Source organism: Lepus europaeus, chromosome 2, assembly GCF_033115175.1.
Source record: "Lepus europaeus isolate LE1 chromosome 2, mLepTim1.pri, whole genome shotgun sequence".
NCBI classification, from domain to species: domain Eukaryota; kingdom Metazoa; phylum Chordata; class Mammalia; order Lagomorpha; family Leporidae; genus Lepus; species Lepus europaeus.
In genome coordinates this window covers 144113503-144185414 of record NC_084828.1, presented here as the reverse complement: position 1 = coordinate 144185414, position 71912 = coordinate 144113503, and the positions used below count along the sequence as shown (strand labels likewise).

At 47.2% G+C, this 71912-nt stretch overlaps 1 non-coding gene across 1 annotated transcript; it reads left to right on the top strand.

The window, feature by feature from the left end:
* Positions 1-51479: 51479 nt before the first annotated feature.
* LOC133752646 (U6 spliceosomal RNA) lies at positions 51480-51586 on the top strand. The gene has a single exon (XR_009864960.1). It is a non-coding gene; the product is annotated as a U6 spliceosomal RNA (small nuclear RNA).
* The last annotated feature ends 20326 nt before the right edge of the window (positions 51587-71912 follow it).

The following is a 71912-nucleotide window of genomic DNA, read 5'->3' as shown; positions in this document are numbered from 1 at the left end:
GGGCTCAAATGTTTATATGGTCTACTAAAAGCCTAGTAACTGCCATTTGTTCCTCAAATTCAGAGTTGCTCATATTTTGCATGCATCATTCCTGACTTGTAAGGCACCCCTGCCGTGTTATCTTCACTCCCCAGGGAGGAGACAGTTTCAGGGATGCTACGTGACCATGGTAGGGGCATACAGCTGATACACACATAGGAAGGACTCAAAGCCTTAAGGATACCCTTGCTGGGTTTTAATGGAAGAATCATGTAGATATTCAATGGGAAAGTCTATTTTCTCTCATTAGCTCAGTGGTAAACAGTAGGACTGGTGGACTGATCTGTGTCACACACTAATGGAACCCACATTTGCTATCTGTTTCTCCATCATTTCAATTTTTTTCTTCTGTTCTGGATTCTTCTTTTCCCCTCCAAATAGATAAAGCTGATCCCTCTATTAAAACAACAAACACCATTTCCTCCTATCAATCTTGGTCTTTTTTTTAGATTTATTTATTTATTTGAAAGGCAGAGTTACACAGAGAAAGAAAGAGAAGCAGAGAGAGAGAGAGGTCTTCCATCTTCTGGTTCACTCTCCAAATGGCTACAATGACTGGGAGTGGGCAGGACCAAAGCCAGGAGCCAGTACCTTCTTCCTTGTCTCCCACATGGTTGCAGGGGACAAGAGTTTGGGCAGTTGCCACTGTTTTTTCAGGTGCATAAGCAGGCAGCTGGATCAGAAGTGGAGCAACTGGGACAGCACCCATATGGGATGCCTGCATCACAGGCAGTGCCTTTACCTGCTACACCACAATGCAATGCCAACCCCAGCATTATGTCATTTAATTCTCACAACACCCTCTGGGGTTGGTACCTTCTGGTTGTTGGTCCTCATATTATATCCAAGGAAACTGGATCAAAGGGAGGTAAAGTAATTTGTCCAAAATGGCACAGCGAGTTCATACAGAGACAAATGCTGATCAAAGACACCAGCTATCTTTAACACTCACCCGCTCCTTACGACTTGCTAGACACAAAGCTAATGTTTAGAGGACAATCTATTATTCTCTGTTATGTTTTATCCTCTCATACCTAACCCTGGGCCTACTGCACCATCAAGTCTGCAGTCTTCTACAAAAAAAAAAAAAAAAAAAAGCTATTGGGCATTGCCTAAAATAGTCCCTAACAACATGGCGCCTGGCGGATGTTCGGGGGGTGAGTCTGTGGCCGCTGCGGTTAAACCACACGAGATCGTACCACCTGCAGGGATGGGTCCTATTTAGTTCCAGACATGTGGACAGTGAATGATCCTATACCTCGCTTAAGATGCTCCTGTGTGTGGTCCACCCACGCCTGCATGAGCTTTTCGCTGATTGGCTCCCCTACTGCGCATGTCTTTCATAAGCTTTATAAGCCCATACCTTCCTCAATATAGTTCCTGCTTCAACAGAACTCACGGGTGCTTGCTGTAGTGTGCTTGACCCGTCGACCTTACCTCTCCCGTTCGCCTTGTGGGGGAGTGCTTGTACTGCCCCCTGCTGGTCAGGGGCCAGTCTCAGGCTTAAGACCCCAACAATAGGCTGTTTCTCCCACTGACTACTTGAAGAGTAGTCAGTTTAAATTTATTCTCACCTACCTGAAAGGCAGAGTGTATGTGTGTGTGTGGGAGAGAGAGAGAGAGAGAGAGAGAGAGATCGATCTTCCATATGTTGGTTCACTCCCCAAATACCCAATGCCCACAATAGCCAGGATCCCAGAACTCCTCCTGGGTCCTCCACAGAAGCCATCATCTGCTAGCTCCTGGAATGTATTAGCAGAAAGTTGGGTCAGGAGTGGAATAAGTGGGCCTCCTGTATGGGATGGAGATGTCACAACAGCTGCTTTACCTGGCTGCACCACGACACTTGCTCCCCCTGGGCAAGTGTCCCAATCTTTATTTGAACCAATCGGCAGCCCACTGAAAACTCTCCCTCTGCCAGGCTGTGAGATTTCACCCCCACCCCCACCCCCACCCAGAACCTCCTTCCTTGAAACCCCTGCTATCTCCAAACTCAAGCTTCAAAGAAACCCCAGAACCTGCCAGGAGCACCATGTCAGTGGCAGGGTTGGAAGGGAGTCCCCTAGGAATCAAGTGAACCCCGGACGTCAGGCAGGCTTTCTCTGAGGAGGAGACATCCCTCCCTGGCCTGAGCTGGGCCCCAAGGCCTGTGGCTGCTGTCCCTCCACCCTCCTAATGAGGCCTCTGTCCTTGACCGACGGTGGACCAGGATCAAATGCTCCTCTCTGCCTTCCCCTAACTGTACTTTATGCCAGTCACCGCTGCAGCAAGAACAGGAGCTCCTCTCCAGCTCACAATAGAACATATTTCTTTGGGCTCCTTCACAGCACCCAGCTTTGGGCTGTGTGTGTAATGATGTGCATCAGAGACACAGGTGTGAGTATGTTTTTCCTCTTAATACCTGGAGACAGAGCATGAATGGGGTTTACTTTCCTAAAATCTAAATCAAGAGACAGAATGTTGGGGCAGCTTAAGCATAAGATAAACAACAACTGTAGACTGAATATGCAAAAAGCCATGAGTCTATAATAACACCCAACAAAAAGCAAGGCAGGGGCCAGCATTGTGATGCAGCAAGTTAAGCAGCATCCCGTATGGGCGCTGGTTCGTGTCCCGGTTGCTCCACTTCCAATCCAGCCCCTGGATAATGGCCTGAGAAAAGCAGTGGAGGAGAGCCCAAATACTTGGGCCGCTGCCACCCATGTGTGAGACCGGGAAGAAGCTCCTGGTTCCTGGCTTTGGCCCAACCCAGACCCAGCCTTTGTGGCCATCTGGAGAGTGAACCAGTGGATGGAGGATCTCTCCCCCAACCCCTGTAACTCTGACTTAAAAAGAAAGGAAGAGGCTGTTACATAATTTCCTTACTTTTTAAACTTGTTATGAATAGGAAAGAATCAGGCATTATCCTGCCTTTCCAACCCAGCCCAGATAATGAGAGAATGCTCTGCCCCTCATTCAAGACCAAATTAACAATATACAGACTTACAGAATAGAAAATCACTGATTTGCAACCACTAATAGGATAAGCGATTCAGGATAATAGGCAGATGGCGAACACTGACAGATGGTAAAACCCTAAGTAACCCCCTATGTTACTTCCCCGCTGCAGGGGCACAGGGTAACTTTACAAAGAGATCTGGCTGGTGCCAGCGTTGTGGTGCGGCAGGTTAAGCCAGCACCATGTTCCATATAGGCACCTGTTTGTGTCCTGGCTGTTCCACTTCCAATCCAGCTCTCTGCTAATGTGCCTGGGAAAACAGTGGGAGATGGTCCAAGTGCGTGGATCCCTGCAGCCACGTGGAAGACCTGGAAGACCTTTCTGGCACCTGGTTTCGGATCGACTCAGCTCCAGCCATTGCAGCTATTTGGGGAGTGAACCAGCAGATGGAAGATCTTTCTCCCTCTCTTTCTGTAACTCTGTCTTTCAAATAAAGAAAATAAATCTGAGAGAGAGAGAGAGAGAGTGAGATCTGGCTGCAGCCACCTAAGTCAGGGCTACCTCTGCATCACGACCACCGGGACAGCCAGGCAGCAGGACAGCAGGACTGCGACCTCGACTATAGCAGATTCCTCAGATTCCTACCTGAACAGTTCGGATCAGATGCAGTCAAGCCCTTAGTTTTCACTTTCAATTTATAAGAACACAGGGATTATCGCAAACAACCCAAGTCCGTATGTGGCACACTGAAAAAGACTGGTGGCCTCTTTCTTCCATGAATTATTGTTAAGGAAAACAAAAGGGAAGGGGGTTTATTCTGCATTAAATGAACCATCCACTCTGCAGACGTAACAATAAAACACACACGTGGTCCTTGACTGCGTCTCAGATTGAATAACTTCTGGAGGACAGTCGGGGAACTTGGCACCTGCACTGGGTGCTTCTCCACATTCATGTGCTTTTGTTTATTTTGTTGCAGTGATCATGGAATTGTGGTTACGTTAGAAAATGTCGCCAAACTTCACCACCCTAAAACAATCATTGTTCATACACATAAACTTCACTTCACGCATTTCTTTATGAGTGAAAGTGATAGAAAAAAAGAGCGTTTTTTAAGAGTTTATTTATTTGAAAGGCAGAGTTATAGAGAGTCATAGGCAGAGAGAGAGAGAGAGAGAGAGAGAAGTCTTCTATCCACTGGTTCATTCCCCAGATGGCCACAACAGCCAGAGCCACACCAATCCAAAGCCAGGAGCTTCCTCTGGGTCTCCCATGTGGGTGCAGGCACCCAAGGGCTTGGGCCATCTTCCACTGCTTTCCCAGGCCATAGCAGAGAGCTGGATCAGAACTGGAGCAGCCAAGACTCGAACTGGCATTCATATGGTGTGCCTGTACTGCAGGCAGTAGCTTTACCCACTATGCCATAGCGCTGGCCCTGAGGAACATTTTTATAGAAATAAAATGCTAATCAGAAAAACATTACTCTGAAATTTGACTGAAGTAAGCAAAAGATAAATCAAAATGAATTGAAGAAATACTTGAACTTTAAATAATGACCACTTCACTGAAAGAGAGTCTCTAAATAAAATTCAGTGTTAAAATTTAAAACAAAAAAGCACTTTTAGAAACTGAGGTCATCACCTTATTTTTAAAATAATAATTATTATTGGAAAGACAGAATGAGAGGCAGAGAGACAGAGAGAGAGAGAGAGAGAAAGGGAAATAAAGGGTGTCAGAGGGAAAGAGTTTTTCCATCTGCTGGTTCATTTCCCCAAGTAGCCACAAAACCAGGAGCCTAGAACTTCATCCAGATCTCCCAAAAGGCTGACAGGGGCCCAAGAATTTGGGTCATCTTCTGCTGCCTTCCCAGGTGCATTAGCAGGGAGCTGGATCAGAAGAGGAGCAACCAGTCCTCAAACAGGCATATAGGATACTGGAGCTTCAAAGGCAGCAGCTTAACCTGTTGCGCCACCACACCAGCTTTGATTGCTACCTTTGAAATAAGCCAGATGCTTTAATTTTAGGCAGCGTTGATTTAAAAATTGAGCAAATGTGGTCTTCTCCTCATCTCCTCCAACTTTGAAGTCTGCACTTTCTTGTTACTGGTCAAACGTATAACCATAGCTCCCACAGTTGCTGAGTCTTCATTGATATTTAATAGATTCAGTTTCCAACACCAGTTTGTTCATCAAGACTTCTCTATTTTTTAGTTCTTTATTTTTATTCGTGATTGGCTGGGTTTTTATCAAGCTATTTTTTACAAGGCTCATGAATGCCTCAAAACACCTCTAGCTCAAGCAAAAGAGAATGAGAAACTCCATCACTCCAACCAGAAGAAAACCCAGGGGACTGCGTGCCACCAATCCTGCAGACAACCTGATGCGAACTTCCTTTCAGCTTCTACTATGAAGTCTGAAGGAACTCAGATTAATGGTTAAGAGCAGGAACCTCAGAGTAAGGGTGTAGAAACTGACTCTTGGTTTGAGTAGGTGCTAATGATGAGGTGTGGGGGCAAGTGATCGTTATAGGATCCTAAGTTTCAATTTCCCCATCTGGAAAAGAAAAGGCAATGGCAAGAAATAAAAGGGGAAAATCTGTGTAAATCCTCGAATTTGACCATCTGACAGATGGTTCACAGGACAAGGATGCATGGTAAGTGCTCCATAAATACTGTCACTAATAGTTGAGTTTCCTAGGAAGGAAACTTTTTTTTTTTTTTTTTTGACAGGCAGAATGGGCAGTGAGAGAGAGACAGAGAGAAAGGTCTACCTTTACTGTTGGTTCACCCTCCAATGGCCGCTGCGGCTGGCGCACCGCGCTGATCCGAAGCCAGGAGCCAGGTGCTTCTCCTGGTCTCCCATGCGAGTGCAGGGCCCAAGAACCTGGGCCATCCTCCACTGCCTTCCCGGGCCACAGCAGAGAGCTGGACAGGAAGAAAGCAGCCGGGACAGAATCTGGCGCCCCGACCAGGACTAGAACCTGGCATGCCAGCGCCATAGGTGGAGGATTAGCCTAGTGAGCCATGGTGCCGGCAGGAAGGAAACTTTGACCTCTTCTGATCACATTGGGATCAGAAGTAGGGCCTGGTGACTGTTGTGAGCCCTCCAAGATCTCTGGTGCAGGATTGACCACAGTTCTGTACTTCTCACTGCACCGTGGGCAAGCAGCACCATGAACTTGAGGCATTTAGGGAATTCACTTGAATGGTCCTGTTGGAACCTTAAAAAGAAATAAATTAAGACAAACTGTGATTGATATCCAGTAGTCAAGGATGAGTAAAAACGGCACCTGCTCGTAACTCAATATTTCTGTTTCTCCGAATCTTGCTCTAATTGAATGCTAATTTAAATTTAAGTGATTAAAATTGTGTTTTATGTTCCAATAAGATAAACCCAAGGAAAGTGATTAAGCATCTAAGTAACATATATATCTTGTCAATATAATCTGTCATTGAGGGAGTAAGTGACCAAGTATTGTCCTTTTGTGGCTTTGGGGGCTGGCTGTGGGATTAGCAAGATGAACATCACTCAGAATCACCTCCCAGGTCAAAGTCATTGTCTTGTGACGTTCATTGAACCACCTGACTTCCTCCAAAGCCTTTGAGAAACTGCATTAAGGGTAAAGTACAGTGATGTGAGCCTGGATCTGATTCTTACCGTAGTCAGCCTGAATCTCAGGGAAACTCTTGCTTCACCCTTTCCTCCCACGAGTGTTTACGGAGCCCCTGCCATGTGTGAGGCCCTGGTGAATATGATGTTGAACAAAAGAGTGGTCTCCTAACTGATATACAGTTACACTTCATTATTCAAAGTAAAATTACAATGTCTATGAAGAAGACGCAGCTGGGCTTTATGAGCGAATACGCTCACCACTCCAGTGCTTCACTCTGACACCAGGTGTGGGGTTTTTTTTTCCCCCAACACCAATCAATTCTCTGATACCAGCTGAGTGTCCTTTACTTTCAACTGTGACACAACCTCCCGTTCAGGGGCTCAGTCCCAGAGGACTCCTCGGCTCTGCAGATGCTAGTCACAAGTCCCTAGTTACGACCTGTGCTTCAGACCAAGGATCCCACCACCCTTTCCTCGGATTTGACCACGGGACAGAATGGCTCACAGACCTCGGGGAGCCATTATTCAGGTCTGGGGATTTATTATAAAGATATTACAAAGCGTACAGGTGAACTGCCAGACAAAGAGGTTCATGGACATGGTTTGGAAGGGTTCTGAGTGCAGGAGCTTCTGCCCATGGAGAGTGGGGGTGCACCACTCTCCTGGCACATGGCTTGTTCTTGTACACTCACCCGGAAGTTCTCAAAACCATGCTTCCAGGATTTGTTCAGCAGCTTCACCACAAAGGCACGGTCAATTATTCACTCCTTCTCCAGCCCCTCTCCCCTTGGCCAGAGGGTGTAGTGGGGTGGGGCTGAAGGACCCAGGCAACCAACTGTTGGTCTTTGTAGCAACCAGCCCCTACCAGAGAGGCCGCCAAGCATCACCTCATTAGAACAAAAGACGCTCCTGGCATCCAGAAAGTGCAAAGGAATTGGGAGCTTAATTCCATGTACTAGATATTCCTATCACTCATGAAATTACAAAATCTTAGGAACTCTGCATCAGGAGCTGGGGACCAACATTAGAATAAAAGATTCTCTTAGAATATCCCTAGCTACAAAGATTTTCTGAGCTCTACAGAAAGAATGAAGGTAGACATACACATACACACACACACACAGTGGTATTCCTAGAGAATTGATTCCAGGACCCCCACTGATCCCAAACTCTGTGGCAGGTGCCACATCCTGCCATATACTTCAAATCAGCTCTGGATTACTTATGATACTTGATACAGTATAATAGTTGTTAAACTGTATTCAAAGAACAGTGACCGTGTGAAAATTCTGTACCTGATCAGAACACATGCAGTTGTTTCCTATCACTTTCTTTTTTTTTTTTTTTTTGACAGGCAGAGTGGACAGTGAGAGAGAGATAGAGAGAAAGGTCTTCCTTTTCCGTTGGTTCACCCCCCACAATGGCCGCTGTGGCGGTGCGCTGCAACCAGTGCACCATGCCGATCCGAAGCCAGGAGCCAGGTGCTTCTCCCAGTCTCCCATGCAGGTGCAGGGCCCAAGCACTTGGGCCATCTTCTACCGCACTCCTGGGCCATAGCAGAGAGCTGGACTGGAAGAGGAGCAACCGGGACAGAATCCGGCGCTCCAACCGGGACTAGAACCCCAGGTGCCAGCACCACAGGCGGCGGATTAGCCTATTGAGCCACGGCGCTGGCCTTTTCCTATCATTTTCAATCCGCAGTTAGTGGAGTCCATGGATGTGGCACCCACCCATTGATATGGCAAGCCAAGTGCATGAATTACCTCACAGCCCACAACAGGGTGAGGTGGTTTTGAAAGAGGCCCAGGGAAGGCGCCTTTGAGGAAGTGACATTTTAGCTGTGGACTTTTAAAAGACAAGAGCTTGCTGTTGAGTGAAGTGGGGTGCGGGGAGAGCATTCTAATCAAGGGGAGTAGCAAGGGTCACAGAGCCGCAGGGGGAAACGTGGGTTCCAGGAAGTGAGGGGAGACAGGAGGGGCTAGAGAGGGTTGGAAAAGGGCAGGGGGTGGGATGCAGACAGCTTTGGCTAGAAGCAAGCAGAGGACTTGGGAGATGTTAAGCTGGGGCTGGATGGAGCACCATCAGAGTTGCACCCCGACAAGTTCACACTTTACTGGAGGAGGGAACAAGAAAAGAGACTGCTGATGTCAGTGCAGCACAGCCTGGGCTATGGTAGTGGTGACAGAGATGGAAAAAAGGATGTTCAAAGTCAAGAGATATTTAGGGGGGGTGGACTTTGGTGCAGCCGTCAAGATAATGGCTCAAGCATCTGTGCTGTCCACATGGGAAACCCAGACTGAATTCCTGGCTCCTGGCTTCAGCCTGGCCCAGTCCTGGCTGTTGCAGACATTTGGAGAATGAACCAGTAGATGGAAGATCTCTCTCTCTCTCTCTTTCTCCCCACCTTTTTTGCCTTTCACATAAATAAACAAATATTGAAACATTTAGGAGGTAATTTGTTCAATGAGTTAGCTATGGAGGGGAAAAAAGCCCTCCAAGATGTCTCCTGGGGGTCTGGCATTGTGGCACAGCTTGTTAAGCTTCTGCCTGCTGTGTTGGCATCCCATATTGGAGCACTGATTCAAGTCCTGGCTGCTCTGCTTCCAACCCAGCTCCCTCTAGTGCTCCTACAAAAGCAGTAGAAGACAACCCAAGTGTTTAGACCCTTTCTACCTACATAGGAGACCTGGGGGAGTTCCAGGCCCAGACCTGGCCATTGCAGCCATCTGGGGTGTGAACCAGCAGGTGGAAAATCTGCCATGTTGCCATGTTCCCTGCACTGCCACCCCGCTCTGCACTTCATGTCTCCTCCCTCATACCCTGGGGGGCTTTCCCTCACCCCAGCCAGCCCAGTTAGACAGGAATCACACCCCGAGATGCGACAATGGGTGACCTGGAGCCAGAGACACAATGGCAGCAAATTATGGCTGTGAAGTTCAAAAACCCTGTCTGGTGTAAGGTAGAAAAACTCCGGCCCTACTTGTAGAACCAGTTTCTCCTACCACTAGAGCCCAGATGAAAGGCCTCCGGGCTGCTTTTCCCACACTCAACCCTCACACCGTGGTCTGAGTCTGACAGCCCCTGTTTTAGACTGGAGAGAGAAGAGCTTGGAGAGAACTCAGGTGGGACTGGGACCCAGGAAGGGGCAGGCCTCTTAGAATAGTTGCCCATGGCGTCCCAGGCTCAGTGGGGGATTCCAAGCACCCTGGCAGCCACAGAGCATCAAAGGTGCTTCCCAACATTGAAGATACTGAGCTCACAGGGCCTCTGCTGAGTGAACCTTGGAAGCATTGAGAGCCCTCGGTTCTCAACACAGACCTCAGGACCAGATGTAGAAACAGGGTCTCTGGTAGCCCCGCTCTCTGCTCCTGGATTGACACTCCGCCCCCTCCATGCCGCCATGCGTGAAGAACCCTGGTCATGACCGAAGCTTGGGGGTTCAGAAGAGAACATGGGAAAGCTGACAGCACAGTAATATGCACAGTATATGGTACGGGTCAGAACTTCAGGGGTCGCTGTGTCAGAGACACAAACTTGTCACCTGGAGCAAGGACAGGCACACATGCTACTGGGGTGGCAGGGTGGGTTGTACCAGACACCTTCCATCACTCTTCCACACATGGCTCCCACCCTCCTCCACCCTGCGGCAGCCTGAAGAATGGCTCCTCGACATATCACAGGTCTCCCTGGAGCCTGCAAACATCACCTCCTATGGTAACAGGAACTCTGAACACGGGAAGGGGAGAATGATGTGAGACGGAACCCCAGTAGCACTTAATGCAGTCACGGTGTCCTTGCGAGCCTCAGAAAGGAAGCAGAGTCAGAGGGAAGATGTCCAGTGTTGACCTTGAGCTTACAGGAGGGGCCTGAGCCAAGGAAATGTGAGGAAAGCAGTAGCAGACTGGGAAAGACAAGGACACACAGTTGTCCCCTCGAACCCTGGAGGGAGCGCCGGCACCCTGACTTCAGCAACCTAAGAATCGTTGCAGACTTTTGACCTCTAGGACTGCAAGGGACTACATTTCTGTTGTTTCGATCACGAAGTCTCTGTAATTTGTTATCGCGGACATAGGAAAAGCTAATACAACCCTATTTCTGCCCTGAAGGTGCTGACCTGAGTTCACAAAGGTTCTCCCGCCCTCCTGCTTCCGATTTAACTTGGCCAGCTAGTTACTCTGATGGTACAGGGCATGGGGAGAAAATGCTTAGTTGCCTTAGCTGGGGATTGTACCAGGAGAGTAGCTTCAGGGTTTTTGGAGGGCGGCTTGTAGCAGCTGGCAAGAGGCAGCAATGTGCATCTCTTCCAAAGCCATGTTCAGTGGCATCCTGGCAATAGTTCACAAGCAGCCGGAGAAGGAAGTGCACACCAAGGAAATCAGCAGCTGCTCCGAAGCAGGCCCCCTCCCTGCGCCATGCTGTTGGTTGAATGCCTTTACCTGCATCCTGCTGCACAGGTTCTGTGAAAAGACAAAGAGGTGACAGAGATTGTGACACTGGGAAGAGAATTATCTTTTTAAAAAATATTTATTTATTTATTTATTTGAAAGAGTTACACAGAGAGAGGAGGAGAGGCCGAGACAGAGAGAAAGAGAGGTCTTCCATCCACTGGTTCACTCCCCAATTGGCTGCAACGGCCAGAGCTGCGCCAATCCGAAGCCAGGAGACAGGAGCTTCTTCCAGATTTCCCAAGCAGGTGCAGGGCCCAAAGACTTGGGCTATCTTATACTGCTTTCCCAGGCCATAGCAGAGAGCTGGATTAGAAGTGGAGCAGCTGGGACTTGAACTGGCATCCATATGGGATGCTGACACTGCAGGCGGTGGCTTTACCAGCTATGCCACAGCACCGGCCCTCCAATTTTTTTTTAAGATTTGCTTATTTGAAAGACAGAGCAACAGGGAAGGGAAGAGAAGAGAGGAGAGGAGAGGAGAGGAGAGGAGAGGAGAGGAGAGGAGAGGAGAGAAGAGAAGAGAAGAGAAGAGAAGAGAAGAGAAGAGAAGAGAAGAGAAGAGAAGAGAAGAGAAGAGAAGAGAAGAGAAGAGAAGAGAGGAGGAGATCTTCTATCTGCTGTTTCATCCCTAAATGACCCCAAAAACACAGGCTGGCCCAGGATGAAACCAGGAGGCACAAGGAGAGACAGGGCTCCTGGGAGACTAACAAGGTTGTCTTTCTTAATTGTGGTAGGCACATGAGCACTCTTTTTAGTGTCATCTCTTAATCAGGTATGTACACCTCTTTTGCAGATATGATAAACCTCAATCTCATATTCCTGACTTCTCTGACAATGGTTTTAGGCTACTAAGCAGACTCTGCTGTTTTATTTGAGAAGAAATATCAGGGAATGGTTAAGAAATTGGAATTCAGAGCCAGGTTCAAAGTCCAGATAATATGCTTTGTCTCTGCCACTGGACAAAGTGCTTTTTGTTTCACAGATATTTGTCTGTACCTAAGGAATTCCAGACACCAGTCTGCACACTGGGGATACAATGATTCAGAAGACAGGCTGCCGTCACAGATACGTTCCTGGTGGAGATGGAGCTTTTGCTTTAGTCTCTCTGAATCTCAGTTCATTCTGTTTAAGATTTATTAATTTACTTATTTATGTGTCTATTTATTTATCTGAATGGCAGAGCAACAGAGAGAGCGAGAGAGAGGCCCAAGCAGAGAGCCACATGCAGGGGCTTACCCCACTGCCCCATGCTGGCCTTTGAACCTCAATTTTTATTGAGGATATGAAATTTTTGAATGTTAAATTAGTTGATTATTCCATGATTAACATAAGATACGGTACTTGGTAGATGCTCTGTCGCTGGTAGCTAGTTTCATAATTAATATGTAAAAGAAATAAGGTGATCCTCTGGCTGAAGAGCCCATGCGAGCATTTTAGGCATGGAAAGCCAAGACACCCTGGCAAAAAAAAAAAAAAAAAAGGACTTAAATGAAAGATCTCCATGAGTGAGATCCCAATAGAAAGAATGGGCCATCAAAGAAGGAGGTACCTTTCTCTGAAGAGAGGAGAGAACTTCCACTTTGACTATGACCTTGTCTAAGTAAGATCGAAGTCAGCAAACTCAAAAGGCTTCCATAGCCTTGGCAACTCATGACAAGAGCCTAGGGTGATTACTGATGCCATAAACAAGAGTGTCAATTTGTTAAGTCAACAACAGGAGTCACTGTGCACTTACTCCTCATGTAGGATCTCTGTCCTTAATGTGTTGTTCAATGTGAATTAATGCTATGACTAGTACTCAAACAGTATTTTACACTTTATGTTCTGTGTGGGTGCAAACTGTTGAAATCTTTACTTAATATATACTAAATTGATCTTGTTTATGTAAAGAGAATTGAAAATGAATCTTGATGTGAATGGAATGGAAGAGGGAGCAGGAGATGGGAGGGTTGCAGGTGTGAGGGAAGTTGTGGGGGAAAAAAGCCACTGTAATCCATAAACTGTACTTTGGAAATTTATATTTACTAAATAAAAGTTTAAAAAAAAAGAAATAAGGTGATCCTTCTTTTTACGGCAACTCTGGGAAATAAGATAATTCATGTGAATGAATTTTTCCAGAATTTAATTCTTCATTGTCTAGGATTCTTTTAATTGACATAAATTGAGTGTCCAAAAATTAATTAGTGGTTTAATAATTTTTACCTAAGTATACACTCAGGTAACCATCTTCTAGATCAAGATTTAGAACATTCCAGAACCCCATAGAAATGCCTATCCTCTGGTCTGCTTTAACAAAAACCAGGAGGAAAAGAAAGCTAGGCATCAGAAGCAATGGGTGGCAGGCCTACTAATGGCTGTTCTGTATAGTGATCTGCCCTCAAGGAGACCCAACAGGCCAGTCCACTGCAGTGGCTTTCAATGTGGTAAGCCTGGGCTTCAGCAGAAGTCAGCTTGTGAAGAGCCCTGGCAGCTCTGCCAAGAGTTGGATCACTGGAAATGGACCTGCCCTGGAGTCGAAGGATGCCCAGGTCAGAGCCACAGATCTTATTGGCTCTAAGCTGAAAAGCCCTTCACTCAGCCCAACTTCCAAAGTGACCACCGCAGCTGAGCGGACAGCCAAGTAGGGTCAGCAACATTGCAGGCAGAACTATGAATTTCCTGTTAGAGATGCCACCTACCTTTACCTGGCTAGCTCTCTTCCCAGGCCAGCTAGGTAATGGAAGTCAACAGAGTGCCTTCCCCTAGGAGGTTCACACCTCCCTTAGGATGTACCCCATGTGAAGAGATAGATAGGTCTGGGCCTCTTAACTTACAAGGCCTAAAGCCCACCAGATTATTATCAAGCCCCTTCTATCAGGTTCTATTTGCCTCTCAATCAGAAAACTTAATTGTAGCTTAGACAGCACCTTTCTTAGCTCCTCTAATAATGACTCTGTCCTTTGTTCTAGACTCTGTCTAGCACACTTGGGCCTCATTCCTTTGTAATCATAACCTCTACTCTACCTCCAATGTCTCTACTCCCAACCTGTGTGTACTGATGGTCCTCTCCCCCACTAAATGTTGTATGATTGTTCAGAATTTCTTTACAGACAAACCCCACTACCTGCAAAAGTTAAGTGGCTTTTCTCCCAGTCTTGGCTGGAATCAGCTTTAAACCACATCCATCAAACTGTCTCCATAAGGGTCCAGAGGACCCCCCGCCCCATTTCCTCTCCTCTATAAAATCCTCTCATTACTTGGTTAATGCTACTCTTAGGATCATTGGTTACTATTCTCACCCTGTCTTTTATACTACAGTGTCTAAGTGTTTACAGCAGGTTATAATGGAACGAACAAAGGCCTTCAACAACCAGGCAGTCCACCAAATGCTGCTACAAGGATTTACTTGGCTCCCCACCCAGGAGACAGCGACTTGAGACATCACCCCATGCCAGCGAAGAGTACCTCGTCGCCCTGTGTCAACAGGAAGTAGCTCTAAAGATAGATCATCATCCCTCTACCCCTCCTGGACTTTTGGGACTAATGTAACCCCATACAAACCCTGATTTATAAAAAACAAAAGGGGGGAATGTTAGGAAACTGGTGCAGTTTTAGCCGGTGGCTGCATTGCCCAGCTACCTGAGCCAGGCTCCACCCCCATCCCAATGGGGCTCGCTGCTCCTGCTTCCCTGCCCGCCCTCAGGCGAAGTTTTAAAAGGGCCTGTTCCTGAACACGTGCTCTCTTGGTTCTTCTCTCTTAGCTCTCCTCTCCAGCTCTCTGCTCCCCTCTCTCCTCTTCTCTCTCTTCACTCCTTGCTAGCTCCTCTCCTCTCTATTTCTCTCTTATACTCTTTCTCTCTCTTTTTCCTTCGCTGCCCCTTCACTCCAGTCTTTAGGGTGTTCCCCCAATAAACCCTTTCCCTTAAAAAAAAAAAAAGAAATGCTTAGGAAGTTTTGACTTTAGACATTTACAGTTAAATTTCTGAAAAGTGTGATATGCTTTCTTGTCTTAGGGAAGGGAACACAAAAAAAATATAAGTTAATCATGTCTTTGATAACTCTTGCCAAGGAGTGATCCAAGTGTAATTTGCTATCTTTTCCTTTTCTTCTTCTTCTTCTTTTTTTTTAAAGATTTATTTTATTTATCTGAAAGGCAGAGTTACAGAGAGAGGTAGAGACTAAGAAAGAGAGAGAGGCTTTTTTTTTTTTTTTTGGTTTTGTTTTGTTTTGTTTTGTTTTTTACAGGCAGAGTGGACAATGAGAGAGAGAGAGAGAGAGAGACAGAGACAGAGAGAAAGGTCTTCCTTTTCCGTTGGTTCACCCTCCAATGGCCACCGCGGCCGCCGTGCTGCGGCCGGCGCACCGTGCCGATCTGAAGCCAGGAGCCAGGTGCTTCTCCTGGTCTCCCATGGGGTGCAGGGCCCAAGCACTTGGGCCATCCTCCACTGCCTTCCCGGGCCATAGCAGAGAGCTGGCCTGGAAGAGGGGCAACCGGGACAGAATCCGGCGCCCCTACTGGGACTAGAACCCGGTGTGCTGGCGCCGCAGGCGGAGGATTAGCCTATTGAGCCGTGGCACCGGCCTTCTTCTTCTTTTTTAAAGATTTATTTATTTGAAAGACAGTTAGAAAGAGAGAGAGAGAGAGAGAGAGAGAGAGAGAGAGAGAATCTTCCATCCACTGGTTCACTCCCCAAATGGCTGCAATGGCAGGTGGCAGGGCTGGGCCAGGCTGACACCAGGAGCCTGGAACTTCATCTGGGTCTCCCATGTGTGTGGCAGTGCCCAGGCACTTGGGCCATCCTCTGTTGCCTTCGCAGGAACTTTCGCAGGGGGATGGATCTGAGACAGAGCAGCCTGGACTTGAACTGGAGCTCTGATAAAGGATGCTGCATCACAGGCAGCAGTTTAACTCACAGCACCACGACACCAACCTCTCTTTCCTCTTGGTGTCTTCCACATCTTTTTCAGATACACAAACTCGCTGTAAGAGGTTGCATCCATTTGTGTCTGATTTTCGGCTGAGCTTACCATCTCTTTTCCAGCTGAGCTCAGGCCTGTTTCTTTAAGCTCCAAGCTTCCTAAACGTATGTTGCTTTTAGTTTGTTGTACAGCTATACATAAATTCCTAATCACCACGTGTGAAACAAGAACCAGCACAGCTCTAAAGGCCAGTCAAGCTGTCCCGGGACAGCTGACCCTAGCAAAGCTGTTTCAGGACTTGCAAGGGACTTGTTTGCTTGGTTTTGTTTGTTTGTTTGTTTGTTTTTAAGGGAAAGGGTTTATTGGGGGAAACCCAGCAGACCAGAGGGAAGGAGCGAAGAAGGAAAAAGAGAAAGAAGGAGAGTGTAACAGAGAGAAGGAGAGAGAGAGGAGAGAAGCTAGCAAGGAGAGAAGAGAGAGACGAGAGAAGAGAGCGAGCAGGAGAGAGTTTGCTTTCTTTACTTTTTTCCTCTTTCATGAGAAGTTTTGGATACTTGGACCTGAAGTAAAATGTTCTTACCTACTGATTTATTAATCCTTGTAGCATCCTTGCAAACCTGGGGTTAACCTGATTCCTGCTTACAGAAGAGAAGTGAGACAAAGGCTGTGGTCTTACCCAAGACCTTCCTTCCTCCAGCTGGGCCCTTGGGGTTTCAGAAATATCTCTTCCCACTTCTTTAAGAAGCAGTCCATTTGCGGGTTGACCATGATCAGAGCAGCTGGCTAATCCCAGCAATTATTCCCTTGGTTGGGGAGCGGGGAATATCTCCAGTGGAGATATTCCAGATGACTACCCAGTCTTAACTCACTTCCTTCTGTTCAGTCATGGACAGTTCCAGACTTCAGATTGCAGTGGGGACTGAATTCCAGGGTGCCACAGAGGCACTGTGTGGGCAGCACAGGTGCATGGGTAGGGGCCAAACTGCCCATATGAAACCCCAACGAATTTACTTGTTTTCTAAACAGAAATTAAATGAATAAAGGATCGTTGAGACTAGACCTTTGCGAATATATGGGTTTCTCATTCATTCATTCATGGCTTGCTTTGTCCTGGGCCCTGTGCCTGGAGCTGCATGTAACTCCCCAGAACACCTGGCCTGTCCCCTCCTGCTACTTTCGGATGGATATACTTTCTTGGCTTGGTTTCATTTCTCTTCTCTCAGTGTCCCATCATCTCCATGCAGTGTGGACCCAGTTTAATCTTGGCTTGGAAATAAGCTCATTTTTCTCCCTGTTTATGGAGGGGACTCTCCAGGAGAGAGGCGGCGTTGCTCGGTTGGCCGTGGGGGAAGAGATCATCCTCCTGCCTGACATGGCTTTTCTCCCCTCTGCAGACTCTGAGAGCCCCACTTGGACTCCAGAGTCCCATTGAAAGCATGGCAGCAATGTTTATGTGCAATTCTAATGCTGGTTTTAGCAGCATAAGTGCTTTTTAATGCATAGCATTATAGCAAGTGGGCCCTATTCTCTCAGCCTCTGAATAGCTGTCTAGAGGGGCGTAATTCCCAGCTCTGCCTCCAAGCACGGTTATTTACAAGTTCAGATACACGTTCATGTCAAGCGTGGTGAAAGCCAGGATGGAGATGGGCTGAGTTTAAAGCAATTTGGCAAGTCTTTATTCCCTGCATAATCACTCAAGTCCCTCGGCTTCCCCTGACCAGGGCTTCTGCTCACATCTGTCAAAGGGAGCCCGGGAATTTGGAGCGAGCAGCCGTGGAGGAATCCCTCCCTTCTGCTCCAGTCCCTCTGAGAGCTCCCACTGGCCTCTGAGTTGCCCTTTCAAGCTCCGCTTAAATTAAGATTCCCAGCCAAGAACTGGGCTGTATCTCCACAGCCTCTACCCTACCCCAAATTCTGCAGGGGGTCTCTGAGCTAAACTTCCTCTCCAGCTCCTGCCTCCCCTTTCTGTTCCCTGTCCCAACCAGCCTTCACCCAGCAACTGGACTCATTTTTTTTTTTAAAGCCTAAATCAGCTCCTGAAACTGATCTGCCAAAAATCCTCCAATGACTTCTTATCACATTCAGAATAAAATCTAACTCCTTACAGGCACCTGCAAGGCCTGGCAGCACTTGAGTTCTGCCTCACATACCTATTGCATGCTTCCTGCCCTCAGTTGCTATAATCCAGGCCTCCAAGCATACCAAGTTTCAACATTCTGTTACTTCTGCCTTTCCCACGGCTGCCTCTTCATTGCCCGGTCTGAGCTCAAACCTTATTCCTCCTCCCACCCCCCTTTTTTATGATTTATTTATTTATTCAAAAGGACAAGTTACAGTGATAGAAGGGACGATAGAGAGAAAGAGAAACAGAGAGATCTTCCTTCTGCTGGTTCACTCCCCAGATGATCATAGTGGCCAGGGCAGGGCCAGGTGAAACCAGGAGCCAGGGACTTCATCTGCTTCTCCCACACAGAGCCCAAGCACTAGCCCAAGCAGAAGCCATCCTCTGCTGCTTTCCCAGTTGCACTAGCAGGGAGCCAGACCAGAAGTGCAACGGCCAGGACTCGAACCCGCACTCTTACGGGATGCTATGTCACAGGCAGTGGCTTTACCCGCTATGCCACAACACTGGCCCCTCAAACCTTACTACTTTAAAGAGACATTCCCTGACCCCTCAGGCTAAATAATCATTCTTTCCCCTCAATATTCTCTAGACAACTAACCTTTATATTTCCTCGAAGCATGTAATATTATCGAAAAAGTTTTTATTTATTTTATTTTTATGTGTTTTTCTGTCGACCCCATGACAATAGAAAACCTCTGGGGATAGGAGCCTTGACTGCCATGATTACCATGGCCTGGCACACAGCAGATGCTCAATAAAAGCTTATCAAATGAAGGAACCTCTCAGCCGAGTATGAGCTGAGAGGTGTCGTCTTCTTGCTGTGGTTATTATCACTGCTGTGTCTGGGGCTGCCTTTCCCTTATAGCAGTTTTAGGACAAGTGTAATTGGGTCAGTGTGACTTTTTGTTCCTTTTTCCTTTGACAATTTTATTTATTTAAAAATTATAAAATTTATCATATATTTTTATTTTATTGGACAGGGAGTTGCGAGGGAGAAGGAGAGAGAGATCGCTTCTCCTCTGGTTCACTATCCAAATGCCCATAACAGCCAAGGCTGGGCCAGGCTGAATCCAGGAACCAGAAACTCAATCTGGGTCTCCCCAGAGACACAAGGACTTGAGCCATCACCACTGCCTCCCAGGGTGTGCATTAGCAGGAAGCTGGAGGCAGAGGCAGAGCTGGGACTGAAGCCCAGACACTCCAATGTGGGATGCAGGTGTCCCAAAAGGCATCTTAGCTGCTGTGTCAAATTCCTGCCCCTATATATTTATTTTTAGTCAAAGTTATCATACCCAAAATTTAAAGTGCCAGCTATTCTGTAAGGTATGTTGTTTAAGAAAAGAAACAGGCAGGGCAGGCACTGTGGTGCAGTGGGTTAAAGCCCCAGGCTGCAGCGCAGACATCCCATAGGGGCGCTCGTTCATATTCCGGCTGTTCCTCTTCTGATCCAGCTCTCTGCTATGGCCTGGGAAAACAGTGGAAGATGGCCAAAGTGCTTGGGCCTCTGCATCCACATGGGAGACCCAAAAGAAGCTCCTGGCTCCAGATCAGCGCAGCTCCAGCAGTTGTGACCATCTGGGGAGTGAACCAGCGGATGGAAAACCTCTCTCTCTGTCTCTACCTCTCTCTGTAACTCTTTGAATAAATAAAAATAAATATTTTAAAAAATAAAAAATGCCCACTTCATTCCAACACATCACATTTTAGGTGCCTCTACTATTTACCTCGGATCAGGGAAAACATATGGTATCTGTCTGTTGGGGACTGACTTATTTCACTAAATATAATGGTTCCCAGCTGCAACCATTTTGTTGCAAAAGACAGGATTTCATCTTTTTAGCAGCTGAGTAGCACTCCATAGTGTATAAATACCATATTTTCTTTATCCAGTCAACAGCTGATGGACATTTGAGTTGGTTCCATATCTTAGCTACTGTGAATTTTGCTGCAATGAACATGGGGGTACGGACAACTCTTTCCTCTGCTGACTTCTTTTGGTTTGGGCCAACACTAGCTGGCAGGAGCTGTAGCTTCCAGTGCACAGCTTCGTGTGTGGTTCCAGGTTTGCAGAATGTGTGTTCTTCAGTAGGAAGCTCTGGAAAAGGATCACCGGGCCATTGGATCCCCACCAGAGCTCAACAGAACTTGCTGTGGAACAGCTCTCTGTCCCTCCCTTGTGTCATGGCCTGAATTGGGTCTTCCCAAGACTCCTCTATTGAAACCCTAACCACCTGACTGTGTTTGGAGGTAAGAACTTTTAAAGAGGAGATTAAGGGTAACCGAGGTCACAGGGTGTGGCCTTATAAGACCAGGGTCCCTACATTAATGGCCGGCGCCGTGGCTCAACAGGCTAATCCTCCGCCTAGCGGCGCCGGCACACCAGGTTCTAGTCCCGGTCGGGGCGCCGGATTCTGTCCCGGTTGCCCCTCTTCCAGGCCAGCTCTCTGCTATGGCCTGGGAGTGCAGTGGAGGATGGCCCAAGTCCTTGGGCCCTGCACCCCATGGGAGGCCAGGAGAAACACCTGGCTCCTGGCTTTGGATCAGCACGGTGCGCTGGCCATTGGAGGGTGAACCAACGGCAAAGGAAGACCTTTCTCTCTCTCTCTCACTGTCCACTCTGCCTGTCCAAAAAAAAAAAAAAAAGACCAGGGTCCCAATACCAAGAGAAAGTGCACTCTGGGAGTCTCAACACCGAGAAAAGGCCGTGTCCAGAACAGCTGTCTGTAAGGCAAGGAGCCCAGCCTCCCATTCCACCCTCCAGAACCGTGAGAAATACATTTTGGTTGTCTTCAAGCCACCTGCTCTGTGGCATTTTGTTGCGGCAGCCCTAGTGAACTGATGCACCTGGGAAAGTCCATAGCACTCTAGAGCCAAGAGGGACCCATCCTGGCCGAGCGGAACTTCCATGCCTTCCTGACCTGCTCAGCTCCTACGCCTTCCGGGTCATCGCAGCCCTCTGCGGGCCGTGCCTGGTACATGCACGGGCTGAGTGGAAGTCAGAATCCCTCTCCTGCGGACCGGTGTGCTGCGCCACTGCTCTTTCTAAAAGGTGAAAGTATTTCACTTTTAGGATTCATCTGGATTCCTAAGGATTTACATGCCGAGCTACTCCAAGCTGAAGGAAACCAGAATTTGTATGGACTTCATGCCTCCTCCCAGGTTGGAATTTACAGCGTTATAAAGGCTTTTCATGGGCTTTGTAAAGTTTTAAAACTGTTAAATTTTAAGTTTAACAACTCAGGTTGTAGTTTGATAGAGACACCCTGTATGTAATCTCATAATGAGCAGTGAATTTTCTTCTGGAAACGGGAAGCAGCTCACTTCTGCTGGGTGCAGGTTCATCTTCTTTTCTAAGGAAGCCATTTTTCATTTGTCATTGGATTTGAATTTTTAAGAAATTGTCTCCGGTCGTATAGCATAGTTATCTTAATCACAGATAGTTGGCTCCTACATGTCATTTACATATTGTTTTTCTCGTACCTCCACGTCAGTTGATTCTTATTATTTGCTTTATTTTTATCAATGTACTACACACACTTATCTTCAAAAATTGAATTTTATCAAAAAAGGGAAACATGGTCCTTTATCCTAGCCCTCCCCTCCCCCACTCCTATTCCTCTGATGCCAGCATTTTTAACTTCTTTAAGGTGTCTCTTCTACTGGTTACTTTACATTTTCAGATAATATGCTCCTGCTGTTATTTCCTGATTTATCCACTGCCAACATTACCTATCGATTATGGCGTTTAGATGAATGGGTATTTAACTCTCTTAGACTGTCCCCTTCTCACCTGTCCACATCCCCCTAATGTAATTATTTTGCCATTTTTGTCAAATCGATAATCAGTAGTGCACATCATTATGACACAGGAGCCGTGTCCGTGGCAGTTCCCCTCTGGTGTGGTGGTCTGTTCTGTCTGGTGCCTCTTCCTGCCATCCTCACTTCCTGCTGTCTCCTGTCACCCGCATACCCATAGCACGTCCTTAGGTCATCCTGTCAGGTGCTGTACTGAGCCCCCTCACCCTGAAGACTCCCTCCCAGCCCTTCTGTCTAGTCTGCACCAGGTGCTGCGTGGCCCTGTGGCACAGGGGCCTCCTGGGATGTTGCACTGCTCTGTGGAGGGCAACCAGTTCTGTCCCTGGTCTCGTTTCACACCCAGTTTTACACAAGCGCATCTGACATGAGACGCTCCCTGCATCCCGGCGCAGCAGTGCCGTCATTTTGTCCTGGTGTTGACTGGCCGTCAACTGAAGGTGCAAATCCAGGCTGTGCGACATTTTCCTTCCCGGCCATGAAGACGGCACCACGCTCTACGCTTGAGAAGTTCAATGCCACTCGGGGTCTCATTCCTTTGTTAATGTTCTTTTTCTTCTAGCGCTGGGAGCTTTTAGGGTTGTCTTTTATCCCTGGGTTTCTGAAATATCGTGATAAAAGTCCCCAGTATGAGCCCTTGTAAAATTCATGATTGTAGGTACGTGGTGGATTTCTAATGGAAGTCTCCACAGTTCTCCTTCAGCTCTGGGACATTTCCTAATATTTTAAAAATAAGTTTCTCCCCTCTTTCCTCTCAGGGTTCCCTTTCAGAACAACTACTGAGCAGATGTTGAGCACGTGTCCTGGATTTTCTGAGTTTCCTCTTCTATTTTTTTTTTCTTAAATTATTTATTTATTTGAAAGAGTTACAGAGAGGCAGAGGCAACCAGACAGAGAGACAGAGAGAGACAGAGAGAGAGGTCTTCCATCTGCTGGTTCACTACCCAAATGACCACAACAGCCAGAGCTACGCCAATCCAAAGCCAGGAGCCAGAGCTTCTTCCAGGTCTCCTACATGGGTGCAGGGGCCCAGGGACTTGGGCCATCTTCTACTGCTTTCTTAGGCCACAGCAGAGAGCTGGATCTGAAGTGGAGCAGCTGGGACTTGAACCATTGCCCATATGGGATGCCAACACTGCAGGTGGCAGCTTTACCTACTACGCCACAGTGCTGACCCCATAAATTTTCTATTTTCAATCTTACCACCTTTGTCCTTTCCTGCCCAGGAAATTTTCTCCACTTTATCATCTAACATCTATTGAATTTTTTATTTTGGCAAAATGTTTTCAATTTCTAAGAGCTCATTTTTTTAAAAAAAATATTTGTTTGTTTTATTTGAAAGAATTACAGAGAGAGAGAGAGAGAGGAAGGGAGGAAGAGAGAGGGAGAAAGAGAGAGAGAGAGAGAGAGAGAGAGAGAGAGAGAGAGAATCTTCAATCCTCACTTCTTAAATGGTTGCAACAGCTGGAGCTATGCCATATGGAAGCCAAGAGCCAGGAGCTTCTTCTAAGTCTCCCATGCTGGTGCAGGGGCCCAAGTACTTGGGCCATCTTCCACTGCTTTCTCAGGCCATAGCAGAGAGCTGGATTGGAAGTGGAGTAGCCAGGACTTGAACCGGCATCCATATGGGATCCCGGCATCACAGGCAGTGACTTTATCCACTACGCCACAACACCAGCCCCAAAGTGCTCATTCTTCTTCTCTTTGAGTTCGTTTTACTAGTGGTTATCTTCTCTTAATTTATTATTATTATTTTAATTGTATAGTGTGATAATTCAATCCACACATTCAACGTGTGATGATCAAAGCAGGCTACTTAGCTTTTCCGTCTCCTTAAACATTTAAAAACATTTGTTTTGGTTAGCACTTAATCACTGTGTATATTTGTGGGGTACAAAGTGATGTTTCAATAACTGTGTACAGGGTGCACTGATCAAGTCAGGATAATTAACATTGCCCTCTCCTTGTCATTCCCTTAATTTTTTGAGGATAATCAATTAAACACTAACTTGGAGATTAATTTTGAGGTTTTTTAAAATTTGTTTTTTTTTTCAGCTCTCTGAATTATGTTGTTTGGATTTTGTCTTCCTTTTTGTGTACATTGGTTCATCTTCTTCTTGCTAGAAGTTGTCTTCAAAAGCCAGTGTTGTGGTATAGTTGGTAAAGGTGGAGCCTGTGATGCTGGCATCCCATATGGGCACTGGTTCAAGTCTGGGCTGCTCCAATTCCAATCCAGCTCCCTGATAATGTACCTAGGAAAGCAGCAAAGGATGGCCCAAGTTCTCGGGCCCCTGCACGCACATGGGAGACCTGCAAGAAGCTCCTGATTCCTGGCTTCAGCCTGGCCCAGCCCCAGCCGTTGTGGCCATCTGGGGGAGTGAACCAGCAGATGCAAGATTCTCTCTCTCTCTCTCTCTCTCTCTCTCTCTCTCTCTCTGCAACTCTGACTTTCAAATCAATAAATACATCTTTTTTCCTTTTTTTAAAGCCCAGTAAGTCTTCCTGGTCTATGCACACTTCTGTGGCAATGGAAGATGATTGGCAGTGAGGACCTGTAGGGCAGGGCTTGCTGGTTGGAGGGCCCTGCTTTCGGCTGAGGATACAGGGTTGCTGGACACCCATAAGCCATCTAGAGAGGCCTCTGGTCCGTATGTGGGGTAGACCCGGGATCACTGGCATTCTACAAGTGCCGTGGCAGGTGATGGATAGCTGAGATTGACTGGAATATGGGCTCACCTTTTGGGTTAATTCCCTGTCTCCGGCCCCATGCCTTACCCCTTAAGAGGCACCTCCAGGCATCCAGGATTTTAATAACAAATTGGCTGTTCAATGCACACTTCAGGCCATAGTTTCTCTTTCTGCCTCCCTGTTTACCTTCCAGCATCCAAATAGGAGTTGAAGTTTCTCAGCACTGACATCTTTTCTCAATCTCTTTGTCCTCGTGGGTTTGTATTCCTTAGTGGGGTCTTCAGAGGGAGAGCACATATTTCTTTACCTTTAATCAAAAGACAGCTTCCAGGGGGCCTGTATTGTGGCTTAGTGGGTCAAGCAGCCACCTGTGTTACTGGCATCCCATAAAGGTTCAAGTCCTAGCCGCTCCACTTCTGATCCAGCTTCCTGCTAATGTGCCTGGGAAAGCAGCGGAGGCTGGCCCAAGTGCTTGGATCTCTGCATCCATGTGGAAGACCTGGATGGAGTTCCAGGCTCCTGCCTTCGGCCTGGCCCATCCATCTGGGGAGTGGACTGGCAAATGGAAGATCCCTCTCTCTCTGTCTCGCCTCCTCCGATCTGTAACTCTGCCTTTCAAATAAATAAATTTTTATTTAGAAAAAAACAACTTGTATTATTCATATTTTAAAAATATATGGTAAGTATGCAATTTCCCTTATATGAAATATCCAGAATAGATAAGTCCAGGGAGACTTAAAGCAGAGTAGAAATTGGCAGGGACTCAGGGGGCAGAGGAGTGGGACTGACTGCTCAGTGGGCACAGGGCAGCCTTTTAGAGTGATGGAAACATGTGTGATCCTAGTAGTGCTGATGGTTGTACAACATTGCATTGTACTTAATGCCATCAAATTATACATTTTAATTTTTTTCATTTTCATTTTCATTTGAAGGGCAGAGAGAGAGAGAGAGCTGGTTCACTCCCCAAATTCTCACAAAGGCAGGGGCTGGGCCAGGCAATACCAGGAGCCATGCACTCAACCTAGGTTTCCCACATGCGTGGCAGGGACCCAACCACTTGATTTACTGCTTGCTGCCTCCCAGGGTGTGCATCAGCAGGAAGCTGGATCAGAAGCGGAGCTGAGATTCAAACCAGGCACACCTAATATGCAGTGCGAGCGTTCCAAGAAGCATCTCAACCTGGGCACCAAACACTCACCTTGGTTTTAATATTATTTAAATGGAGGGGCCAGCACTGTGGCATAGTAGGCTAAACCTCTGCCTGCAGTGCTGGCACCCCATATGGGCACCAGTTTGTGTCCTGACTGCTCCTCTTCTGATCCAACTCCCTGCTAATGGCCTGGAAAAGCAGTGGAAGATGGCCCAAGGAGACCTGGAAGAAGCTCCTGGCTCCTGGCTTTGGATTGGCCCAGCAATGGCCATTGCAGCCATTTGGGGAGTGAACCAGTACATGGAAGATTTGTCTCTCTGTCTGTCCCTCTCTGTGTGTAACTCTGCCTTTCAAATAAATAAGTAAAATCTTAAAAAATAAAAAATATAAAATTATTTAAATGGAAGTTTTATGTCCTGTGTGTTTTATAGCAACACAAATGCATAGCTTAGATATGCAGTGATCATGAATAACTTGCAAAATATTTTCACAAACGATGTATTCAGACCATGCTGCCTGGAATCCTAGTGTTCAGTGATCGGTGATAACATGATCTACAGTGGAAATTGAACATGACAGCCTTCTCTATTCATATTTTTTAAAAAATCAACTTAAAGTAGAAAAGTCTGCACTTTGAGTTTTCCTCCTACTCATTCTTTTTTTTTAAATATTTATTTATTTATTTAAGAAACAGAGTTAGAGAGAGAGAGAAAGAGAGAAGTCTTCCATCCACTGGTTCACTCTCCAGATGGCTGCAACAGCCAAAGCTGTGCCTATCCAAAGCCAGGAGCCAGGAGCTTCTTCCAGGTCTCCCACATGGGTGCAGAGGCCCAAGGACTTGAGCCATCCTCCACTGCTTTCCCAGGCCATAACAGAGAGCTGGATGGGAAGTAGAGCAGCCGAGACTTGAACCAGTGCCCATATGGGATGCTGGTGCTACAGGCGAGGGCTTATCCTACAGCACCATAGCGCCAGCCCCCCTCCTACTCATTCTTCAGTTTCTGACACCTGATTCCTCAAATCTATCCTGAAGCCCAATAAAAGATGTTCTCTTACTTACTGCAAAAACAGATACAATTATTTCAAGTTGAAAATATCAATATCTCTTCTTGTTCCACAAACAGCCCAGGCCATCCCTACATTTCCCGTCTTTAGTTTTCTTGGAAAGTCTACTACTCGTGTGTTCATGAACAAATACAAGCGCAGCTCTGTGTGAAGGTAAAGCTATGGCCTACTTCATTAGCTGGGTCAAAAAATGCAAATAGCATCTGACTACTGAGCAGCCTCAGTGTTCAGAAGAAACAGGCCCACGGAACTGGGCAGCAATACTTCCCTGAACAAAGGCCAGATTTCTCTGACCTCATCGCTCCAGGCATCCTAGGATGAGGACACTGTGGGATTGACCAGTGACCAGTTCCCTTCCTGATGCCCCCCTCAGACCACTCCGCCCAGTGCTGTCTCTAGATCACCTGCACACTGGCTTTCAACCAGTTGACATTGGCTGAGCAATTAGTCTATTAAGAGCTTTATAGCCAGCGCTGCAGCTCAACAGGCTAATCCTCCACCTAGCGGCGCTGGCACACCGGGTTCTAGTCTCGGTCGGGGCGCCAGATTCTGTCCTGGTTGCCCCTCTTCCAGGCCAGCTCTCTGCTGTAGCTCGGGAGTGCAGTGGAGGATGGCCCAAGTGCTTGGGCCCTGCACCCCATGGGAGACCAGGAGAAGCACCTGGCTCCTGCCTTCGGATCAGTGCGGTGCGCTGGCCGCAGCGCACTGGCCGCGGCGGCCATTGGAGGGTGAACCAATGGCAAAGGAAGACCTTTCTCTCTGTCTCTCTCTCTCACCGTCCACTCTGCCTGTCAAAAAAAAAAGCTTTACATGGGCCGGCGCCGCAGCTCAACAGGCTAATCCTCTGCCTGCAGCACCGGCAGACCGGGTTCTAGTCCCGGTCGGGGCACCGGATTCTGTCCTGGTTGCCCCTCTTCCAGGCCAGCTCTCTGCTATGGCCCGGGAGTGCAGTGGAGGATGGCCCAAATGCTTGGGCCCTGCACCCCATGGGAGACCAGGAGAAGCACCTGGCTCCTGACTTCGGATCAGCGCGATGCGCTGGCTGCAGCATCTGGGGTGAACCAACGGCAAAAGGAAGACCTTTCTCTCTGTCTCTCTCTCTCACCGTCCACTCTGCCTGTCAAAATAAATAAATAAATAAAAAAGAAAAAGAAAACAAGCCTTAATTAAAAAAAAATTAAAAGAGCTTTACATGGACTGTCTTTTTGAAACCTCATTACAACGTTATTGCTTCCATTTTACAGTTGAGAACACTGAGGCTTAGCGAGGCTAAATGACTTTCCCAAAATTTTATAGGTGGTAAATGGCAGAGCCTGAAGGCAAACCCAGGCAGCCTGTCTCTAAAGCCTAGCCCTGTGGCTAATAGGTGATGTCTCTTTCTTTCGCAAATTAGAATTCTACCACGTAGGGCCCTGTGGCTAACCAATGTTAAAATGAAATAAAATCACCAAACACAGAACCTCTGAAGAATCAGTTGTCATGAGAACCCAGGTTTCCTTGTGATGTCACATGCACGTGTGGCATCAACAAAGAATGAGTAGGCAAGGGGAAGACGGAGCCAGCGTGCTCTGTTCTACTCAGCAGGTGGCAGGACCTCCCTGGGACAGTGGTCTGGGGATCTTCATGGACAGTCTGCCCTGGCCTGAAGAGCAGGGAGCTTCTGCAGGTTGAGGCCCTCTGCCCAGGGCTGCAGGGGCTACCTGGCTAGGTCAGTGGCCCTCAGACTCCTGCTGCCAGCAAGCGGCTCACCAGTTCACGGACTGGGTCAGAGGGATGGGCCGGCCAAGGCGCCCGGACTTTTCACAAAATCTGGAGTGAAGGCCAGACACTCCTCAGCCCTCGTCACACCTGCCTTCCCCTCCGCCCTTCGCTGGACTTGTCCCCAGGTGCTGAGTGCACTTCCTTTCTCACTGCAAACTTCCCTGGTGGTCTCATCCACCCCCAGGGATTCAACGGCCACCTGTGTGCAGAGGACCCAGATGTCCCTGTCCAGCCCAGACAGCTCTCTTGAGCTCTCCCTGGATTTACAGAGCCCCGTGTCACCTGCCTGAGGGACACAGCAACCTAGACCTATGGCAGCCCCACACAAGTCTTCATCTGGGACAGCGCTTGGCAGAGCAGTTCTGACGGCAGCCCATACCACAGTGCATGGGTTCAAGTCCTGGATCTGCTCGCTGTTCCAGCTTCCCATGCACACTGGAGGCGGCAGGTGACAGTTCCAGTTACTGGGTTCCGGCCACCCACATGGACACTTGGATCGGTTCCTGGACCCCAGCTTCAGCCTGACCCATCCCAGGCGCTTGGGGAGTGTGCCAATGGGTGCGATATCTCTCTCTCTCTCTCTCTCTCTCTCTCTGTATCTCAAAAATAATTAATAAATTATTATTTTTAAAGTCATAATTTGCTTCACAAACTGCCCTTATTGTGTCTGTAAATTTAGGGACAGGCATCCTCTCCCGCATCCCGCTCAGATCTGGTGATAAACTTAGGCTCAACAAAACCCACCCACTGCCCGCAGACTTTCCCATACGACCCAGCCCCTCCTCCACACAGCCCCTTCTGCTTCCGCTCCTGTGCCCAGGCATGCCCGCTGCCTGTCTACCTGTTTGCTGGCTGCTCAGAGGTCTCCTGCCTGTCTCACTGGGTCTCCTGAGCTTTACGTAAATGGAAAGGCAGAATAACGCTGGGAGCGTGCACCCTATGGGCTGTGAAAGGCCCAGGAAATCAACTGGTTTGGCCCTGCCAAGGCAGCCGCAGGTGGGACGTGCAATTGAACATCTCTGTAGCAGGCCAATTTTTAACTTGATAATTTTGTGTGGCCCACGGATTATGCTACAAATATCCAGATGGTCCTTGGCAGAAAAAAAGGTTCCCCAGCCCTGAAAAGAATGGAATGTTTATGTAGGTTATCGCCAAAGACAAACTCAGAATAAATTACTGATGTCTAAACTGGAATCTGAAAATATAAGAAAGAAAGGCGCCTTTCCATGGGCTGACACCGGCACCCTGAGTCCGCTGGCGAGATCAGCTGTCAATCAGGGATTTCAGGGCTCCCTGGGGACTGACGTTTAGCCAGACAGCTTCCTGTTCACGAACACCCTGGGAGGAGTGGGTGGGGAGAGAACCAGCAGACAGGAGCGCTCTCTCTCTCTCTCTCCCAACCTTTCTCTCTGTCTCTTCCTGTCTCTCTGCCTTCTAAAAAAATTTTTAAAGCATTTTCCTGTGTGCAAATAATAACCAGTTAGAAAATGTATCAAAATGAAAATATTCCATTTAAGATCATCCTTCCACCCCCATCCCTTCAAAAATAAATGTGGAGACCAAGATGAAGAAAGATTTATGCTTAGTTCTGACGAAAAACAACGAAGAATATTGATTACATAGCAAGGAATGCCTTCCTGAGGAATGGTAAGGTAAATAAACAACGTGAAGTTTTTCTAAGTAGAGCTCTGTATTCAGTGATCAATCAATATATCCGCAGTGTTTCTTAGTCAACAAAATCATATTTAAGTTTAATAAGTGCGGGGCCACCACTGTGGTCCAGAGGCTTAAGCTGCTGATCGCGACAGCAGCACACCATATGGGAGCGCCGGTTTGAGTCTCAGAGGCTCTGCTCCCAATCCAGCTCCCCGCCAGTGCACTGGAAAAGCACCAGGTGATGGCTCCAGGACTTTGACCTCTGCCACCCACATGGGAGACCCAGATGGAGGTCCTGGCTCCTGGCCTTGGCCTGGCCTGACCCAGCCACAGCCTTTATGGCTACTTGGGGAGTCTCCTGCCTGCTCCCATCACGCTGCCTTTTAAATAAATTAGTCAATTAATCATTTTCTAATTAATAAGTACAAAAAGCTAGAAAACCTCTGAAAAGGAAGAGTAGTGAGAACTAATCCAACCACAGATTAAAATATATAATCAAACTACAGTCACTGAAATTTGCATAGGAGTAGGCAAAGGAAGTAATGGAACAGATTAGAAAATTGGAAGAAGAAAAACAGGCCCAATATCTGTGGGAGTTTTGTGCATGACAGAGTAGCATTTCAAATCAGAAAGAAAAAGGATGGATTTTTCAATAAACTGTGTTGGGACAACTGGTTAGCTATTTGGGGAAAAATAAAATCCAATCCCTATTTCATTCCTTATACTAGCTTGAATTCCAGATGGAGCAAAGATTTAAACATTAAAAAGGTAAAACCATAAAAGCACTAGAATGAAGTTTTTTTTGGTAGAGGGGAGGGCTTTTGAAACTTGCCACAAACCATATAAACCATAATGAAAAAAAGACTAATAAAGTTGACAATGAACATCTTAAAGGCTCTAAATTTAGCAAGAATTATTTAAATTTAAAAATCCTACTTTGACCCTTGCAATGCATGTCTAGGGATTTTACAGTTTAGCTACACCCATGTATGTGTACACACACAGCACAAAAAAAGGGGGGTGGGGAGAAAGAAAGAGAATCACATATAAGATGTTCAAGATTATTTAGGATAGGATAGCTCTCCCTTTTCAGCACAGAATGTACTTCAGGGCCATATCCCCAGCCTTTGGTGATGGCACAGCACGGAGTAAGATGAGAGTGATGCTAGCATGTGCGTGGTACCCTGAGGGATTTAGATGAGGAGTGACCTGGGGAAGAGAGGGATGTAGGGGCAGTGGTCAGCATCTGTGTATACCTACGGCCCACCCATTCTTATGTGCTGAGGAGGCTGGAGGAACCTTCTCTTGGGAATCCTTGGACCATGGAGGCAGGGACTTCTCTGGGAGGAAGGAGCCAGGGGCATCTTGTCCTGGTGCATTCTGGGCCGGGAGGAAGACAGGGCAGCTGTCAAAGGGGGAGAGTGAACACTGAGGACTTACGCTCAGGCTCAGCGGGTCGCTGGCTTCAGGCAGAGATGCCTGCTGGGAACCCTTCCGGGATATATGCATGTGAGCTTTAGGTTCTGTCTGAAGCTGAGCAGCCTCTCCCAGCGTGGGACGCTGGGCAAGTAGTGCACGTGGAGGTGGACAGACCCAGAAGGAACCCCTGCTTCTACCAAGCTTATTGACCTCTCCAGGCAAAATGACCTCCTCTCTAAATGCAGTCAGTAGCCAGCTCACCGGCCTGGGCAGAAGGAAACAAGTACACATTACTTTGGCTTTGAATATGGTGTCGCCTTTTATCTTTGTCACAACCTGCCAAGAAGTTAACCTTCCAAGAAGCAGTTCTAACTAGGTAGAGCAGGTTCCTCCCTGCCTCCAAATCTCTCTGAACAGGTTCACATAGTCACTGAATCCAAAACATTCTTTAATTTACAAAAATCTCTCTACCTCTTTTAAAAAATTATATATTTATATAATTAAAAATTATAAAATTATAATAAAATTATATATTTATATATTTATTTGAAAGTCAGAGTTACACAGAGCGAGAAAGGAGGGACAGAGAGAGAGAGAGAGAGAGAGAGAGGTCTTCCATCCGCTGGTTCACTTCCCAGTTGGCCACAACAGCCAAAGCTGAGCTGATCCGAAGCCAGGAGCCAGGAGCTTCCTCCAAGTCTCCCACGAGGGTGCAGGGGGGCCCAAGGACTTGGGCCATCTTCTATTGCTTTCCCAGGCCATAGCAGAGAGCTGGATTGGAAGTGAAGCAACTGGGACTCGAACTGGCGCCGATCTGGGATACAGGCACCGGCACTGCAGGAGGCGGCTTTACCCGCTATGCCACAGTGCCAGCCCCTCTACCTCTTTCTTTGTGTCTCTCTTCCTCTCTCCTTTCCCCTCTTCCTTCTCCCTCTCACTCCCACTCCCTCTACTTCCTAAGGATAGAGTTTAACATGCAGGTGTCCAAGAGAGAAGCAACACGTTGAGCTTCACCTGCCTGCAAATACAAGCAGCTCTTGCACAGCAAAGGTAAATGACGACTTTGTATCTTTTGCTTGTTTTGCATGGAGCAGGCAAGGTGTCCGTGACTGGCCCTCAGGGAGAATCTATGACACAGAGGGCCAGGCCCTGGAGTGACGAATCTCAAGTACAACAGCAAAACTAAATCCCAGTATCATGAATACAGAGAATTCTGCTCTCATTCACCCGAGGCCAAGCTGCTGTCCTACGTGTAATGGCCCAGCAACCCAGGCTGCTTCTACCCTGAGCCTCAGCATGCTCAAGGCAAAGCCTCCGAGACACTCCCAGGGTGTGAGGAAAGAGCCCAGATAAACGCCCAGGGCTCCTCTGGGCTCCTCACTGCCACAGCCTGCATGACCCCTGTCGCTCCTCTGACACGCGTTGGCCAAAGCAAGACATGTGGTTTTGTGCAATCATGCAGAAACGCCTGGAGTGCCTGAAAGGGGAGGAGAACCCTGCTGATGGCACAGATGAAGGACTCAGCCACTTTCCCGTTCCCACGGGGTCCGGCCAGCTCTGTTTAGAGCCCAGGAGTGTGGGCGGGGCTGGGCTTTGGCCTGAGGGGCGCGCATGTGGGCAAGCACCTCCCACAGGCTTGCTTCCAGGGCTGGCCAAGAACGCAGCTCTGCCTTTAGGAAGCACATACATGAGAAGCAAGGTTGAGTCCAAGCAGAAGGTCTTGGTTTATCATTTCGGTAGCGAAGCGTGTTTCCCATCAGCTACCCCGATCCTTCAGGTGTTGTTTTCTAGTGGGATCTGACAGGTGGTTGACACTGGGCCATGTCTGCCATGGAGGGTGCTGATGCCAACTGACAGGCTCTGCAGCTTGAGCCCAGTCCCTGGCTGAGCCCCATGGTTGTTGCCCTAAGCTTTGTCAGCAGCCAGGTGAGAACACACTCTTAACAACTGGAAGAGCCGCTTATGGGAGAGGCCACTGAGTGTCACCCAGATCTGGCACCTGGACGGACTGGGACTTTTGTCTGTGTACTCCAGGGATTCTGAGAACAGCAGCAGCAGGCTCACCTGGGGCTAATCAGAAATGCAGGTTCTCAGGCTGCACCGCAGACCCACTGAGTGTCGAGCCATGGGATGCGTGTTTGCACAAGCCCTCCAGGTGACTCTGAGGCACAGTCCGGTCTGAAGGGCCAGCGGCCAACGAAGCAGAAAAGCCATCCAGAGTCGGCTGGAAGCCTGCTCTCATTGCCTGCTCTGAAGACTTGGGAGGGTCGGGAGAGGGTATTGGATATTTTGCATCATCAAAGAGGTTTCTCACACAGCAGATCCTGGTGGTTTGCGATCCTAAATGCAGATTAGAATCGGGTGGGGAGTGTTTGAACACACCTGTGTACAGGCCCAACCGCAGAGATTCGGATTCAATAAACCTAGGCTGAGGTCTAGGAGTGCACAAGCTTTGGAGAGCTTCCGGGTGATTCTAACGTGCAGCCAGGCTGAAGACCACTGAGCTGAAGGTTGGGAAGTGGGCGTGTCTCTCCTGGGTGTTGACCCCTATGCTTTTGAGTAGGTAAACGTACTTGGGAGCTGTATGGGCAGGAATGCAAAGCCTATGTAATTCCCATTAAAGGCCCGTGTATGCCTTCCCAAACATCCATGGAAGGCCCTCACACTAAAGATTCTGGACAATCCCTATCCTCCAGCTCCTTGCCCCCCATCTCCCCCACCCCCACCATAAAATCCAACATATATTGCTGCTTTACATGGGGCTACCTTTCCGGCATTTTCCTATCTGGGTAGGACAAATTCCTTGAATATGGGAAGAAACATCAAATTAATATTAATGTCAAATCAAGCCCCCTCAATAAGAATCACTCTGCTGTGACAGGTTCCATCTCCAGCCCATGCCATCTCCTAAATCAACATATTAATGCTGCGCTGACCTTCCTAACCCTATCTGTGCAATCGGCCAGGTACCATGAATAATAAAACAGACTTAGGACTGGCGGAAGTAGCATCTCTTCACTTGGGACTAGGATTTGGGCCAAACTTTGCCATGGTCTCCGCTTCTCGGCAAGTTGAGTACAATTCAGATTTTTCTACGGGGTTGGAAGCAGAGGCCACCAGGCTGACCAGGGAGGCAGTTACATCACCGGAATTGGATATTTTAGTGTTCACATACAACACACACACAAGGTATTCAGATCAAATCCATGCAAGACACCAAGAGCTCCACTGGATAGCATGTGTGGCTGAGAGCTTTCTCCCGGGTAACTGACATTTTCAGCAACCTGACCTCACCTCCTTGAAGACAGAGATTCCTTGAACACTGCTTTTTTTTCTTTAAAAAAAAAAAAAGATTTTATTTATTTATTTGAGAGGTAGAGTTACAGACAGTGAGAGGGAGAGATAGAGAGAAGGGTCTTCCTTCCGTTGGTTCACTCCCCAAATCGCCACAACGACCAGAGCTATGCCGATCCGAAGCCAGGAGCCAGGTCTTCCTGGTCTCGCATGCAGGTGCAGGGGCCCAAGGACTTGGGACATCTTCCACTGCTTTCCCTGGCCACAGCAGAGAGCTGGATTGGAAGAGAGGCAACCGGGACTAGAACCAGCGCCCACATGGGATGCCAACGCCACAGGTGGAGGTTTAACCTGCTGTGCCATGGCACCGGCCCCCAACACTACTTTCTTTGCTACTCTCTTAAAGACAGGGATTCTTCAAAGAAACGGCTTGAAAAAACCAGGCTTCTCCTTTGTGTCTCTTTGGGAAGATCAGAATCCCCATTCAGCATCTTCCTTTGTGATGGGGTAAGTTCCAGACTGCTCTGCACACCAGTTTCCTATTACCAAAACCTATATCATGGGATCATCATGGGAACTAAGCAAGAAGTCAACTGTGAGGTGGGCTAGACACAGAGTGGTTGCTGGCACAGTTGACAGTCTTTTCAAATATTTATCAAGACTCCCTGGGGGCATTTGCCGAAAGGGTCAGAGATTTGGGGTCTTTGGGGCTCACGAGTACCCCCAGGAGGGAAGAACCTAACCTTCTCTTCCATTAAAGTGCCATATTTCACATGTGCTTAGGGTCCAGTTGCCCAGGAAGCAGGAAGCCTTTTTGATTCACCTGTCCAGTCTGGACACAGACCACCACCAGACCTGGCCTCTGAGGCTCACGCACGCCATGGTGGACCTCCGTCTTCATCCCAGGCCTCCTGCTCCCACAGCCTCCATTCTCCCTTTTGGAACACGTGGGTGTTCTGAACACCTCTCGCCTTTCATTTCTGGGACAGATTTTGAGCCCACATCTCTTGAGAGGCCTCAGTAGATACAACTGATGTTGAGAAACACATTGACGGTAATACTCTGCCTTTAGGCTCCTCTTCATGGTGAAATGCAATTTTATATATATATATATATATATATATGCACATATATATAGCCTGCATTTATTGTGCATTTTCTCTGAATAAGGCACAATTCTATAAGCACTCATGGGTTGACTCATTGATTGCTCACATCAATTTTGTGAGATAAAGTATTATCACCATTTTCCAGGTGAGGAAATGAAGGTATTTTGTATGGGACCTTAAGGATCCGTTTGGAAGGAGTGGAATCCTGAGAACTGCAGTGGGGCCATCCGGATGGACTCCATCAAAGCTGAGAAACTCCTGTCCCTGAGCTCCCTTGTTACTACAGGCCGTTCTCCTCAGCCAGCTGGGGAGACGAGTTACTCTTGAGCATGGCCCGTTAGTAACCTCGCTCTAGACATTGGCCTTACGGACAGTGCTCATTCTGTTCGGAATACATGCTCTCTGCCTCTCCTGGTCTCTGGTCCTGGTCCAGAAACCCTAAGGGCAGAAGTTGAAAGTCTGATCTTGAAGGACACAGCTTTATATACTTCAGTAATGGCAAGATTTTGCTCAGGATTTTTACAAAACCCTAAGTAATATAAACAGAAGTGGATTGTAGGACTGTTAGATTGAGAATGAGGACTAAATCAATGGATTGGGCCACCTGAGATACGTTTTAGGTTGAATAGCCAACTGGACTTCATGTTTCACCTTTAGAAAGAAGAGAGTGAGAGTGTCTCTGTGCAAGGGAGAGTTGCATGGCATTAAGTGGAAGCCTGCATTTGTGGATGTTGTTGGTGAAAGTTAATGAGGGTAAAAGAACACAGGCTGGGGAGACAAAGGGGCAAAGCATTCGAGATATTTATCTCGGGTATCAGTCCCAGACTTGTTCTATAATATTCTCAACACTGCTAGACCTAGAAGCCTGAAAACGACATTTTCCAAACTCCCTTACTAGACGACTTCTGTTAAAGTCCACCAAGAGCGGGTACTGGCCGGAGCCTTCAGGGACAGATGAGGGACAGACGCTGCTTTTCTGCCTCTGGATCCAGCAAGGACCAAATTGGGGCCATGACTGGTTTTCTGAGATACCAGTGGCTGCTACAGCAGGTGACTGTAGGTTCCTACAGCAGTGGCAGCGGTTTCTACTGCTGAGGCAGTTGCTGTGGCAACCATGGAAGGAGGGGCATCCAGGTTTCCTGCAGCCCAGGTGCCCGTTCCACCCATCTCACAGGTGTGGCAGTGGGGATGGGTTGACGTCAGCCATAGTGCACAGGAGGGTGGTCTCTGCGTATCATCACCTCCCCCTTTCAGTCTTCCAGACCTGACATTTGTGACTCATCTTATTTATCAAATTCTATTTGTGAAAAATACCTACATAGATTTCTATTTTTCTAACTGGGTGCTAGCTGACACAAGGACAGGGAAATATCTTCTTTCTCTTATGGGTATTAAAGGAGAAAACATAAAAAAGGGTTTGGTATAGCATCTGACACAGAGAAGATGTTTTTTAAAAAAGCCATTTTGGAGCCTCTTGTTCTCCTATTCAACCACAAGCTGTTGAAGCATCCACCTGTGTTTGGAGCTTTTGCTGCTTCAAGTCCGGGATAGCCAAGGTATGCACATATGGGAAAAAGAAAGCTAGGTTCATAGAGTTTTTATGATAAAGCCAGCGAATGCCAGTTATTAAGCGATTGCCTCTTAGCTCTAGACTCACCCTCGGTACCCTGCTATGTGCTGCTGCTGCTGGGGCTTTTCTTCGCCAGCTGAATGATTCCTGTCGGATCTTACCAAGAGGAGCTCCAGAGACAGCCTGGAAACGGCTGCTGTTGCTGTCAGCACGACCCCGCCATCCTCTTCACCGCAGCAGCTGCTGCTCTCAAGAGCAGGGAGTCCCAGGTCCTGGTTTCTTTCAGCACTCCCAGAAATTGTCTTCCTCCGGGCTGGGGCTGGGGCAGGGGCACAGCGGTTTAAAGCCCCAGGCACCAGTTTGAGTCCCAGCTGCTCCACTTCCGATCCAGCTCCCTGCTAATGCTCCTGGGAAAGCAGCGGAGCATGGCTAAGTGCTTCAGCCCCTGCACCTGCAAGGGAGACCCAGAAGAAGCTCTTTCAGATCAGCTCAGCTGCAGCCACTGTGGCCATTTGGGGAATGAACAGCAGATGGAGGAGCTCGCTCGCTCACTCGCTCTCTCTCTGCTTCTACCTCTCTCTGTAACTCTGTCCTTCAAATAAATAAAATAAATCTTTAAAACAATCCTCCTCCTGCAGCCTTGCGGTGGCATCAGCACCAGCAGGCAGCGCCCTGTCCTGGGAAGGGGCCGCCAGCTCCACACTGCTCCTCTAAGCTTCCAGGTCCCAACAGCTTCAAGGGCTCCTGCTTTGGTCCCTAACCCCGGGAAAACTGTCTTTTTCCTGCATCATTCTCTCGTTTGCCTTTAAGTCTTTCAACAACTGTTTAACCAGTTCCCCAGATCAAGTTCCCTCCATTAGAATAACTAGTGGGATTCTGCTTTTCTGACTGGGCTCTCATTGCGACTGAGGACCAGAGCTGAGGACTGTCTAGGCAGGGAGCTGAGGGCCCAGGGCCCTGGAGTGCCACTAGTTAGGGCTTGGGAGCCAGAGCTGGCATGTTTTTATGTGTTGGTGATTACATGGAGGACTTTGAGCAGATTCTAGGTACTAGGGAACTAATAAGTAGAGAATGAAAAGCTAAAAGTTTCACTTCAATCAATGCTTTTGTTGCTTTCAATTAATACTGATAGAAATTATTTTATAATTTATATAATTATATGTAAAATTTATCTTTAAACTATGTACTTTATAATATGTAATTAATATCATTTCTATATTATAAACTGCATTGTCATTATCATGCTTTTAATGATAATGAATGCGTTATCACAGACAACACTATATTGGGTACTTTTATCATATAACAAACAGCCCCAAAACTTGGGACTTAAAAACAACATCTTGGGCCAGCGCCGTGGCTCACTAGGCTAATCCTCCACCTGTGGCGTCGGCACCCCGGGTTCTAGTCCCAGTCAGGGCACCAGATTCTGTCCTGATTGCTCCTCTTCCAGGCCAGCTCTCTGCTGTGGCCTGGGAAGGCAGTGGAGGATGGCCCAAGTGCTTGGGCCCTGCACCCACATGGGAGACCAGGAGGAAGCACCTGGCTCCTGGCTTTGGATTGGTGCAGTGCTGGCCGTAGCAGCCATCTGGGGGGTGAACCAATGGAAGGAAGACCTTTCTCTCTGTCTCTCTCTCTCACTGTCTAACTCTGCCTGTCAAAAAAAAAAAATCTTTATATTTAGTCTGTGATTCTGTGGGTTGGCAATTTGTCCTGAGCTCGATTTTAAGGGTGTTTGGATTTTAGCTGGGCTCACCCTTGCGTTAGCAAAGGGCTTTCAATCAGTTATGCAACTCTGGTTTGAATGATTGACTAGCTGAAAACCGGGGAAATAAAGGCAGCAGGGCCCCCGCCACATCCACATTGGAGTAACTGGGTGCGGCTCCTGACTGCAGCTTCCTGGTAAAGGAGATCCTGGACCGCAGCAGTGACGGCTCAAGTCGCTGGGTTCCTGCCACCCACGTGGGAACCCTGGATTGAGTCCTCAACTCCCCACTCCACCTCCACCCCCAGCACCCTTGCAGGAATTTGAGGAGTGAGCCAGCAGATGGAAGCTTGCTCTCTCTGTCTTTCTGCCTCTCAAATAAATAAATGAAAGTTTTTCAGGGTTAAAATGGGAACATTTTTAAATGAATAAAAATATCTTTGAACTAAATTTGTTGTAATTTTTATCATTTTTGATACATTCTACCACAAATATTTGTTTAATCAAGTATACTTCAGATCAACTTTGTTATAAATTTTCCATGGTTTACATTATTTATTACAAATAGTCACTTACTCATAACTCAAAATTTATTTATTTGTTTTACTTATTTGAAAGACGAAGAGAGAGACAGAGAACCTCCATCCATTGGTTCAATACTGAAATGCCCACAACAGCTGGGGCTGGGCAGGCTTGAAGTCAGGAGCCAGGAACTCTGTTCTGGTCCCTCACGTGGGTGGCAGGGACTCAACTATTTGAGCCATCACCTGCTGCTTCCCAGGGTGTGGATTAGCAGGAAGCTGAAATCAAAAGCGGAGTGGAGACTTGAACCCAGGCATCTGGGATGTAGGCATTCCAAGCAGTGGCCTAACCACTATGCCAACCCCCTGCCCCGACCTTACATATTCTGAAAGAATTTGGTTTAAATAGTGGAATATCCAGCACCTGGGAATCAGCATAGGTAAGAAGACTTCTGCTGAATTTGTTTCTTGGAATAAGACCCTTTTGCTTGTAAAAATCCAAGGGCATCACTAGGGGCCAGGTCAAATTAAGCAAGCAATGGCAAGCAGAGATACACTCTGCTGAGAAAACCAATGCTCTGGTCCAGAACCAGGGCGGAGAACTTGAACCAGAGCAGAGGGCGTGGCTCTCCAGATAGTCAGGTTAGTTGTTTACTATGCTTGAATAGATTATCAAGTCTCCTTCAGCAGGAATTGGAGTAAAAAATCTATCAGATCCCACACTCCAGAAGTGAGTGCAGAAACTAGCTGAAAGCTGGGTTTACTTTATCTCGTTGTCTTCTGCTCACTGCAGCAATCTGTCTCCGTAGTCTTACATCCACACCTCCATGAGAGGAAAGAGCAAATTTCCACTCCACAAACAAAAGTTGTACAACACGAGTGTCTGTGCTTGGGTGTCCTCAGCTCAGGGCTGATGCCAAACTTGCCAACTGTCTGGTTGAATGGGAGCTCTTAATCACGCTTTGCTTTGCCAAATCTGGTTTCTTTTCAAATTCTCCAGGTGGATTCCCTGGGGTGGAATGTCTGGGCAGACCCACATTGCAGTATCACGCTTTGACTCCTAATAGTCAATTCACATATCAGTGTGATCTATCTGATCCCAGTGGACACACACACACTCACCCCTTAGAGTGTGCAGTGGTTTTCTTTCTTTTCATACCTAAACAGAACTGTTTGAAACTGCTTTTGACATGCTAGGGAGGTAGCTTAGTGTCTTTCTGAGCCTCTGAATATTCTAGGCTATAATACATAAGGAAAATCAGTTGTATCAAAGTAAAATGTCAGAAGCTACTGTTTCTAGAACTCTATCAGCCCGTCTTCACAGAATGGAGTGTCTGAGCTCATATAACGGGCTGGGGTGCCTCTTCTCTTCCATTTTGGGGCATTTCTTTCTTCTGGCCCCCACTGCTTCTGTTAAAGCCTTACCCACTTCATCTCTTCACTCTGAATTTCAATAACCTTAATATATAAAGCAGTTTAGCACTTCCTTGATTTAACTCCTTAGTTCTTGGTAATGCAACTGGAGTGGAGACTGTTTACCTTCTGTAGAGGTAGAAAAGTTATGACACCTTTCCTCACCCATCCTAAGGTCACAGCCAACACTCCTGTAGCAAAAGGCAGGGTTGAACCTGAGCCCCTGAACAAAGTCTTGAATGCAGATATTAGACACTAAGGTCCCGGCCTCCCTCCCTTAGCTTAAGGTGTCTTTGCCCTTGTTTTTAATTGTGAAGCAGCCTATAAGCTCAACGAATTGAGAGAGTACTGCAGCCATCACTGGACCCATGAGGTCATTTATTTCTCCAATAATTAGCATCTTGATTGTTGGTATTTTCTCAAGGATTTTCTTTGCCAGGCAGAATTCCAGGTCCAGCACAGGAAGTAAGTACCAACTCCATGTAGCCCCCAGACCAACTGAAGTCCGCTTCTCCATCATAGAGAACACAAGATTGGGGCCGGCACTGTGGTGTATCCGGAATCAACATTGGCATCCCATAAGGGTGCCATTTGCGGTCCTGGCTCCTCCAGTTCCAATGCAACTCCCTGCTAATGCACCTGGGAAAGCAGCAGAAGATGGCCCAAATCCTTGGGCCTCTGCACCCACGTGGAAGAACTGGAAGAAGTGTCTAGCTCCTGGCTTCAGATCAGTCCAGCTTTGGCCATTGTGGCCATTTGGGGAGTGAATCAACAGATAGAAGACCTCTCTCTCTCTCTCTCCCTCTCTCTCTCTCTCTTAGTACCTTTCAAATAAATAAATAATTTTTTTTAAAAAAAAAAAAAAGAACACTACATCACTGACCGGTTAAGGAAGACCACAAGTACCACTGACCAACAAGGAACTTGGACACACACTAAACATATCCCTCATCCTGCACCTATGAGTTGTAAGATTCATTGACTTGACTCCCTTGGGGAGCCTTGGAAGGTGACAGCCGCCCAGCTTCTTGCTCTGTGCAATGCAATAAATGCCTCCTTTCTTCCAACAGCCCAGTGCCAGTGACTGGCTTTTCCGCACTACAGCAAGCACACCCAGTTTGGAGATCACATAGCAACTCCTCCAACTAGTTTTGGGTGAACAAGAGAAAAGCACAAGATTTATGCAGTCTTAGATTTATGTGACATTAGAACCTTCAGCAATGAAGACCACAGACCCAGGGCCACTTGCCTGCTTTCACATTGAGTTCATGAAGAATGGACAGCTAGCTGTGTAGGAATGTGGTTGGACGAAAGCCCACAATCTAACAGTAGTAGAGAGAAGAGGAAAACCCTGCAAGGCCTGCCTGTCCAGATTCCTCTTGGCCCCCATGTAGCATTTCTCCTCTACCCCTGCCTGGTAGGAATGGGGCAGAACTCCTCTGGAATGGAGATCTGCAAGGGACAGGGTGAGACAGTGACATTTCTAGGTTTGATGGCTGGCTTCAGAGGACAGGAATTCCAGTTCCTATGACCCAGTTTGGGAAAGAGGCATTCTGATTTCTTCAGAGGGAGAAAGAGAATAGGAGAAGGGAGGCAGATCAGAGAGGCCGTCCGAGGCCCTGCAGTGTCCCTCAGTTTGAAGCACTCAGCAGGGCAACGGGCTCCAGTGCCTCGTTTGGGCTGTCACGTTCTGAGCTGCAACATTTTCCACCCCAGAGAAACCACCAGTGACTCTTAAACAAATAGCACTTAATTTCCCTGAAGAGAGTGATTCTATTTTCCAACAGCCAGTGATCATTTTAAGGAACCTTTGCCTCCCCTCCCCACCCCTGTATCTGTCTGGCTGACCTAGAAGCTGAGTAACACCACACTCAAAACACAGAACCTGAGTCACTCTCTATCTCAGCCAATGATCAAGGACATAGCTCTTGCTGGCATCAATGTCAAACAGAGTGAAAGAAATTCAGAAAGGAAAGAGACTCAGAAATCTTTGATATAGCATAAATATAAGTCTCCAGATAGAACAAACCGATTCACTCAAGAAGATTGTGTTCTAGATCAGAAAGGGAAAGACAGCAAGAGGACGGGTGTTCAGAAACGTTCGTTTGCTTTCACCTTTCTGGAGCATTTCTGGAACATTCTTCACTCCACCTTGCTTTCCTTGTCCCTGCGTTCTGCAGCTCACGATGAACCACGCGTTGGGGCCACTGTGGAAATATATGCTGCATTGGCCCACTTCTCCTACTCCAACTAAAATATCTATGGAGAGGGTTTTTTGGAGGGGGCAGGGGGCAAAGGTTTATTTCAGTTTACAGTATGATGGTTGCAGGTCAGGATCAGACAGCCCCAAAGTCTGACATCTATGGAGACTGGTCATGGCACGTGCAGAGGCATGGTCACATTGAGAGCCAGGAGCCAGAGAGAGAGAGAGAGCAGCTCAACAGAACTGGAGCTCCAAATAATCAGCCTGTCATGAGAATGACCCTTTGAGGGCACATGCCCAGTGATCTAAAAACCTCCCACTGGCTCCAGTCCTAGCTGCGACAATGAGGTCAAACCTTCATCCTTAATCCACCGACCATTAACGCGAAGACATCAGAGTTCAAACCTCTGCATGAGTTCTGGGGAGACGGGTCCTATTCAGCCCAAAACCTGGGCCCGTTATTTTGGGGTTTGTATGTACTGCTTAATGGCATCAGCTTTTCCCTTGTTTGTAATTACTGTCTCTCTCTGTTTCCAACCTTCTCTCACCCCTACACTGCCTTCTAAGAACATCTCTTCCCTCTCCTCTCTGTTCTCCTTCTCGGGCCCTCCCTCCCTGCATTTCTTGCTCCCTGCACCATTTGTTGTTGTTGTTGTTGTTTAAGATTTATTTATTTACTTGGAAGGCAGAATTACAGAGAGGCAGAGGCAGAGAGAGAGAGAGAGAGAATGAGTCTTCCATCTGCTGGTTCACTCTCCAGATGGCCGCAATGGCCAGAGCTGAGCCAATCCGAAGCCAGGAGCCAGAAGCTTCTTCTAGGTCTCTCATGCAGGTGCAGGGGCTCAAGGACTTGGGCCATCCTCCACTATTCCCCAGGCCATAGCTGAGAGCTGGATTATAAGTGGAGCAGCCAGGACTCGAACCAGAGTCCATATGGGATGCCGGCATTGCAGGCTGAGGCTTTATCCACTACACCACAGTGCCGGCCCCACCATTTGTTTTATAAGATGTCCCTTCACTATTTTGAAAGGGAAAGGTAGTGTTATCTGGGGTGCATTTGCCGGTACCGTGGCTAACTAGGCTAATCCTCCATCTGTGGCACCGGTACCCCAGGTTCTAGTCCCGGTTGGGGCACCAGATCCTGTCCCGGTTGCTCCTCTTCCAGTCCAGCTCTCTGCTGTGGCCCGGGAAGGCAGTGGAGGATGGCCCAAGTGCTTGGGCCCTGCACCCACATGGGAGACCAGGAGGAGGCACCTGGCTCCTGGCTTTGGATTGGCGCAGCGCGCCAGCTGTAGCAGCCATTTGGGGGGTGAACCAACGGAAGGAAGACCTTTCTCTCTGTCTGTCTCTCACTGTCTAACTCTGCCTGTCAAAAAGGAAGGAAGGAAGGAAGGAAGGAAGGAAGGAAGGAAGGAAGGAAGGAAGGAAGGAAGGAAGGAAGGAAGGAAGGAAGGAAGGAAGGACCCGAAATAGAGCCAATTTCATAAATTTCTCATATTGCTTGAAATTCTTAAAAATTCTCTCGCATACCTAAGCCCTACTGAGGATAAAAGTGAACTATGCTTTTTGTTGTTGTTTTTACTTTTTTTTTTTTGCCTGTTTTCCTGTGTTGCTGTAGAGTAACAGTAAAGTTCTATAGAGTGTTTTCAGCAAATGCGCAAAAGGATGTCTTAATTTAATTCTCTTTTGCTCTAACAAAATACCTCAGGATATAAAGAGCAGAGATTTATCTTGGCTCACCATTCTAGGGCTGGAAAATCACCCAAACCTGCTCAGTTTCTGGTGAGAGCCTCTTTGCTGCTTCAACTCATGGAGGAAAGAAGGGCAAGAGGCACACAGAGGACAGAGAAAACAGGGGCTGACCTTGCACAGTGGGTAACCCATTGCCATGAGAAAGGCTCAAGTCCACCCCATGACCCACAGCCCCCAGGCCCCACTTCCCAACAGAACCACATTGAGGAATTAAGATTCAAACACAAGGGCAGGCGCCACTGCTCACTAGGCTAATCTTCCGCCTGCAGCGCCGGCACCCCGGGTTCTAGTCCCGGTTGGGGCACCGGATTCTGTCCCAGTTGCTCCTCTTCCAGGCCAGCTCTCTGCTGTGGCCCTGGAGTGCAGTGGAGGATGGCCCAAGTGCTTGGGTCCTGCACCCCATGGGAGACCAGGAGAGGCGCCTGGCTCCTGGCTTCAGATCAGCGCAGTGCGCTGGCCACAGCGTGCCAGCCGCGACGGCCATTGGAGGGTGAACCAATGGCAAAAGGAAGACCTTTCTCTCTGTCTCTCTCTCACTATCCACTCTGACTGCCAAAAAAAAAAAAAAAAAGATTCAAACACACAAACTTTTGAGGGACACACTTAAATGCTAGCAAAGAAGTATTGCAGAGTTTAACATCTCTAAGGTATTTTCTGCAAAAAAATGGCTTTTGACTCCCAAACTTCCTTCTGAAAAGCAACTGGTTGTAAGTTGGGGGCATCCCCATGGAGACCAAATTTCCAAGAAGCAGAGTCTGAGATGAGAATTCCTGCTGAAGGATGTGTTGTCAGGAAAAGCCGGAAAGAGGGTAGGGGTGGGGGCTGGAAGGGGCAGTGGAAGCAAGTGTGTCTCAGTGCGGCCATGGGCTGATTATTGCTCCCAGAGGAGGAAGTCCTCATGTCTGTGGCCTCAGGCACAGTAGAGTCTTGGTAGCCTGAGGGAAGCTCCTGACGCAGTGGCTGAGTTCTAGTTGTTGGTAAGGAACGTGTCCCAGGAGCTGGCAGGCAGGAGAATGACAGTGGATTTGCGGGGACAACATTGCTCCCTGTTGTTACCCAGAGTCCGATGGATGTCTGCTCTTGCTTATTGGACAGACGAATGAACTTGGCTTTGTAAATGCCATCTTTGTAAAGAAATAAGACTCTCTCTTCTCACTTGCTGCAGCATGTTCAAATATAAACGTCTTTCTTTTCTGTTTTTCTTCTTTTTCTCCTTACATTTTTGTCAATAGTTAACATTCCATGCAGGCGTTCATTTGATATTATTTATGGGGTGCTTGATATGGTCCAGCTATTTTATTTAATCCTCATAGCAGATCCCCATACCCATTGTGAACCTGGGGTTGTAAACAGATTAAATAACAGACTAGTAAGTGAATATAAATCTCGGACTTTTCCTTCCTCTCTGCTTTTTCTCTCCTTTTCCACACACACACACACACACACCCCTGATTTTATTACCCATTCATTTTCATGGGAGTCACTTGCAGATATCAAGTCCCAGTGAGTTTATCAGGGAGGGAGAAAGAGGCCCTGGTTAAAATAACGCTGTGCAGTAGAACAGAAAATAAGATGTCACGGCGAACTAAACATCTTCACTCTCACAACCGAGGGAGGAGATGCGTAAGGGTAGACTTGAGCTGGCCAGAAGTTGCCAGAGCTTTCATTGGGAGCCAGGTGTTGGCAAATTTCACCCACCTGCTCACCTGAACCCCGGGGAGGCCTAAAACATGGGATGGGGAAGACGGCTTCCTCCTCTAGCCATTCCCCATGCCCTTCTCTAGGCTCCAGTCAACTTAGATATTTGTCCAGGAAGTGAAGATGTTTAGTTTGCCATGACATCTTATTTTCTGTTTCACTGCACAGTGCTATTTTCACCAGGGCAACCAAGCTCTCTGATAAACTTTGAGAACATTTGAGCCAGCTTGACAGTGAAAAGACTCAGTGCCCTCTGGGTTTTATATATTTATTTATTTCACTTTATTCCATGTTTAGTATGACTGAGTAACCAGTTCAATAAAAAGAGGTGGGATGGGAAACCAGTGTGGATTGTATAATAAAGCAGCTCTGGTTTCTGCAGACTGTAGCCCAACAGCTCCCATATTCCTTTCAAAGAACAGATTCTTAACACAGACAGATTAAGTGCGATGGGCAGCTGATAGCTCATCCCAATTCACTTTATGGCTCTGAATAGGAACAAGCAAGGGTGCACTTCTTCAGATAGGCAGAAGGGGCATGCCTCCAAGGACTGCGCTAGGCAGGCAATGCAGAAGCAATAGGAAAAGGTCTCAGGAAGGGCTCTGTCCTAACTAGGAGAAGAGCAAAGACATAAAATCTGCAGCCAACTTCCTTTCTTTAGTATGACCACAGAGGCTAGCAATACTCGTATGTTCAGTGATGTGCCAAGAGTGAAAGCAGTCAACCTCACCATTCGGCATAAAAATTTATGAGAGAGAGAGAGAGAGAGAGAGAGAGAGAGAGAGAGAGAGAGAGAGAATATCTTCTTCCATTCAATGGTTCACTCCCCAAACGGCCACAACAGCATGGGCACAACAGATGGGCCAAGCCAAAATCAAGAGCCAGGGACTCCATCCTGTTTCCCATGTGGGTGGCTGGGGCCCAAGTACTTGGAGCATTTTCTGCTGCTTTCCCAGGCCCATGAGTGGGAAGCTGGATTGGAACTAGAGCAGCTGGGACTTGAACTGGCACTCATATTGGATGCTGGCATCCCAAGCAGCAGCTTAACCCACAGCACCACAGTGTCAACCCAGCACCACAGCACCACAGTGCCAGCCCAGCACCACAGTGCCAACCCAGCATCTGTATTATTACCACCTGCGAGAGTGGGCCCCCTTGGTGTATCCTCCTTTCCTTTCTAGTTTGCAGTGGGTTTCTTTGTCACTTTGTATTTCGTTTATAAAAAATGGATTTGAATTTTTTAAAGCATGTATTTACTTATTTAAAAAATAGAGTAACAGAGAGAGAGAGACAGAGAAAGATTTTCCATTCACTGGTTCACTCCAAGTGAACAAGTGGCAGCAATGGCCAGGGCTGAGCCAGGCTGAAGCCAAGAGCCAGAAACTCCATCCAGGTCTCCCACATGGTGCAGGGCTCCAAGTACTTCGGCCAACTTCCAGTGCTTTCCCAGGCACATTAGCGGGCACTAGACGGGAAGTAGAGCAGCTGGGACATGCACTGTTACTTACATGCAGGTGATGGCTTGACCCGCTGAGCCACAACGCCGGCCCCTGAATTCCATTTTATGTTCATGTGCTACAGTCTGATCACTGGGTAATGTAGAATCAAGAAATTTGAGAAGTGAAGGGAGCTGAGAGGTCACTGGGCAGAGTTGCCATCTGATACCATACGTCTCGGCACAGGTGAGGATGACGGTCTGACTACCTTATATTTTGGCCTCTGACGTTGTTGGACAGTATCCTCCTTTGTAGTTTCAACATGTGTGATGGCATTTGAATTTTCTTGTTTCAGATGTGTCTTCTTATATTTCACTCCTTTAACATCTGTGATACTATCTTCTTAATATTACCAATGCCAAAATTACATGATCATTTTCTCTTAAAGTTTCCAGGGTCTGTTATGGGCTGAGTTACACATTACCCCCAATTCATATGTTGAAGCTCTAATCCCCAGTGCCCCAGGATGTGGCTGTATTTGGAGATATGGTCTTTGAAAGGCTGATTAAGTTTAAAGTAAGGCCCTTCTGTGGGGCTGAATTGAATCTGACTGATGTTCTTATAAGAAAAGGAAATTTGGACATAGAATGAGCGCCCAGGGATGTGTGCTCACAAAGAAAAGACCAGTGAGGGCATGGCAAGAAGGTTGCCATCTGCAAGATGCAAAGAGAAGCCTCAGAAGCAACCAACCCTGCTGACTGCTTCATCGTGGACTTCTGGCCTCCAGCCCTTGGAGAGAAATTAGGTTCCTGGGGCCAGCGCTGTGGTGTATTAGGCTAAGCCTCCCCCTGCATCACCGGCATTCCACGTGGGCACCAATGTCCCCAGCAGAGTCCCAGCAGCTCCACTTCTGATCCAGCTCTCTGCTTATGGCTTGGGAGAGCAGTGTAAGGTGGCCAAAGTACCTGGGCCCCTACACTCATGTGGGAGACATGGAGGAAGTTCCTGGCTCCTGATTTCAGATCAGCCTAGCTCTGATTTGGGGAGTGAACCAACAGATGGAAGACCTCTCTCTCTCTCTCTCTACCTTTCTCTCTCTCTCTCTCTCTCTCTCTCTCTAACTCTGCCTCTCAAATAAATATTTTTTTAAAAAATAAAGAAACTTGGTTCCTGCTGTGTAATCTGCCCAGCCTGCAGCATCTCGTTGCTACCTGACCATTCCCCTTCTCATACACACTTTTGAGAAACACTGAATCACCTCCTGAGAAAGACAGCATTAGTTATTAACTACAGGCCTGTAGGAGAAAGGGAGAAGTCATGTCCATGGCCATCTCCCCGTACAGGAAGGGGTTTGGGAATTTATGGAGTTAGGGTAATGGGCGGAGCTGGGCTAAACTGGGCAACACAACATACTAGGGGCAGAGGAGAGTGGTGAGGACAGTCCTTGGAGCAGGAGCCTCGACTAACCATGCTCCAGCATCATGATGTGCTCAAGACAGCTGCTAACACACCATCACAGGTGTCTCATGTGTGTCACCAGCCCTACAGTACCTCTACTCAGTCAGGGTTGATCTGTGGAGGCTCTGGTTACAAGGTTGGTGGCAGCTGGCTTGGTCCAGGCTAAACCATACAGGTTCTTAGGAGCTCTGCTCAGAAACGTGGGTTTCACTCCCCAGGTCATCAAGAGCCACAGAAGGATTTTAAGCAGGGAGGTGGTGTCTTTACATTGCCATCAAGTCACATGATCAGGTTTATTAAAAAAATATTTATTTATTTGTTTATTTGTAAGGCAGAGTTACAGAGAGGAAGAGACAGAGAGTTTAAAGAGAGAGAGAGAGCACTTCTATCTACTGATTCACTCCTCATTTGACTGCAACAGCCAGGTCTGGGTCAGGCCAAAACCAGGAGCCTGAAACTTGGATCTCCTGGAATCTGGGTCTCCCACATGAGTGCAGGAGCCCAAGTACTTGGGCCACCTCCACTGCCTTCCCTAGCACATTAGCAGGAAGTGGATCAAAAGTGGAGCATCAGGGTCTCAAACTGGAAGTGAGATAGGTGATACTGGCATTGTAAGCAGCAGCTTAACCCATTGTGCCACAATGCTGGCCCTGTGAAAATGCTGTTTTGCCCTCTGCATGATCCATTGCCTTCTAGAAGCAGTTGGTGCCCCCACTTCTAGGCCACTTTGTATGCATCTGCGTACAGGTGTGTGTCTACCTGTGCAAGACTTGTGAGTACCTACATGGAATCCATCGTGACCCCCACTTTTTCACATAGCAGTGTTCATGGAGATCTTTCCATGCCAATGCTTATACGTGTTCCCCCTGTTTTGTTGGCCACACAGTATTCCACACTACAGCTGAACCATAATTAATCTACCCATGTCTTACACATGGACATTTAAGTCACTGCCAATATTTTTCTATTAAAACTATGAAACAATGATTATTTCTGTACGATTTTTATCTCTGCTTTGCAGATGAGGAAATTTAAGTTAAGCTCAAGTAAATCAGTGAAGTAACACAAACAGAACATTGTACAAACCAGTTTGGAATCTAGATCTGACGATTCCCACTTCCAGAATCTTCATCGTAGCGTCACACTGGCTCCAAGATATACGTAAATATCTTGGACAGCAGTTTTATCGTAATTGGAACGTTTTCAACCATTATTTCTTCAATTAGGTTTTTGCCCGCTCTACTCCAATTGCACATGTACCAGGCTATTTGGTTCTGTGCCACAATTCAGTATTTTGTCCTTTTATTGTTTTTCAGTTTTCTCTGTCTGTGTTTCATTTTTGGATACTTTCTAGTGCAATGTCTTTAAGCTCACTAATCTAATTTTCTGCATTGTCTAGCCAGTTGTCAGTCCCACACAGTATTATATATTTCACCCCAGAAATTTAATATTTTATCCTGGAATGCAATTGAATCTCTAAAAATCTTTCCTGGCTGTCTTTATCATACTCACATGTCCCTTTACCTTGTGAACACGTAATAGTTGTCTTAATGCCTTTGTCTACTAATTCTATCATCCGTGGCATTTCTGGATCTGTTATTGATTGCATTTTCTTTTTATTACAGATTATAGTTTCCTGATTCTTTGCACGCCTGCTAATTCTTTATTAGAGATCAGACATTGTGATGTTATGTTTTAAGAAGCAGGAGTGCTCGCTTCGGCAGCACATATACTAAAATTGGAACGATACAGAGAAGATTAGCATGGCCCCTGCGCAAGGATGACACGCAAATTCGTGAAGCGTTCCATATTAAAAAAAAAAAAAAGCAGGAATACTTTCTATTACTTTATATACAAGGGGCCTTTAAAAAGTTTGTGGAAATTGCACATTATCTTTTTAATTCCATTGTTATATGAGTTTTCTGAAATATCCTCATCTTTTTGTTCTTTATTCTGGGACACAGTTAAGTTACTTGGAAACAATGTGATCTTTTTTTTCAGGGCATACTATTAAGCTTCCTTGAGTGGGCTGGGTACACCACTCATGGGAGTGGGTTAGTCATGGGAGTGGGTTAGTTACGTTGGGAGTTCCTTATGAAAGAATGAATTCAGTCCCCTTCTCTCTCTCTCTCTCTCTCTCTCTCTCTCTCTCTCTCTCTCTCTCTCTCTCCAACTCCCTGCTAGCAGCTGTGCTCTCTTGCCTTTCTGCCTTCTGCTATTGGATGGTGCAGCAAGAAAGCCTGCACCGGATGTGGCCCCCAAAGCCTTGGAAGCCTGAGAACTAAGTATCTGTCCTCCATAAATGGCCGAGTCTCAGGTATTCTCTGACTGCGGCTCCAAATGCACCAAGGAAGCAACTAACTGGGGTGTGGTATCCTGGGAGGGATTCTGGAGCAGAGGGAAGGACCGTAGGTACAAACCACAGGGATCTGAATAAAATATGGACTTTGACTAACTGTGATGTGTCAATACTAGTTCATCAGTTGTGAGCTATTACAACTATCAGCTGTAAGATATTAGCAAATAGAGAAATGGTTGTGGCTATACTGCATTATCTTTACAACATTTCTATAAATCTGAAACTATGATACAATAAAATTATTTTTAAAAAATCAATATAAAGCTGTTTAAACTCTGTTCTCCTGTTTTCATCGGTTTGTACCCTGCAATTCTAAGTGATGGCAGAGGTAAACTCCACCTCCCCACTGTAGCTCATGACTGCTCCACTCCCAAATCCCACCGCTGTCCCCCAACCACTCCCTGAATTGTTCAGCCACTGATCACTCAAATCATTGTTAATAAAGCCATGGAAATGAGTTCAGGTTCCTAAGACAAGCAAACTTGAGCTCCCAAATTCCTGATCCTCCAGTAGGTCTGACTCCTAGATCCTACACCCAGATCACATTTGCCAATGCCTGCTACCATCAACAAGCACTTCATCTCTCAATGAGCATTGCCTGTTAGGGATTCATGACAAGAATCACTGGGGATCTGACACAGAACTGTGACTCTCAGCCCTGACCGCACAGCTGTGCCACCTGTACCGCTTCTTCACATTCAGCTCGCCAGCCAAGACCACAATATCAGAGACTCTGGGGTGGGACCCAGGCATCAGGACCATGCTAAGCTCCCTGGGGGATGCCAGTGTGCAGCTGGGGTTCACAACCAGACACAGGGCTTTCAAGCCCTTCCCGGCAGAGTCTAATTCAGGTGGTCTGGGAGGAGGCTTGGGAACCTGTCTTTAACAAACACTGTAGCTATCGCTTTATTTTTTTCAACCAGAAAGTTTACCTTCAAGGATTAGATATAGGGGCCAGCATTGTGGCATAGTAGGGTAAGCTTGTGCCTGTAGTGCCGGTTCGAGTCACAGCCGCTCCACTTCCAAACCAGCTTGCTGCTGTGGCCTGGGAAAAGCAGAAGAAGATGGATGGTCCAAGTGCTTGGGCCCTTGCACCCGTGTGGGAGACCCAGAAGAAGCTCCTGGCTCCTGGCTTTAGATCGACTCAGCTCCAGCCGTTGTGGCCATTTAGGGAGTGAACCAGTGGATGGAAGACCTCTCTCTCTGTATCTCCCTCTGTCTGTCTGTAACTCTGCCTCTCAAATAAATAAATAAAATCTTCAGCAAAATGATTAGGTATGAAGCACTCTTTGCCATGGCATCTGTTTGTCGGAATGTGCTCTCATGACGAATGACTGCGTCCTTGTAGAAGTCCTCCAAAAAAAGAAGTCATAGCCTTTGGGGCTGCCATGTCACTGTAGAGCTTGAAGCAGTCTGTTCACTTCACTCATCACTGGGACCCCACAGCCATCCACCCAGGTTTCCTAACAGCCCCGAGGACAGGACATTCTGCTGTGCCTGAGGCTCCCTTGGCTGACGGTCAGAGTCCAGCTCCGAAATCTGTAGCAGGCAGACACCTCCTTTGAGAGGTAGAAAGTTCGCTCTCCTGCCGGCAGACCATTAAGTCACCGGGCAGCTCTGGAGAGGAGAAAACTGCAAACTCTCCTGTTAGTCCCTGTAGAAGAGGAAGAAACTCTGCTCTTCCTACAACTTCCCATCGCCACTGCCCTTCTTGCTGCCTCTGAGAGGGACGAAATTGTTGGGCGCTGCCGCGGTCTGAATGTGTGCGTCCCCGTAAACTTCCTGTGTTGAAATCCTGAACCGTGGCTCACTTGGTTAATCCTCTGCCTCTGGCGCTGCCATCCCATATGAGTGCTGGTTCGAGTCCCGGTTGCTCCTCTTCTGATCCAGCTCTCTGCTATGGCCTGGGAAAACAGTAGAAGATGGCCCAAGTGTTTGGGACCCTGCACCCGCATGGGAGACCAGGAAGAAGCACCTGGCTCCTGGCTTCAGATAGGTGTAGCTCCGGCTGTTGCAGTCATTTGGGGAGTGAACCATCGGATGGAAGACCTCTCTCTCTGTCTCTTCTTCTCACTGTCTGTAACTCTACTTCTCAAATAAATAAATAAAATCAAGAAAGAAAAGGAAAGAAAGGAAGAAAGGAAGAAATTCTGAACCTCAAAGGGATGACATTAAGAGTTGGCTGTTGGGTCATGAAGGGTGGAGCCTTCACAAATGGGGTAAGTGCCCTCATAAAGAGGCCCTGGGGTGCTCCCTCACCGCTCCCGCACATGAGCAGAGTGGGAGACGATGGCCATTCATGAACCAGGAACGGGATCCTCTGGTTATATTGTACCCGAGAGTCCCGTGGAGGTCTGTCTGCACGTGGAAACAAACACAGCAAGAAATGACTGTGGGTTAAGTGCCGGCATCCAACGTGGGCACCTGTTTGAGTCCTGGTTGCTCGGCTTCTGATCCAGCTCCCTGCTAATGTGCCTGGAGGATGACCCAAGTGCTTGGGCCCCTGCAGCTGCATGGGAGACCCAGAAAAAGCTCCTGGCTCCTGGCTTCAGACTGGCTCAGCCGTGGCTGTTGTGGCCATCTGGGGAGTGAACCAGCGGATTGAAGATCTCTTTCTCTCTGTGTTTCCTTCTCTCTCTTGTAGTTCTGCCTTTCAAAGAAATAAATATTAAAAAAAAAAAAGTGACTGTGGGCTCTTACTAATGGTTACGTCTCAATTCTTAAAAGGACACCCAGCAGTCTAATTTTGTCATTCTAAATCTTGCCTATTTTCTTACATGTTTCCTTCAAACCCTTTTCTTTCTTTCTTTCTTTCTTTTTTTTTTTTTCAGAACTGAGCTTCTGAACGTAAGCATTTTGTGAATCTGTCTACTGCAAGTGAACTTGGAGGCGATTCTTCGGGAAACTCTTTGTTTTCGGGTCTGTTTTTGTGTCTGTTGGCCATTGTGTTTTGTTTTGGGTGACAAAAGCTGAAACATGCACACACATTTTTTTGCCTTAGGCTTTCGTGTCATTTTGCTTGCTTGCCTAACTGGAGTGACCCGCATCTGACAAGCATTCCTATCAGGCAGGGCTGGAAATGCGAACTGCTTGGACGAAACAGCAAACCACGAGCACAGATGGCCAAGTGAGAGGCTGTGCGGGATGAGCGTCAAGTAAGGCCTTTGTGGACATGAAGGAGGCTGCTTTGGGCAGTACCAGGAAGCGGTGCCAGGATACAGGGGTTGGGGCAAAGCCGGGACAGTGGTGCAACTGCAAATCTGTCACACTGAGGAAAGAGAGCAACAGAGAGAGAGAGAGAGAGAGAGAGGGAGAGAGAGGTGACTGGGAGGGTGGGCGAGGAGCAGCAGGGGGCCCAGCTGTCCGTCATTATTTATATGTGCGCCTGACATAAGCGCATGCATCCTCAGGCTGACTAGGAAATAGCATCTCAATCATTTCATGCCGCACTGGCAGCCTGCTTGAGTTTTTAGTAGAAACCCTGCAACTTAAGGGTCCTGCTCCAGATGGCTAAAAAGAAGAGCATCTAATGGAAAGTGGGATGAAGGGGCAGGGGTTAACGATGGCACTAAAATCCGAATACAGAAGCAAACATAATATTGGGTATGGAATCTTTACACAGAAACAGGCGGAGTAGGGCTCGTTTCTGCTCGAGTGGAAAAGCTTTCTGCAGAACCCAGTGTAAGGCGCCAACAGCCCAAAGCCTCCCCGACACCAGCCCTTTTCCTCTTCCCCTGGCCCCGCCCTTGCTTCCGCAGATCTGCCCCCTCATTCATGAAATTCTCACAAATACAGGCACCGGGCTGGTCAGGGTTGAATTCCTGGTGAGCCCGGGGTCCCCCAGGGAGGGCTCAGGGCCCAAAAGACAGGTAATTACCCCTGCCACTGAAGGAGCGGGAGGTTTGAAGGTGCCTTCCCACAGGAGGAGTTCTCTGTTCAGTGCAAAATTGCCAGATGGCAAAGGTGAACTGGAGTCGTTACCTGGGGTAGTCCAGCGTCAGGTGCCCCCGACACCTCCCACCTTGCAGATGTCAAAGGAGCCTATTTGAGATTTATCAGAGTAGCGGGATTAGCAGGCATGCACACCCCATTCTGCTCCCTCCTCCTCGCCTCTGCTTTGTTTGTCTAAATAGTTGTTTTAGTGAGCTAGAGGAAAGAATGGGAGGTAATTAGTGCTTCTTGTACTGTCGCGTGTTCAGTTTTGTAATCCTTCTGTCAGGTTTAGTTTCCTATGAAGCAAAGGAAGTCCCGCTGGAATAGTATAATCTCTTCTTAGTGCTAACACAAAGCGGCGGTGTTTAAATTAATCAAGAAGTTTTCAAGCCCACGAAGGCTTCCATGAGAGTGTCACATGAAAAGCGTGTGTCATTCTCGCGCCTGGTCTTCGTGCTGCTTAGAGCCAGAGATAAGGACCCTTTTAAGGACCTTTTTAAGGAGGTGTTTCAGGTTTGAACCACGTTTGGCTTTTGCTGGAACTGGCAGGTGCCGTCTGTACCTTGTCTTGCTGCGCTCCCCCGGGCTTCCACCCTGGGTCCCTGTCCCAGCCCCTGTGCCACAGCAGCAGCCTCCAGACCTGGCCTCCACATCTTGCTTTGTCCCTTGCTGCCAGCCCTGCATGTGCCTCAAGGCCCTCAACCCTGTTCCCACTGACGAGGCCACGATCCCCCTCCTCTCCCTGGCCCCCCAAGCCTCCCCCTCGCGCCGTGTTCCAGGCCAGCTCTGGCTTTCTCCCTTGCCCGTCGTGTGGTCTCCTACCCTGTGCTGTCCCACTGCCCACTCTGTCCCTGCTAGGCCCCATCTGGCCTGTCCTTCACCGGGGTACCTCTGCCCCTTCCTGAGAGCACCCCGAGGTGCTGTCTCCCACTCCCTGGACTACGTCCTGTCTGTCTCTAGCACTGACTAGTTTTCACCTTGGATTATAGCTTTTCTCAATCCCTAAACACAGTGTAAGTGTTTTCTCCTTTTACGACACAGGAACACTACACGTAAGGCTCCACCTTCAGTCTCTTCTGCACTCTGCAAGAGACAGAGACAGACTCTGGATCCATTTGGGATGTCTTGTGTCTTCCATTCAGATCTATTTCTCTATCCATGTGTCTGTATGCATACACATGCCTACACAATCTATAAATTACACAATTCTGCAACTTAACTTTGAAACACAGCGTTGTGTATCAAGATCTGTCCATGGTGCTCTGTATAGATTTTCATTATTCTGTGGTAGCACATTTTATTTAGCTGCCTTCTATTTGTAGACGCCCTGTTCCCTCTGCCTGAGATATGTTCTTGCCCGTTCACCCAACACCCTACCCAGGGGGTGCCCCACTATAAAATCTTTTCTCACCCACCCCTCCCTTGCTTTGTCCTCACCTCTTTAGATCATAGAACCAAAAAGAAAGGCCATCAAATTCTTCCCACACACATCAAGTAGCTGCTCCTCCCTTGCAAGCCCTGGTATCTGATGGCCAAAGCTCCTAGAAGCTCAGCTTCTTCCTTGTACACTTACCTTGTTTCTCTCTCCCTTTCCCTCTCCCTCCCCCTCCCCCCCCCTTTGTTCTATCTCCTACCCTCTTTCAGGAATCAAGAAGTGGACTTCTAAAACAACACCATATTCAGCACTTGGTAGCCACTTGCAATGCTGCACACGAGTCCCTCAACAGTAGCCATTCACTGCTGTGTCTCAGGAACCCAGCGCAGGGCCTGACACAAGGCAGGTCCTCAACAAGTGTGTGCATGAGTGCAAGTTTCTTGAAATCAGGATTTGCATCTGGTTCGTTGGCCACTCCCTTGAAGGTCCTTGAATAGGACTTTAGCCATATGTGCTAAATAAGTATTCAGTGAATAACCAAACAAGTCGATCTGATCTTTCCAGAAAAAGAACCACTCCCTTCCGAGAAATGAGTGGGAAGTGAACTGGAAAATAAGCCAGCTACTCAGAGGTGAACCTTTGGAACAGTGGTTAAGACACCACTGTGGGACACTTGCAGCCCACAAGTGCCTGGGTTCAAGTCCCAGCTCAGTTCCCAATTCCAGCTTCTTGCTAAGGCACATCCTGGAAGGCAACATGTGATGGCTCAAGTACTTCGGTCCCTGCCATCCATGTGGAAGATCCAAGTCACGTTCCCTGATCCTGACTTCGCCCTGGCTGTTGCACATATTTAGGATGTGAAACAGCAGATGAGATATCTATCTATCTATCTATCATCTATCTACCTGTCTATCTGTCTTTCTCTCTGTCTCTCTCTCTTCCCTCACTATCCTACCCTCACCTCTCTCTGCCTTTCAAACAAAATTTTAAAATACAACCCAAGGCCAGCACTGTGCCACAGTAGGTTAATCCTTCGCCTGCAGTGCCAGCATCCTATATGGGTGTGGGTTCGAGTCCCAGCAGCTCCTCTTCCGATCCAGCTCTCTGCTATGGCCCAGGAAAGCAGTGGAAGATGGCCCAAGTCCTTGAGCCCCTGCACTCACATGGGAGACCTGGAAGAAGGTCCTGGCTCCTGGCTTCAGATCAGCTCAGCTCTGACCATTGCAGCCATTTGGGGAGTGAACCAGAGGATGGAAGACTTTTCTCTCTCTCTCTCTCTCTCTCTCTCTCACTGTCTGTAACTTATAAATAAATAAATAAATCTTTAAAATACAACTCAGTTACTCTTCTGTACGACCAAGCAAAGTAGTGATAATAATTGCAGGGGGAGAGACAGAAACAAGACCCGGTGTTGAGCCACCCCTAGTGATGATGGAACGGATGCTGCCAGAGGCTGTGTGGCTGTCCAAGGCTCCAAATCAGCACAAACTTTTTTTTTTTATTTTTTTTTAACTTTTATTTAATGAATATAAATTTCCAGTGTACAGCTTATGGATTACAATGGCTTCCCCCCCCCAATAACTTCCCTCCCACCCACAACCCTCCCCCCCTCCCGCTCCCTCTCCCCTTCCATTTGCATCAAGATTCATTTTCAATTCTCTTTATATACAGAAGATCAATTTAGTATAAAGATTTCAACAGTTTGCACCCACATAGAAACACAAAGTGAAACATACTGTTTGAGTACTAGTTATAGCATTAAATCACAATGTACAGCACATTAAGGACAGAGATCCCACATGAGGAGCAAGTGCACAGTGGCTCCTGTTGTTGACCCAACAAATTGACACTCTAGTTTATGGCGCCAGTAACCATCCTAGGCTGTCGTCATGAGTTGCCAAGGCTATGGAAGCCTTCCAAGTTTGCCGACTCTGATCATATTTAGACAAGGTCATAAAAGACAGAGTGAGGATAGTAACCAATGATCCTAAGAGTGGCATTTACCAGGTTTGAACAATTATACAGCATTAAGTGGGGAAGAGGACCATCAGTACACACAGGTTGGGAGTAGAGCCATTGGTGGTAGAGTAGAGGTTATGATTACAAAGGAATGAGGCCCAAGTGCACTAGACAGGGCCTAGAACAAAGGACAGAGCCTAGACACAAAGGACAGGGCCTAGAACAAAGGACAGATTAGAGGAGCTAAGAAAGGTGCTGTCTAAGCTACAATTAAGTTTTCTGATTGAGAGGCAAATAGAACCTGATAGAAGGGGCTTGATAATAATCTGGTGGGCTTTAGGCCTTGTAAATTCAGAGGCCCAGACCTATCTATCTCTTCACATGGGGTATATCCTAAGGGAGGTGTGAACCTCCTAGGGGAAGGCACTCTGTTGACTTTCATTACTTGGCTGGCCTGGGAGGAGTGCTGGCCAGGTAAAGGCAGGTGGCATCTCTAACAAGAAATTTACAGTTCTGCCTGCAATGTTGCTGACCCTACTTGACCATACCCTCAGCTGCAGTGGTCACTTTGGAAGTTGGGCTGAGTGAAGGGCTTTTCAGCTTAGATCCAATAAGATCTGTGGCTCTGACCTGGGCATCCTTCGACTCCAGGGCAGGTCCATTTCCAGTGATCCAACTCTTGGCAGAGCTGCCAGGGCTCTTCACAAGCTGACTTCTGCTGAAGCCCAGGCTTACCACATTGAAAGCCACTGCAGTGGACTGGCCTGTTGGGTCTCCTTGAGGGCAGATCACTGTACAGATCAGCCATTAATAGGCCTGCCACCCATTGCTTCTGATGCCGAGCTTTCTTTTCCTCCTGGTTTGTGTTAAAGCAGACCAGAGGATGCAAGTCAAGGGAGTGCCCGTTTCCCATCTCTAATCTTCGGTGGCCTGAACTACAAGTCTATAGTCACAGGCATGTTCTGTAGTAGTTTTTCTAAGGTAGACAATGCCCATGAGGAAAATTATATTCTCACTTTAAAACTTTCTTTCCCTTTGGTCTGAAAGGGAGGTTTTTTCTACTTACTGTATACTTCGCTGATGGCGAAGTGAATCTAGCTATGAGATTATTATTTGAGTTCTTATTTTGGCTATGCTATTGCAGAAAAATGTTAGCCATCTCTTTTATAAGGTCTAAAGATTAAATTGTGCATCCTACAGATTCCTTCATAATAGAATTAGTTTCCTACCTTGAAGAGAATAGAGAAATGAAAGAACAAGTTGGGCTTAGAATAGAGAAATGAGGGAGCAAGTCCTAGATCGCTTGCTGACAATAGCAATATCACATGAATACTTAGCAAACCGTTTCAACCATTAGATAACAACTTAAGAAAACATTTACCAGAAGGTCCAATGCCTTCTATAAATTTTAAGAATCATGTATTTGAAAACACCTCTTAAATATCTAACATGGTGTAGTTTGTTTAGCCAGTAAACTTAAGCACAACCATCTAAAATGTTTTTAGTTTCTTTCTACCAACAAGTCTAAAACATATGATACACAGATTCAGGTCCCACAAATTAAAATGTATCTTTGATTGATTTTAGCAGCTTAAATTTATGGACAATCTTATCTATAAGCCATTTAAAATAAAACTCTTAATAAAATTTCCCCATGTGGACATACAATATGTACACACATATAATATAGCATAATAGACCAATATATCAATTTTAATAATAGCTTTTAAAATCTTTAACTCTTTTTGTAGATTGCCAATTGATTTGAATTGCTTTTTCTTTTTAGTAACCTCAGTTAACCATACTTTCTCTCAGTTGGTACTGTTAATACATTATTGGCTTCATCTGTTTACAGAGCCATCCCAAAGTACTGAATACAATAAAAGTGGCTGGAAAAAGTCCATAGGAACCTATAGGAGGACAGCTAAACACAGAACCAACAACGCTTTAGTTTTATGAGCAGCAGATATTCAAATTTTTGAAAAAAGCACATATTTAAATAACCCATAGCTCTTAATAAAAATTCAGGTGTTTTTGAACAATTAGAATTTAACAGACATCAAGAGAACATAATAGATTACTTTAACACATTGCTTTAACAGAGCATCAGAGTTTAATTCTATGTCAAAGAGAAATTGAGCTTCCTGTGATCTTTTGCTGTGAGGTTTCCTTCCTTTACCTTCTTTCATATTGGTGACCATGTTTCTGTGTTTCTGTGTGTAAGACATCTTTAAGCATCTTTTGCAGGGCAGGATGAGTGGCAACAAATTCTTTCAGTTTCTGTTTGCTGTGAAAAGTCTTAATTTCACCTTCATTCACAAATGAGAGCTTTGCAGGATATAGTATTCTGGGCTGGCAGTTTTTCTCTCTTAGTACCTGGGCTATGTCTCGCCATTCCCTTCTAGCTTGTAGGGTTTCTGATGAGAAGTCTGCTGTGAGTCTAATTGGAGATCCTCTAAGAGTGATCCGACGTTTCTCTCTTGCACCTTTTAGGATCTTTTCTTTATGTTTCACTGTGGTGAGTTTGATTACAACATGTCGTGGTGAGGATCTCTTTTGGTCATGTTTATTAGGGGTTCTATAAGCTTCCTGTACTAAGATGCCTCTGTCCTTCTCCAAACCTGGGAAATTTTCTGCTAGTATCTCACTGAAAATGCCTTCTAATCCTTTCTCCCTCTCCATGCCTTCAGGAACTCCTAGAACCCGAATGTTGGGTTTTTTAATAGTATCCTGTAAATTCCTGACAATATTTTTTAGATTTCTAATTTCTTCTTCTTTTCTTTGGTTTGCCTGTTTCCTTTCCTGTTCTCTGTCTTCTAAGTCTGATATTCTCTCTTCTGCTTCGCCCATTCTGTTTTTAAGGCTCTCTAATGTGTTTGTCATTTGATCTATTGAACTCTTCATTTCATTATGATTTCTAGTCACTATCAGAGTTTCTTGTTCCACTAGTTGTTTCATTTCATTTTGATTCCTCCTTAATATTTCACTTTCACGAGAGAGATTTTCTATCTTGTCCATGAAGGATTTCTGTAGTTCAAGAATTTGTTTTTGAGAACTTCTTAATGTTCTTATCAATTTTTTGAGATCCGCTTCTTGCATTTCTTCGATCTCATCATCTTCATAATCTTGAATTGGGGTGTCTTTTTCATTTGGGGGCGTCATAGTTTCTTCCTTGTTCTTGTTAGCTTGGTTTTTGCGTTTGTTGTTTGGCATGTTGGAGATATTTGGTTTCTTCACTGTGGTGTTTTTTCTTGTTACACTATGGCTCTATATTAAGTGGACTGTCTGCTTTCAGTGGAGCCTTAGAGGCTTGAGATGAGTGTGGACTGAGAGCTGTGTTTGGTTCCTCAGGGTTGAGGGTGTGTCAAGGATGACACTCCCAGGTTAGGTGTGGTAAATCTCTCTTTCTGTTTTTGATTTAAAAGGGAAGTAATTCCGCACAGCTGAACGTAATTGGAGGTAGTTAGCAGGCAAATGATATACCCACAGGAGCCAGAGATCGGAAGCTCTTTCCCAAGGACCACACAGGGAATCTCTGCTGCCCTCAGTGTGGGCTCCAATTCTCCTGCAGTCTCCCACTGGGTTGCCAAGTTAGATGCTAATCTCCTGTTATTTCACCCCTCCCCACAGAGTCAGGTTTTTCTGCTAGGCTCAGGGCTGGTGCAGACCTGAGGTCGCCCTGCTTATGACGTATGTCCAAAATGGCGCCTGCTCTGTCTTGCTCGCCTGTGAGAGGTGAGCGGAGAGAGAGAAACTTGTGTCCATATCAGTCACTTTTTTTATTTTTTATTTTCTCTCTCTTCTAGTTAGCCTGGTGAACTTTTCCCCACGGAGTTTCAAGCCTCGTTCCCTCTAGCCTCCTCTTTCCGCTTGCCCGCTGGTATCTTGGGCTATGGAGGTTCGGCTCACCTCGCGTTCCAGCGCTGGTGCGTTGAGTCTGCCGCTGGTGTCCCGAACTTGGGCTCCCACGCTCTCCACGCAGGTCCACTGTGAATCACTAGTTCCGGAAGAGTTTCCTCTGCTGTTTCATCCCCTACTCTTCCTTGAGCCTGCAGTATCTCCACTTATATTAAACTTTCTCTCCCCCCGGACTAAGTGTGCTTCCTGCCTATTCCGCCATCTTGCCGCCTCTCTGACAAACTTTTGAACTTAGGCCCATCAAGTGCTGGAGAGATCTCCTTGCATGGAACCAGGAGCTCGAGTCTAGCAGTGTGATTAACCAAGGTACTTAAAAAGATCAAGGCTAGACCGAGTTTCTGTTGGTTTGTCTTTTAGCAATGCAGGAGTCTTATGGTGGCTGTGAGGAGCTCTGTGAGCCCTTCCATCAGCCTTGCTTTTTATTTTTTTTTTTTTTTTGACAGGCAGAGTTAGACAGTGAGAGAGAGAGAGAGACAGAGAGAAAGGTCTTCCTTTTTCCGTTGGTTCACCCCCCAAATGGCCGCCATGGCCAGCGCGCTGTGCCAATCCGAAGCCAGGAGCCAGGTGCTTCCTCCTGGTCTCCCATGTGGGTGCAGGGCCCAAGGACCTGGGCCATCCTCCACTGCCTTCCCAGGCCACAGCAAAGAGCTGGACTGGAAGAGGAGCAACCGGGACAGAATCTGGTGCCCCAACCGGGACTAGAACCCTGGGTGCTCAAGCCACAGGCAGAGGATTAGCCAAGTGAGCCACGGAGCTGGCCCTATCAGCCTTGCTTTGACCCTAACCACCCTGCCCTGCTTCGGGATCTCTAGCACTCAACCCTGACTCTGCAGAGAACACCTCTTAGATCCCAGGGCGCAGGTACCAGCTCTCAAAAGAGTTTCTGGTCAATGAGGTCTTCAGGAGCCTTCTTCTACTAGGATATCCTGTACCTGGTCTCCAGGGCCCAGTCTCAACCATTCTCATCACACCTGAAAGGTATCCCAGGACTTAAAGCCTTCAGCAACTTCTGGTGCCCATGGGATAAAGTTCTAGCCCAAGTTGTCCCTAAGGTGTGTCCTGCCTCGTGTTGCCTGCTGGTCATCTACACTTCAGAAATGCAAGACTCACAAAGCTCTTTGGAGGCTGCCTCATGTTCTCCCTTGCCTCAGAGTCTCTGTACGTGCAGTTCCTTTGGCCTGTGACACTTTTCTCCTACTCTTCACACAACTTCGTGCCTCTAGGGCCTCAGGCTCCCCTGAACAATCCTCCCCCACAATGTGGGTCATGTTGCTGCAAGATTCCGTATACTGTACATCCCTGTGGCAGCCTGATGGGAGTTGTTGATGGTTTACTTGGACAACACAACCGTCTAGATCACTTGGGTATCTCACAGCCCCGGCACAGTGCCTTCCATGGAATAAATGCCCACTAAAAGTCAGTGAAGAAATACTTGCAAGGCTCCCTTGTCCTGTGTCCTTGATCCAATGGCACCTTCAAGGCCAAGTTATTCCTGAATCCTCCTGTTGCATTAAAAACCCCTGGAGAGTTCTGATTTAGAGTCTTTTCCTTGAGGGTTGCACTATGTTTTAAGAAAATGCCTATTCCCGGCTGCACAGTTTAGGTACATAAAATTTGCGTATTGCAATAAATACTTGGCTTCATGAATTTCTAGCCTGTTAAATAACAGAACTTAAAATGCTAGGTAAGCATGTAAAAGAAGATAGCATCATAAATACTTGAAAATTACAGGTAGGTGATTTTTCTCCCTTTGATCCTGTTACTTCTTACCACATGAAAGAGTGTTGGCTCAGAGTCTTTGCTTGAGTTTTCCCTGCTTGGCTAGTTGCTGGTCAGTTTGCAAGAAGCAGGCAAACACCTGCGGTGGCAGACACCCATGAGGGTGGCCCCCAAGTCCCTAACAAATCTCCCTTTGTACGAATGTCCCCAAACAAAAGTGTGGGCAACAGTGACTGCACCAGTGTTGTGTGAAAGGAAGTGGTAGGGGATAAGCCCCGGAACCAAGTAGGGCCAATGGATCTCTCCACTGGAACTGGAAACCAATTCAGTTTTCTATTCCCAGACGGTGGAGTATTAGAATGGAGCTACTGCAGCAGCGGCCACTAGAGAGCTGGTTCAGACTGGCCTGTCACCGAGGCCTCTGGAAGTACTTGCCCTGGCTCTTGCTCTCCAGAGATCCAAATTCCTTCTTCCCTAACTCCTGTGAGTCACCTCAGGTTCCTTCTAACACATTGTCTTTTGGAATACACTAAGGCACCCAGACATTCATACACTCCTCCAAGGCTAAAGTTAGGATTTGCTTGCTCAAACATTGTCTCACTTTCTGGAGTGAGCTGAGTCCCGGCTTGCCCTACAGACTCGAGTGGGTGCCCAGCTGCACCATCAAGGATGGCCACTCATACAAGTCTTCCCAGTATCCAGGCAAGATTGGGAAGCAATGGGGCCTTGGTCTATCCGGAGCTCAATGGGGAAGGCTTGTTTCACTAAAGGAAGAACATTTAATGTGCCTTTCTGACAGCTACTTGGTTCTAGAAATAATGGAGATGGCGAAGACAATGCCATTTTGAGTTTGCTAATCAGTAGGAGAGAAACAAACCACAAGTGCTGAGACAAAGGCCCATCACGTCAGCCACATCACCCGGAGCAGTGCCCTAGGCTGCTGAGAAACCTTGGTTACGACTACAGGGTCACACCTTGAAAGGAAATACGGCTCAGGAGGCATTAAAAATGAAATTGTAACTGCAAAATCACAAATACCTCCAAAGGGAAAAAAGGAAAAGAGAAGATAATAGAGAAGCAGGGTGGTTTCAGAGGGAACTCCCTGATCAGCTCAGGTTTTACATATGAAAGAGCGTGGTCTCCATCCTCAAGGACATCCCAATCTGGTCGAGAAGATAAAACTCTCAACTTAGTCATTCAAACCCAAGGGGGAAAGGACTGAGGACGCTGGGAGAAGGCACTGGCCACCTCGAGGGGCAAGCAACAGCAGCCTCTTCCAGCTAGAGGGAGAACGTCTTGTCCTGGTCACCGTTTGTTTCTAGTAGGCTGGGCTCCACATCGCATTGTAGGAACAAGTAAAGTCCTTACCTTTGATTCTTTCATGGCTTTGAGCACACAGTAGGTGCACAGTAAATAATCTACTACCCAGGTCACTGACCCAGCCATCACACTCTGGTCACATTGGCAATAGCTAGCATTGGTAGAAACCTAAGTAACTACTGTTGATATATTACTCATTAATTGCAAGGCACTTTGTGGTTGTTAGCTCATTGCACTTAAACTATGTTTGTCCTTGTAGCATATCTACAGGCAACTTAAATTTTTCCCATTTTACAGATAAGAGAATTATTCTTTGGAAGGGATAAGATGGCCTGCCCAAGATCACATAGCTGGTAAATGGTGAAATCAGGATTTAAAGTCTGCTGCTGGAGTTTTCCCATTCTACTGTCCACATTTTGAGAGAAGTTGCAGACTATTTAACCCAATTCCTTATTTTACATGTAGCCAGGGAAATAGAGTATCCCAGAATGGCTGGTTCAGGAGGATCCTCGGTCTGGCAGGGGCACACAGGGATAGCCTGATGCTGGCAATGTGTCTATCTTTAAGGAATGAGATGAGATTAACTGTTGGTTTGAAAGTCCAATCTACAGTTGGTGAGAGTGAGGCAAACTCGCTTCCAGACAGTCTTCCTGTAACTCACCCCTCTGGTTTTCGTGGCTCTCAGCCTTCCATCAAAACTGACCGTTTCTGTCACTTCCTGTGTTGTCTCCACCACTTCTTGTCATTTGTTTTCATTGGTTATTGTGACTGGTTGTTTTCCTTAGGTTCCTAAGCCCCCGAGGGCAGATGATCGAGATATGTTTATTGAATAAGATTCTTGCTGTTTTGAAAAGAACTATTGAAAGGTAAAGTTTTTTTTTTTTTTTAATCTAGTACTTTGAAAAAGAGCTCATTTTGTAAAGCTTCCTTTAAATAGCACAAGAAATTTGTTAGGACATCACTATTTGTTCTAACTCCAACTTGGAAGAAACTAAAACATATTTCTTTGGTTTTTTTTTAAGATTTATTTATTTATTTGAAAGGTGGAACATCAGGGAAGAGAGAGAGAGAGAGAGAGAGAGAGAGAGAGAGATTATCTTCCATCCACAGCTTCACTCCCCAAATGGCAGTAATGGCCAGTGCTCAGCCAAGATGAAGCCAGGAGCCAGAAACTCCATCCTGGTCTCCCGCATGGGTGGCACTTGGATCATCATCCTGTCTTCCCCGGCACATTAGCCATAAGTCGGGTTGGAAGTGAAGCAGCCAGGACTTGAACTTGCATTCATATAGGAGATATTCAGATATGAGATGCTGGGGGTTGCAAGCAGCAGCTTAACCTGCCATGTCACAATGCCAGTCATGTAGTCATGTAAAACCTATTCTTTCTTTATTTTTTTTATTCTTTATTTTTTTGGCAGGCAAAGTGGACAGTGAGACAGAGAGAGAGACAGAGAGAAAGGTCTTCCTTTCTGTTGGTTCACCCCCAAATGGCCACTACGGCCGGCTTACCATGCCAATCCGAAGCCAGGAGCCGGGTGCTTCTCTTGGTCTCCCATGAGGGTGCAGGGCCCAAGCACTTGGGCCATCCTCCACTGCACTTTCGGGCCACAGCAGAGAGCTGGACTGGAAGAGGAGCAAGCGGGACAGAATCCGGCACCCCAACCAGGACTAGAACCTGGGGTGCAGGTGCTGCAGGTGGAGGATTAGCCTAATGAGCCACGGCGCCGGCCTCTTTATTTTTTTTTACGATTTTATTTATTCATTTGAAAGTCAGAATTACAGAGAGAGAGTGAGAGGTAGAGAGAGGGGCATCTTCCATCTGCTGGCTTACTTTCCAAATGGCTACAATGGCCAGAGCTTGAGCCAGGCCAAAGCCAGGAGCTTCTTCTAGGACTCACTCATGGGTAGCAGGGGCCCAAGCACTTGGGCCATCTTCCACTGCTTTTCCCAGGCCTTTAGCAGGGGCTGGATCAGAAGTGGAGCAGCAGGGACTTGAACCAGTGCCTATATGGGATGCCGACACTGCAGGCGGCAGCTTAACCCACTACATCACAACACCAGCCCCAAAACCTGTTTCTTGAAATTTTACATTGGTCTTCTTCTAGTCTTGCATTATCCAAAAGCTCTCTTGTCAATTTGATATGAGATTCTCCCCATAAAGACAGAAAACATAAAACTCCAAATAAACAGATGGTAAAACCATCATGGTGTTCCATCAACAGACTCATGGTTAACCAAAATGAGGTAAATCCTCACAATGGAATATTATTACCTCATGGAATCACCACTGATTCATGCTATGGCTAAGTGAAAACATCATGCCAAGAAAAAGAAGCCAAACACAGAAAAACATATATTCCATGATTCCATTAATTTAAAGTGTCCAGAATTGGCAAATGTATAGAGAACAGAAGGCAAATTAGTAGCTGTTTTGGGTTGAGGGGATGGGCAGACTTGGGGCCATGGCTAGAGGGTATTTTACTAGGGGTGGTGAAAATGTTCTAAAATTTATTGTCGTGATAACTTCCCAACTCCAATAATATACTGAATTGTAAGATGAATTATATCTCAATAAAGTTATAGCTATAAAACCACTTTAATGATGCCTTACTATTATTAATTATGTCATTATTATTTCATTAACTGAATTTATATCTGTTATTAGCCTTGCCCCTGGGGGACCGAGTTTTGACAGAAACCTTGACAAAACCACTGGCCCGCCTCGGTTCTTCACAGCCAGCTCCACGTGGCTAGCATTCCCTTCAGCTTACTCTGGTTAGTAACACAGAGCCCCAGCTGTCTCCACCTGGGGAAACGGGTGGCGGCGGAGGGGACCTCGGCTGTTAGGGCAGGCCAAGATCTTTCATGAAAGGCCAGGTTGTCACCGCCTGCTCAGGAGGGGTTGAAAGGGGGCCTGGCTAAAGCTAAGTTTGAACAGACCAGAGAGATGAGCAGCTAGGAGATCAAATCTGCAAGCCCCAAGCCTGGAAAATGCCAGCTGATCCCTCCGGGCGGTGGCATTCCTGCTGCTGTCTTCGTTAAAGGACACTGCCTTCATGTGGTGTGCACTGAAATCACCTCCAATGAAGTAATTGCCACTTCTGTGCCCAATGTCCCTTTCGGCCTCGACGACAAAGCACAGATGAATTCCCCCCACATCATAAATCTGGGGATTGTTCTTTGCAAATTACTCCAGCCATGCCTGTGTATACTTTTATGATTATTATTTAATACAACTCACATTTCGGCAATTCGATCAACTTCCTGGTGACACTCTGTTGGGTGGTGACAATGACCAAGTACCAAAACCTTTGCTGACTCCTGTAAGGCAACAGCTCTCAAGGGGAGGCTGGGAGGCGCGGTGTGGCCAGATTCAAGCATCCTGAATAATAAAGGCTTCGAGCTGGGAGGGCGGCCCGTGGAAGTAATGCATAATTCATTAGGCAAATTAATCAAGACCCCTTTCCCATGCCCATTGCAATTACTGGGAACACGCAGAGTCATCAGCTTTCTCACCTTCCCTCCAGCCTGTCCCTGGCACTGGCTGTTCCGGGAGAAGCCCTGATCTGAAGGTGGATTTTAGTCCCAGGCTGCTCCAGCCACACAAGCCAGGCAAGCGCACCTGGGAGCGGTCCCCCCGTGTCTCGGCTCAGGCCGGGTGTTCTCCGACAGATCGGGAACCGAGAGAAGCCCAAGCAGGGGTTTCGTGCGCAGCAGAGCAGAGAGTGGGGACAATTAGTTTTCTTCATGCTTGGATGAGCCTTAGTGTAGGGACAGACAGGCTTAGGGGGTGAGGCAGATCGTAGATAATAGAAGCTTCATTTCCAACTGACCCTGCGAGCGTCCTGCCTGGCCCAGGAGGAAGGAACAATGCCGACCACCCCGAGAAACGCCCGCACTGAACGCTGGGGCGAGGTCACCGGCAAAATAAGGAAGGAAAAACAAAAGCCATAGCCAAGGCTTTGCCTTGGGATGGTTTCAATAGCCCACCGAAAGAAAAGAGAAAATCGCTCCATTGAGGACAGAAAATGAAGTCTGATAATGAAACATATTTCTTGCACAAACAAGAAGCAGAGACACACATACACGTGTGTGTGAGTGCACACACACACACACAGGTGCACATGGGCCATTGTGTGGCCAAGTTCCTCTTGTCCCAGGGATGTGTTTGGGGGGGCGGAGGGGGGGTGAAGATTTTTTTTCTTCAAATCCTCACTCCTGGCCTTCTAGCTGGGATACAGGGAACCCAGGAGGGTCTCATGGTGTGAGTGACTTGAGAGGGATTCCAGACACCCATGTAGGAAGCAAATAGACTCGCCACAGAGGATGGAAGAGAAATGCTGCCCTCACTGGTGCTTTTGGTCTTCTGTTATTAGGCAATAAGCCACTTACACTTTAGTAGCTGAAAACAACATCCATTGGCCGGCGCCGTGGCTCAACAGGCTAATCCTCCGCCTTGCGGCGCCGGCATACCGGGTTCTAGTCCCGGTCGGGGCACCGATCCTGTCCCGGTTGCCCCTTTTCCAGGCCAGCTCTCTGCTGTGGCCAGGGAGTGCAGTGGAGGATGGCCCAAGTTCTTGGGCCCTGCACCCCAGGGGAGACCAGGATAAGCACCTGGCTCCTGCCATCGGAACAGCGCGGTGCGCCGGCCGCAGCGCGCTACCGCGGCGGCCATTGGAGGGTGAACCAACTGCAAAAGGAAGACCTTTCTCTCTGTCTCTCTCTCACTGTCCACTCTGCCTGTCAAAAATAAAAAAAAAAAATTAAAAAAAAATCCATTGTATAATATTTCATAGTTTTTTGGGGTCAGGATTTCAGGCATGGCTCAGTTGGGTGAGTCATGGGCCCCAGGCAGCACGGGTAGAAGTCCCTCGCTGGTTTTCGATGGGCATTCAGGCTGGACTGGACAGTCCAAGATGGCTTTACTTACTATCTTGGGCCTAAGAAGGTTGGGAGGCTGGGCTTAGCTGGGACTGTCAACCACAGCACCTGCCTGTAGATTCTCCAACATGGCGGCTCTGGCCCCCAGAGAGAAGTGGCACTTTCTTGCTGAGTGCCCAGTTCTGAAAACTGGCAGAGCCCCCCTGCCACCACATTCTAGTGGCAGAAGCAGGCGCGGAGCCTTCGAGGAGACATGGACCGCACCACCCAACGCAAGGTGTGTCAAGAATATTCAGTCATCTTTAATGCAGCAATTTTCTCTATTATGGGGGCACAGAAACAGAAAAAAGATTACAGAGGGCCCAGCGTGGAATAAGGAACCAAGAGAATCTCCCTTACATTTGCTTTCCAACAATGAAGATTCTGGAAGGGCAGGCGGGGGTGAAGGTGAGAGGAGGCATGGGATATGTGTGGGGTAGAACAGAGGAATCCAGAGCAATTCCCCAAATTCCAATTCATATGGTTTCCCCTCTACCCTCATTTTTTGCACTTGCCTTAAACTTCCTTTAGTATCCTAAAATGATCAGTGCTTTTCAATGGCTGCAGGCACCAACTACTCACTTCTTCAGTGAATGGAGTAATGAATTAATCTAACCAGGCTTCTGGAGGCTGGGAGT